The sequence below is a fragment of the Anarhichas minor genome, unplaced genomic scaffold (genome assembly GCF_050575085.1).
Source record: "Anarhichas minor isolate MPS153535 unplaced genomic scaffold, ASM5057508v1 ptg000012l, whole genome shotgun sequence".
Taxonomy (NCBI): domain Eukaryota; kingdom Metazoa; phylum Chordata; class Actinopteri; order Perciformes; family Anarhichadidae; genus Anarhichas; species Anarhichas minor.
This window is the reverse complement of record NW_027466458.1, coordinates 8,101,405-8,173,493: the sequence shown is the minus strand read 5'-3', so window position 1 is coordinate 8,173,493 and position 72,089 is coordinate 8,101,405. Positions and strand designations below refer to the sequence as shown.

The following is a 72,089-nucleotide window of genomic DNA, read 5'->3' as shown; positions in this document are numbered from 1 at the left end:
GTAGTGACTGAAGAGATGCAGCAGCTCAACATGTCTTGTGAAGATAGGGCTGCCACTAATGCTTATTTGTCTTATTGAGGAATTTATTATTACTGCTTTTTGGATGTTTTATTTTATTAATTGATTATTAAAGATTTCATATTATTGCAGATCACCTATACCATGCTGTTTGACATCTTTACTTGAAATGATTAACCAATTATCAAAAGTCTATACTTTCGTGTTGATAGACTAATCAGCTGATTAATCTTATCAGCACTAAACCTAAGAATGAAAAACACACAATGTGACGATGTGCCGTGCGTATTAGGAGACCTGTGTGTTCCAAGATGGCTCCCATTACGTTGCTAATGCACTTTATCAGATCTCTGCGTCTGTGTGCACATAGAGCTCGCGCATCATATCTCTCTCTGGCTGAGCCAACTCACCTCCTGCTGCCACTGGGCTGTGAGACAATTTTGGTGTAATAGCTGCACTCTGTATTGCACCATGTTTGTGTCACAAACCCCCGAAATGACTCCTTGTATTGTCAGAATGTGATCCATTCAGTCCAGTAGCATTTGGAAAGTCTGGAAGATTCAATGATTGTATTCCGTTCATGTGCACAAGGAGCTAACAGGCAATCAGACACGTACATCTCTGAGCGACCCCCGTGCACTCTCGCCCACGTGCAACCCCGGAGAAGTATCTTCCAGCCGTCAGAGTGTGTGTGGCTAAATTATACCTCAAATTATACGCAGGCCACAGCAGAAACGGCAGCAGTCATCATAATAATACATCTCTTGTCACGTGCATTTCTGGAAATGTTTTGCAAAAATGTGAGTGGGAGTGTCCTGAAATTCCAGTGGGCAGGAAGTTTAGTGCCAACACACAAAGCACATGTTGAGGTTTGAAAGCCAGAACTTGCAACACCGAGCCAAGTTGTTATTGAGTCACTGGCACTGGTTTGCTAAGGTGGGTCTTATCAAACCCACACAAACTGTATGATTGTCAGTGGAGCTGTGACATGCTCACATGTTAATTGCTGCACCTGTTAGTTCTGTATCAGCTGGGTTTAGGCTTAGTGTTGGGGTTGGGGTTGGGTTAGGGTTGGGTTAGGGGGTTAGGGTTGGGGTTGGGCTTAGGGTTAGGCTCTTAACTCATGATGCATGCTTGTGTTTCTATCCCCTATGGAAGCCATTGTGCCTTATCTTACATCCTGCATCTGTCCTTTCATCAGTGTTGCTATAGTTTCACAAAAGGTGGTATTGAGCACGTATTATAGCGCAGAGTGTTTATATCAATCAGCATTTCTGCAAGGCAGTGCTCTGAAGAATCAGCTGCCAGATATTCCTCTGAGTTTTCTGCTGTCTGAGAAGAAAATCTCCTAAATCTTTAGAACAAATCCACTTGGATGAAACAAACTGCAGCTGTGTTGCACTTTACATGCAGTCAGCTTTATTTCTGGCTGTGCTGTTGGGTCAAAGAATGCATTACGGTTACACACATACCTCTCCTCAGCAACACATCAATCATTGTACCCATGGGTCTGAATCTATAGCAGCTAGAAGAACACAGTATCACGTGAGCTGCTCGTTGCACCATGTCACATGATACGGGTCACTTTCTGTTACTTTCCTCATCGATTGCTGAACATAAAGTGATGAGAAAATAAAATCAATACAGATGTGCCCTCAACTGCATCGTCACGTGTGCTGCCGAACACCAAAGCGTGCCGACATGATGGATAAAGGCAGCCTCTCAAAGACAACTCATGCTGACAGAGGGGTGTTATCAGTACAAGGTCATATCAAGTATATAAACAGTTTCCTACAGCACACCCACGATTACACGTGCATACAAATGTGTGTGTGTGTGTGTGTGGATTATATCTCGCACCTTTTGCAATGTTCTATTTCAACATCAACAGCTAACATATGAAGCGCTGCTGAGTGCTTGAGCTGTGACTGTGGCTCTTACCTCGTGTCGTGGGTCATTGTGTTCTTAATACTGCATGTCTGACGATTTCTCCACCACTTTGGTGCTGGACTCAGCTATAAGCTGTACTTATTCACATTTCAGTATCAGCATTAGTGAGTCGTGCTCGGCTTGTTTGATTTGTTGATTAGTTCCCTAATATGTCTCCTCATTTATCTCACTGGCTTTTTAGTCCCTCCAATTTAAGGTGCAACGAAGAGATGCAAAGAAGGAGGAATGGAGGAAACATTTCTATTTTGGGAAACTGGGGAATCCTTTCCACAAAAGCGACATCTCAAGTCACATTGTTAACTGATTACAGCTGCACAGCTGGATCCACAGTCAGTCCTGAAAGAGTGTTGTGGTTCCTCATTGCACAGCTGTTGTTAGTTCAAAGGGAAGGTTCATGATTCTTTGGACCGGTGTGCACATTGAAACGCTCCTCCTTCATGCTTCTAATGTGAGTTATGGGAACAAACTCCTCAGTCCGTGTTCGATGTACAACTACAGGCTTCAAAAATCTCATTTACCGTGTTTTCAGTACAACATTCCCTCGTCACACTTACCTGTTGAAACACAAAGATCGAATTTAGTACCAAAGAAACATATCAATGACTGTGATATGTTCCCCTTCACTTGCACTTGTATTGATGAGATCAGATGGGGTCTCCTTACAGCAGGACAGAGAGAAGGGACCATTACAATACAAGAGACTGTGGACCATCTCTTTAATGCAGTATAATGTCCTGTTTAAGTATTCTTTCTTCATGGTTTCCTCTGAATAAGTTTTACATGTACTTCCCCACGACGTTTAAAGATCAACAACTCATTTTGGATATCAACTTGTATCTTTACTTACCGTTGGTTTTCTTAATAAATGACCAGAGCAGTTTCTCAGAGCTGTAGACTCCAGTTCTCTGTTTTTATAACTTCAAGTGGAATCATACGGGATTTGCAGATTTGGTTTTCTGTAAACAGAGTGAGTGTTGGTCTGTCTCTGTCTCTGCACGTGCAACCATGTGGTTGCACACTCGTGGGTGTGTGCTTGGCCGCATGCGTCGGCTCGATGTGTTAACAGTCAATAGCAGCTCCGTATCAGCAGAGCTGTGAGTTCCGTCTCCTTTGTGGGCCTGTTTTCATGTTGTTTTTCTCAGAAGGAAATGCAATATTGCCAATGCCTGCGGCTGCGGGGCTTCTAATGTAGTTACTATTGTCTTTTCTCCAACATCCACCCACATCTCTCGACCTCTTCATCTCATTCTGTCCTGGTTAATTCTCGTCTCTCAGGTTTCTCTCCTCTTGACACGATTAAAGTAGAAACACTCATATCTTTTTTTTTTCTGGCTTCCACACTCAATTTCTCCAGATCTTATTTTACTCACTATATTAGGTCAGGTTACTTTCAGAAAAATGTTTGCTGTTGTTGATACATAACTGTTTTTCATTCAGCCAAAGGTCCGGCTGCTCATCACAGAGAAATAGCAAAGACGACGGCTGAAAGCATGATGAAGGTTTTTTTTAAAAGGGATCGGGTGGAGGTTGTTTTCTGAGTGATGAAGAGGGGAGAGGTGAGAGAGACAGAGAGAGATTAGGGCTCAATGTGTTTATAACGTCGCCATCAGACTCCCTCCCTCCCCTAGCGGTCCCTGTCAATCACAGAGTAGTCCATCAACCATTGCTGTACTTAATGCAGACAAACACGAGCCTCTCTCAGAATACACACATGCATGGCCATCGCTGTCCACTCCATCCTCATCAGACACACACATGCACACAAGCCCGTAAATCACGGGCTTAACCATGCTCCAGCAGAAACACTGGATCAGGACGAGCTGCTTCCCCGCTCTGTCTGCGTCCTGATCTGTTAATTTATGGCCTGAGCTCACCTGAGTAGCTCGTACACACACACACACACACACACACACACACACACACACACACACACACACACACACAGATATACACCTCAGCGGCTTGCATTACCACATCTGCCCCTCTGGTCCTACAGCACGGACCACCAGAGCGAGTGATAAGCCGGGATGAGAGAAGATGGGACTTAATGAAAAGGAAAGAAGCATCCAGACACGGACAACATTTGCATATTTCTATTCCTTCCTTATCCGTCGGTTGTTATCAATGGGTATAGATCACCAGAGCATATGATAGGGGACGTCAGACAGTGAGGGAGAAAGAGGTGGAGGGATTGACTGACAGGGGGAGAGTCATTGAAAAATGAAAGGTAATCCCTATAAGGTCTGAAATAGAGAAATAGAGATACCAGAGCAAGGTAATTAGCTCAAATGCAGAGATGGTGAGGGAATTGAGAAAGTAGATCATCCTTCTCCCAGTAGCAGCCTGTGGAATAGAGAGTCCTCTTGAGCTCCGTAGGTGGAGATGGACTTTAACATCAAGTTATGTCGAGATGTGAGAGCTGGAATTTAGGCAGAAACGATTGAGAGGCATATTGGATGCAAGAGGAATGGACTGAAACGCTTATCCCACTTCTATTTACTATTTATTGAGAGAAAGTAATGCAGTGAAGGACAGAGAAGATATATGAAAGTGTCAGGGTTTAGAATCTCAGGTCGTGTGTGTGTGTGTGTGTGTGTGTGTGTGTGTGTGTGTGTGTGTGTGTGTGTGTGTGTGTGTGTGTGTGTGTGTGTGTGTGTGTGTGTGTGTGTGTGTGTGTGAGAACTGTCTAACAGCCCTTTTGTCGAGGCAACTTTTCCATGTTGTTGCCTGTTATTGAGGAGCGAGCGCAGCCTCAGGCTCTCTCCATGGTGCTGAATCAGATGCATAGGCGCATTCTGTTTCTAATGTCTAAGAGACGAGCGATAGAAGTTAAATCATTCTTGTGATCCATCGATTCTGATGATCACTGAAAAGAAAACACCTATGAGGAGTATGACTATCTTTTGTAAGAATTATGTTCATACCTTCAGTAGAGTTCCAGAGACTTGTAATAAAACATCCTTCGGAGTGATTTATTAAGAGTTTTAACATTGAAAACTCATCTTATCTGCTTCGTCAGGACTGTGTGTGGGGGACTTGATTGGATTTCATTGATGGTGAGCAGACAGGATGAGCAAACCACTGTTATCTACCTTCTTATTCAAATGCAGAGCTTAGAAATCCATGTCTTTTTACAACTGAGCCCCACCCACTTCAAAGCAGTGAGTAGATCACGGACAACAATATAAATACTGAAATCACTAATGTGAAACAATTTTAAAAATGCTCTCACTAAGAAATTGGTTTTCGGGGCCTTTAACTTTCCACCGATCTCGACATATTGTTGGACGATCAACAAATCAAAGGAAAGAAGAGTAGGAGGCGATCATGATGAGGATGATGATGAAGGATAAACATATTCAATAAGTCCAGCCTCCCTTTGTCATTTGCACAAAGACATTAGCAAAAACAATGTATGAGGCTACGACTGTATGTTGATATGCAAGTTCATAAGTTCAAACTGTGGGCTGAGCAACACAAACATGAAGTTCCCTGGATACCAGCAGCTCTGTGCTCGGACCTGATCTAATGTTGAACCTCTTAGAACATATTCTCCCCTGGACACAGATGATCTCAGTAGAATCATATACGTACGCCCTCGTGAATGACAACAGGTTGCTCTTCATGAAGCAGCTCTTTCTGCCATTATTAATAGTGCCCTACGTGGGAGGGACAACCAAAAGTTGTTGAGATAAAAGAACCTGTGAAATGTGAAATGTGCTCTCGGCAAAAAGGGAAGAAAATAAAATCTCGTTTTTTTTTTTACCACCGATACTAATTGCCGATCATTGATGATCCATATTAACAGACAGAGATCCCTTTGTTGTTTGATTATAGCAGCTGGTCTACAAGAATATAAGAAAAGCTGCTTAATGCAATATGTTTGTTGCACATCGAGTAAAGCAAGCGCTCAGAGCGCTCAGAGAGCCGGATCCTTTCTCTGTATAGAACCATTGAGTGAAGTATAAACAGTGAGAATAAGGTTCCTCGTGAATCTACAGCGATTCACCAGGTTTCCAAGCAACATATTCAAGTCAGACCAGAACCAGAACCAGAGCAGAGGAGGAGAGTGAAGCTTTGTGACAGTACGAGCTCGTAAATAAACCCAGATGTTTACCGACAAGTGCACATCCACCACCACCCTCCACGAGGACTCCTCCTGAATTAGCATTTTGATGTGTTTAATTATAGTAATAAAGGCCTTGAATTCATTCTGGAGTTGTAGCTTGACTGTTGTGATCCTCTTAAATGTGCAGTATAATGAATGTTAGTTATATGCATGAGACACACATACACAAGGGAAGGACCTCAGCAGTCGTGGGTTTAATAATGTCTCTTCAGAAATGTTCAAAAGCAACGAAGAGACGAGGAGTCCAGATGTGTTTTGATCTGTTTTTAACAGGATGTGTGAGTGTAACGTCTCATCAACAGCTGTTTCTACTTGCAGCTTCCTCTGTCTTCCTGTTTGTCCACCTGTTCTTCGACATAACCACGTGTAGAACCAGCACAGTCTCATTCCCAGGGTGTCAAATACTGATGTTTTGTCCCGGCCGTCAGCGTCTGATATCAATGCATAAGGAACCCGTTACTGTCTGCATGAGACACGCCGGGCGTTCAACTCACTCCAACGTAAACCCATCAGTGGCCATGTTGGAGCACGTGCTCCGGGAGTCTGGTGGTAGAATACAAAACAATAAGTCCACTCAGTGAGAGGAGAGGAGAGGATGGGCCAAACAAACAGAGGTATTTTATGTTAACTGATTGGAATGAGATGGGGATAGTATTACAGGACCAACACAAGAACAAGCTGCACTTTACACCCTCTTCAACATAACAGTATCCTGATTGACTGATCAAGCAGAAGGTGCTAGATTATTATCAGAGGTGTCCATGTTGAAAGGCAGAGTCATATTTCTTTATTTATTTATGGTGCTGACAGACTTAACCTTGGCCATCGTATTCATGATGAGAGGGGTTACAGATGACTGTAGTAGACCACGCTGTTTCCTCTGGAGTAGATCGATCTTTGTAACGGACAGTTGTGTCCATGAAGTGCACTTCAACATAACCCAGTTCTGGTTATTGTTCTGCATGCAGTCACAATGCTTTCTCCACTTCCTGTTCATTGCTGCTGCACTGAAGCTGCAGAGAGTCTGGAGGAGGTCGACTGCCCACACGTCTTCAAACAGAGATTGACTTTAATTAGCTCTTGATCCCCTCTGCAGAAGAATCATTAAATAGTTATTTATATTCTTTGTCATACTCATCAAAAACAATCTATGGAGTTCCAGTAAACAGCCTCGTTCTCTGACGGATGCCTTTAGTAGCGATAGTTCAGTGTTTCCCAAACTCTTTTTCTGGGGACTCATTTAAAAAGTAACAAATCATTGCAACTCAACAGCTTTATCTATAAATCACGAGAAAATCAAATTTCAGCATAAATTAACTTTCTTGACCGTCTTTGGTGCCATTTCCACATCAACTCATCTTAATTAGGTAAACCATTAAATCATAACTTAGTGTTATGCACGTCTTATTGAAATACTTTGTAGCTCAAACCAAATAAATGCTTTTAGGCTGAGTTAAGACTCTGGTTTATACCGCTCATCAGTTAATACAACAGATGTTTGGCGAGATCTTGCACAGAGTCTGCTCCTCACTAGGACTCAAACAGCAACAATCAATCCAGACTTGAGAATGTTTTGTTTTTCTTGTGATGCTGCTTCACAGTAAATCAGACTCTTTGTGTAGAAACCTGGAACATGACTTTATGTTACTTGTGTTACTTCAGTTGGAATGTTCCAGTGTGAAACGTCAGCCTGAGCTGTGAATGCATTCAATACAAACTGAACTGTAGGTCTGAGATAAGTTCTTGTTTGACTCCACTTTCAATGAGTAAATGCTCAACTCTTGTTGTCACGCAGTGCAACCTTGACTTCTGTCCCTCCTTTAAAGTGACCCTGGACAGTCCATAGATACATGTGTTCCCCTCATACAGCGCTGTGACGTAGTGAGGAGTGTGAACGCTACAGGAACACGTTGTTGAACGTTCAGTACGTCCACATAGACTTCATCCTTTCATGGTATCATATCATTACATTTGGTTTTCCTTTCCGTGGAGCTTCATTCCCCCACATAGAGCTGCATGAAGAAATCGTAAAGTGTGTGTGTGTCTGTGTGTGTGTGTGTGTGTGTGTGTGTGTGTGTGTGTGTGTGTGTGTGTGTGTGTGTGTCTGTGTGTGTGTGTGTGTGTGTGTGTGTGTGTGTACTTGTGTGTGTCTGCAAGCATGCTTGATAATCAAGAGGAGAAAGACAGGCGTGTTATTGTGCAGCCATTGTGTAATGATCTTTCTCTTCCTCACAGTCACACACACACACACACACACACACACACGCACACGCACACACACACACACACCTTATATATGATTCACTTATATTACGTTGAATTCAGTTTGAATACTGATTGTTCGAAAGCTTTCTGTCACCGCACAGACCGAATGCTGCCTGCTCCACATACACATGAGAACAGTTCTGTCATTATATGACGCTCAGTAGAGATGAAGTGTGTGTGATGAATGCAGATACGTCCTCAAGGTCAGCGCTCACCGAGGGAGTCAGCTGGCGACTGCTCTTAACTCTCAGCCTTCCTACAGTACGATGCAAGCGCCTCTGAGACCCGAGGCTGCACATGTAGAATGAGTTGCTTCCACACGTTGTCTATTTACAGAACATGCGAGCCCATCGTTAGTGCCAGCAGGCATCAGAGTCATGGGACCGTGGTGGCCGCCTGTTGGCTGAGCGTTCTGTTGTCATTTTGGTGTCATTTTCTTTTCTACACACACATAATGTCACAATGCACGGAGGATTTACACACTGCATTGTCAGCTGTGTGGTCTCTCGTTGTAATCCCGCCTTTGCATATATTTTGCTGCCATGTTTGAGATGAATAGAATCACATATACAGTTCTTTCAAATATCTTTTTGTTATTGAGCGGTTATATTTCACAGACATTTCGCTCGTGCATTCAAGACTTATCTTTATTGTTCCTACAATCGTGCAGGCAGCGGAGTCATTGGGAAGTTCAATAAAGTGATGATATCTAAATCCAATGATAAACAGGTAGAACAAAGAAATATCTAAATACACAAAACAATAACAAACAGCTCAACAACGGGTGCTGCAGATGTGTGTCGGTCCATCACCTCGAGGGACTCGAGTTGTTTTAATAATATCATTTGATGCATTGTTGTTATAAGAGGATAGATTAAAGACATTTTAATACATGAGTGATGATGATAGCTAACAGCAGCGCTGGGTTGTCAACCTGTTTATGGTGATGTGTGAGTACAGCCGACTGCTCAGGTTCATTCATCAACAGCCAGACCACAGTGAGCAAAGGGAAGTTCTACGATGGCTCAGCATTTAAAACTGATATCAGAATACACAGAATACTGGTAGGTGTGTCATTAATTATGTGTGTCTGTTGTATCGTTGAGAGAGAGCCACTACAGTCTACAGTCTGCTTTCCTGGGGTTCTATGTGTTGTTTGTCCATGAAATAAACAAGACATTGAAGCTCTCACTGAGCTGCAGGACCTCTGTTCTGTGAACCTTTATTGTCTCTTATCTGTGAATCCGTCTTCATCCCTCTGTTAACAGCCTCTTGTCCTCTTCACATTTCTTTATCTCTCTTCTTTTTCTCCCGGCGTTTATCCAATGTCTCCTTTTTTCTGTCTCCATCCTCTCCTCCCTCCCACTGTTTCCAATACGAGGAGACTGATTTTGCCGAGGTAATTACACATTTTAGCAAAACCGCAATCCACTAAAGCGTGTGAAAGTTTATGTGCAGTTTAAATATTTTCCCTCAGCTTGCAGTAATATCGATGTTCCAACAATCTGATGGAAATATTTTAAGGGTGTTTGTCCCCAGCAGCTCCCCTTCTATCTCAGCCCTCCATCGTATGATAAAAGAATAACTGCACACTCCAACGACAGATTGTGACATTACGGATTGTATGCCTTTGTGATTTATGCTGCGTCATGCTGTGGGACGTGCAGACCTTGCTCGTCTCCCCTCCTGTGCTGTTCTTCTTCTGCTTTGTCACCTGCCTAAACTACAGCATTGGCCACCACAGCCTCTGCTGTTATTGCACAAAGGAGAGCTTGACCACACATTTACTGAGAGCTCTGACCACTCTTCTAAATCAGATTGGCTGCAGCTGTGTCACTGCCAGCCAGAGATGTGTACTCTCTCCAACTGCTGCTCGATGTGTTGGTGTTCTGCTATTCTGAAAATAGATCAATACGCTCTCTGGTCAACCGGCCGGATGTCCCCCGTCCTGTGGGAAGGAAGAAAGCAGAGAGAAGGAGGCAGAAGACAAGAGGAGAGGAAGAGAACGGCACCTTGATGTTAGTATACACAAACTGAGAATGGCAGACAGCTGGCGAGCACCCCCCCCCCCCCTGTGTGTCCTCCTCTTTATGATTAATAACCCTCTCGGATCACAAAGACCTCTTGCTCCGGTGCGAATGGGTCTCCACTCTTTGTAAAGAGATGAGCCCTCATGAATGCTGGAACCAAAATGCTGTCAAAACTTTCAGTTATAATTACCAACGAGACTCCATCATTTTCAACTGGAACAAAACACCTCGCAAACAAAAGATTCAACCCCAAATCGATGAGAATGCATATTAATACCAGGTGGAAATGATCAGGTGTCATTATAACACGTTTAGATACAGATCACATGTTAATACCAGGAGTTAATGGACACACCTGAGATAGACTGGTACCCACCAATGACAGAACAGACACCTCTACTTGGAGGACTCAGTCTACATTCCTGCTTGTTGAAGCGTCGTATGTCGGGCCTGAGAGTCCACTCTGTGTTCTTAAAGTGCAGCCCTGGAGCACATCCTGAGCAGCTGCTGCACGGCACCGGGGAGGGATGAAATGATCACGTCCTGAAGGTCATTGTTACGAGACATCTGCTCAGGTTACGAAGGGATTGAGACCTTAAAAAGTACTTTCACCTTCATGAGAGTCGGGGACCATCAAAGACCTGCTGGTGGACCTGAAGAAACGAGTGAAACTCCTCCAGCATGTTGCCATCAGGAATCGTTCTCTTGTCTTAATCCAGCGAGCAGCGCGGTTCATCAGGTGCTGACCGTCCTTTGGGAGGACGAGGCCTTCGAACAGCAGCTCGCCAAGTGCAAGGAGCTGGTTATTGAATGTGGAGAGGAGAGCAAAGGTCCTGCAGAGGTTAGATTCAGGGGCTTTGCTGCCTGATGTCTTTCTGACAAGATGAGCCATCAGCAGAACCAGTTAAATGGTGACCTGAGATCTGATCTGCCTTGGCTGGGTCACCTGCTGTGTCCTGGAGGAAAACAAAATGTTCAACACAGACGCATAAATACATAAATGGAACCAGCCCTTTTCTATTCTATACTGTTTCCTGCATTTCTATCCCTATTTCCCCTCCTCTGTCCTCTTCATTCCTCTGCTCTAATCCTTGTGTTCTCCAACTGAGCTGGAGAGATGTTCACTGCCCAATCACTGCAGTATCCTACGATGAGTTCCTCCATTCAGCTTATAATTCACTGCACTGATGAGGAGAGAGCGGCTGAGAGAAACAGTGAAGAGCAGAAGGCTCATTCAGACCTCATGAAACATTAAGACGTGGAGCTCCTGTGGTGGCTTTGCTTCTACGCAGCTTGTTCCTCTAAATTGAATTACAGAAGACTCCTAATGTGACCTTGGATGCCTTCATTAATGAGAATGCTGTTGACATGAATATACAGTGAGTGTGTGTGAGGAAGACTGTATTACACTCTACACATGTATGTACTATAAAGATGCATGTGTGTGTGTGTGTGTGTGTGTGTGTGTGTGTGTGTGTGTGTGTGTGTGTGTGTGTGTGTGTGTGCTACTACAACTTCTTGATGTTTGAAATATTCCAAATGTGAGAATGAATCTTTTCAAGAACAAAGACAGAATCCTGGTGAGCAAAGAGAGGAGCAGCTGGTGTGTCCTCGAATAACGACATGAATGAAGTGAACTGGTTAAATACACTAAGAGAGAAGCACACAGGGTTCAGCAGAGAGGAGGAGAGGAGGGTGAAGAGGAAGAGGTAATGAAAGGCACAAGGGAGCAGGTCGGGAAAATTGGAAGACATAAAAGACAGATGGAGAAAAATAGCCAACATAACACCAGAGAGTGAGACACTCAGGCAGACGGAGAGAGTGTGCTTCTGATTACAAGGGAGGAGAGATTGCCTTGGTGACATATTAGTTTAATCAAAGGAAGCCGTACGGGAGAAGGGAGAATCATTGGACAGGGCTGTCGTCATTCAGCTCAATTGATGCTCCCCCTCATTTCCATCACTCTGTGTGTGTGTCTGATATATTCACAGGAGGCGACCGAAGCAACATCTGACCCCAAATTGCCCACTATTCAAAAGTGCACTAAGTCAAGTGACTTTGTTTGTGTGCATGACTGTATGCCGTTTGCATCCCTTTTTTGTGTGGACGTCTGCATGCAGATCTGTGTGTGTGTGTGTGTGTGTGTGTGTGTGTGTGTGTGTGTGTGTGTGTGTGTGTGTGTGCGTGTGTGTGTGTGTGTGCGTGCCTGCCGTGTGTGTCCTTCCAAGAAATGGACTGCCTGCAGCTCGGTGGCCACCTGGTCCTCTGTGATAGCTTTAACCCAATAAAGAGCTGAGAGAGACTGACTGGCAGTGGCTGTCAGGGAAAACTCTGCCAGACCACACAGTCTGAAAGGAAACCCTCCCACTTGTGTGTGTGTGCGTGTGTGTGTGTGTGTGTGTGTGCGTGTGCGTGCAGTTGTTCACCTGTCTGTCTCTCTTGTTGTTCTTTATTCTGCATGTACAGTGTGTATACTCGGGTTATATGTATGGGAGGGACCCTGCACTCTTCAGATGTCTTAGTATGTGTCGTATGGTTCACCAGATGAAAACTTTACTTTGAATACGCTGTAGGTCCAGACCTTTGAAACTCAACCTTCTGCTTTTTAACATGAAGACCTTGAGTAGACATGAGACGGGAACGAGGATGCAACGCTTGTTGTACTTGTCTTTGATGTTTACACTGCTGGCAGCTCAAGTACTTTATGACAGGTGACATGCATGCTACAAAGCCCTTTGTCCATAGTTATACCAGAGAATTAAAGTTGCTTACACACACAGGACATGTAGTGACTAGGGACCGGTGCAGTTCCCGCTGATAACGTGCCTGTTCAGAACGGGACGCTTTTGATTTTGTCCTTCGATTTTCTCGAACAACCGTCACACTTGGTGGTTGTATTGCTGAGGACCCAAAGAAGTGCATCGTTCAGAGCTTCTGAGATCTACAGGACATATTTATTAGTGCTGTAGTTATGTTCACATGTGTTGTGTGTTGTGAGGAAACCCTTAAATCACACCCAACAGGATGGACATATGTGAGGGAATTCACACACTTAGTTTATCAACAAAAGAGCATTATTGATATCATATTGAGATACTGTCTCAAATGAAGAATGCACACACACACACACACACACACACACATGCCCACAACATGCTGACACACACACACACTAGGGAACCATGATTTCTCCTTGATTAATAGCCGTGTGTAGAGGGGATAATAAGGCAGTCAGAAATGATATTACCTGTGTCAACGTGTGCGTTTGTCTGTGTGTGTGCATGTGTGTGCGTGTGCGTGTGTGTGTGTGTGTGTGTGTGTGTGTGTGTGTGTGTGTGTGTGTGCATGTGTGTGTAAGAGAGAGACAAAATGTAATATAATAGATTTGTTTCCATGAAAAAAGAGATAAAGAGAGCAGGAGCCTCTGGTTACTGTTTCATCAGAGCAGATAGACTGGAGTCCTCTCCGTCTCTCTCAGCCGATTCATGGCAAAGCCCTGCAGACACACACACACACACACACACACACACACATGTATGCACCATTCTTACTCACACACACTACGCACACCTATATGTTCTGTATATTCAGGTAGAAACAAAATGCTCTCAACGTACTTCCTTGATACCTGCTTAATCTTAATTCCTACAATCGTGGCGATACAATAATGAGATAATCAGACTATTTAATGGAAACAACAGTGCGTTCAGTGAGTAGCATGTTCAGTGAGTAGCATGTTCAATGAGTAGCATGTTCAGCCGTTTCTAAACTGACTAGTTCCATGTGGCGTGTGGCTCCCAGTCTGTTACATTCATCTCTGAGGGAAGTGTGAGATAGTCAGAAGCCGCACTTCTCTTAGTGCCACGGACAGAACCGCTGCAACGATCTTCCTGCAACATCGAGCTTTGATGAGCTGCACACTTGATGGTGTTACCCTGTGTGTGTGTGCATGCGTAGCACTTTTTTGTAATGTGCAGTGCTTAGGGAAATTATGTTACATAATTTGAATGCTGCACAAAACCCTTTGGGTGGAAATAGGTTTTCTCTCATGTACAGCAGTACGGTGTAAGTATGTATGCACAATGTATTCACGCCGCAGGAGGTAGTTCTGTCACTATGCTTATTTTAGACGCTATGTCAGCATGATTCATTTATGCAAAACACCTTTATAGAACTGGTTCGTATCTCTTCTCCACAGGCGGGATGAGATGAGATCTACACATCCAGCCTGGTGCATCCTATAGGTCAGACAGTCGATAGCAGCACGACATGATGACGATGTGAACGTCCTCTCCTACAGCCAAAGACAGCATTAGCTGCTGCAGGCTTAAAGGCTAAAATCACATTTTCCCATCATCTGTCAAGAATAATGTGTTTTATTTGTGTTTTTTTAAATGCAATCGATTTTTTTAATTTAAAGAAAAACTAAATTTTCTTTGGAGGAATGTGAAAAGTGGTGTTATTCTTCTCAATGGCTTCTTCTGTGTTTGATGGACAGCAGCTGCAGGTTGAGCTCTGACAAGCTGATGAGAGATTACGGCGTTAGAGACGGTGTGTTGAAGAGAAGTATCACACCAGCATTTACACGGACCCATCGTTGTTTAATGTGTTGTATTTCCTGCTGACAGCAGCAGAGCAGCTTTTCCTGCTGAAGTTATAAGAAGGATTGTTGTTTAAAGTCTTGTGTTGAGTAGCGAGCTGCTGACCGGCTGTTAGTCAGTGTGATCATACCGTAGAATGACATTACTACTTTATGCAAATGTTGTTTAAAATGAAGCAATTTGATTGGTTCTCTGTCTTGATGGAGCATTTGAAGGCCAACATCATTAACCAGTGCATCCAGCTGTTTGGTACTTTACACAGGTTTCAGTTATTGAATGATTCTCAGAATAGTCTCGAGGTTAGACGAGGTCTCCCACAGATCAAAACTCTGGTCAAATATATATATATATATATATGTATATATATATATATATATATATATATGTATATATATATATATATATATATATATGTATATATATGTATATATATATATGTATATATATATGTATATATATATATGTATATATATATATATATATATATATATGTATATATATATATATATATATATATATATATATATGTATATATATATATATATATATATGTATATATATATATATATATATGCATATATCATGAATACATCATGAATCTGACCTGTGTGTGTTGAAGCAGTAATAACAGGCATTCCTTCATCCTGTTTCTCACTCTCATACTCAGACATTCATCGTGGCAGTTGGAAAGATTTTCTATGAGAAATTAGATTTGTAAGACTCTTAATTTCAGGCTGACCGATGACTCTTGTCTGTATCTAAGACATTAAGAGATGCTCTCCTCTCCTCTCCTCTCACAGCACACGGATTCTCTTTGTGGCAGTAAATACAACAGATACAGAAAGCAGCAGCAGCTCCTGTGGGTGAAACTGACACCGTATTCAGACAGACTGGAGCCGTACGGTGCTGCAGGAACAAACCTACGAGCTCTATCAAATGTATCTATATATATCTAACACGTCTTTCTTGTGAACTCAAATCAATCTCTAAGATTAAAAAATGTAAATGTAAATGCTCCATTAAAAGGAAACTTCTGTGTCTTCCAATAAAATGTCAACCCAACTTTTTTTGCATCTCATTTTCAGACCAGTAAGATTTAAATGATGTTTTATTTCCGGATGACGAATAACAAAATAATCAAAGAAGGAACAGACTTAATGTCAGAGGCATGTTAATAAGACTGTTGGCCTGCTTATTAACATGCCTCGCTCTAAGTATTCTTTGATGTTAAGTGACATCTTGTTATAATAGAACTCTGATAGGATCAGGGGATTATTCACAGAGTATTCTCTGCTGTACCTCAAGAAATGGTTGTGTGTTGTATTGAGGTGTAGGTTTACCCAAGCAGTCCGATGGGTTAAGGCACATTCAACCAGCTATAATAAGTGGCTGCTCTGTCTGACTGACGTCCCCGAGGGGTTCCTGTCTCTGGGTTCCTGTCTCGGGGTTCCTGTCTCTGGGTTCCTGTCTCGGGGTTCCTGTCTCGGGGTTCCTGTCTCGGGGTTCCTGTCTCTGGGTTCCTGTCTCGGGGTTCCTGTCTCTGGGTTCCTGTCTCGGGGTTCCTGTCTCGGGGTTCCTGTCTCGGGGTTCCTGTCTCTGGGACGTATTCACTGTATCTGAGGGTTCAGCTCTTCACCTGTGACAGTATGAGACGCCTCTTAGTGTTTTTGTTCCAGCGGCTGTCAGCAGAATGTGATTACACTAACATGTGATACCAACCATGCAATTTGAATGGAGTAAAGCAAATACATGTATATATTAATTAGAGATGTTTTTATGTGCCATTATATTGTAGTTACCTTTTGTATCTTCTAGTACAACGCTTGTGTAATGAGGGTATACAGGTGTGTATATATATATATATACATATATATATATATATATATGTATATATATGTTGTAAATGAGGCAATGGATCGATGTCGTTCCACAGTCGTCTCTACATCGCTTCAATCCAGCCTATGATCCTCCAGTTACAGACTGTTGATGAGCTGACGTGAACAGGTACTGTCTGTGTGTGTGTCGGTGTATGTGTGTCTGTGTGTGTGTGTGTGTGTGTGTGTGTGTGTGTGTCTGTGTGTGTGTGTGTGTGTGTGTGTGTGTGTGTGTGTGTGTGTGTGTGTGTGTGTCTGTGTGTGTCTGTGTGTGTGTGTGTGTGTGTGTGTGTGTGTGTGTGTGTGTGTCTGTGTGGATAATAAAGGTCTGCAAGTATGAATGTATGGGTTTACTCTAGCCTCCATCCTGTGCAATAAGTGATATCATTTATGTCCATGCATTATTTAATAATAAGGGAAGGCTCCACTTTTAATAAATATTTGTTGCAGTGAAACGTTAAAGATTCTTGCAACTGCTTTGGTAGTGAAACAGACCAGACAATGTATTAATGTATTCCTGTATAAGACGTGTAAATATAAGCCTATAATTCCTCCGTTCAGTGATGCAGGTCTCTGTTCTAATGGTAAATATTACATTTTGATATTTGTAACGCAATCTGCCCTGAGTCCAACTTTATAACACAATGCAATGTGTTCAGTGATAAATGAAGTGCGTATCAGACGATGGGCAATGCAAACTTTAGTTCAGATTTACATACATAAGTACGCTAAAGACGTGTGCTTATCGTCTTTGTGCTCACAGTCTCACATTCTGCCTGTACTGTACGTCTGGTTTATTAAAGCAGAAGCTGCGGTCGTTCTCCATCCACTGACTGAGACACTTCTCTAGACCTGCTGCAAGTGAAGAAGTTCAGTCAGGAGTTGTCTTCCAGGAACCTTAAAATCAATGATATCGACGTATAAAGGTGCTAAGATATGCTCGGATTGTAGTTTGATTGATGTTCTTCACTGAATACTCCTAAACTGGGCCTCAGATGACAAACTGAACAAAATAACATGCATGTGTCTTTGCAGGGAATACGTGTGGCACTGGAAGAGCGCAGACAGGGTCAAGGGTTCATAAGGCCCTGTCTTATGAAGATGAAATCATGTTTGTGTATCCGCTCTGTGAGTCTGCTGTAATCGGTTCTCTCTTGGCTCGTGCTCTCTTTCACCAAGTTTACGTGAAAACCAAGCAACTGCTCTTTCCATAATCCTGAGCAAATGCTAACCATCTGTTTCTCAGTCTGCAGACTATTCTACTTTTCACAACCCTGGTCGAACATTTAAATTCAGAGACAAAAAGTGTTTTGGTTGTTTTTTTTACTCCCCACTCTGCCGAGTCACGGAGGCTGTTTATTATTCAGAGAGTTAGCTTCGTTAACTCCTCCTCTTCCTCCTCTTCCTCCACAAAGACCTCTGACCTGCCTAAAGTGTTCTGTCTCCTCCGCCAGACAAAGGCTGTGTCATCCTCCTGTGACAGGTGTGTGTGTGTGTGCGTGTGTGTGTGTGTGTGTGTGTGTGTGTGTGTGTGTGTGTGTGTGTGTGTGCGTGTGTGTGTGTGTGTGTGTGTGTGTGTGTGGTCACTGCCACAGGTGAGGTTGAGCCTCTGCATAAGTAATCATTAGTCTTTATGTATGTGGCTGCTTGAGTGTGTGCACATTTATCTGATGTTGTGTTATTATGTGGTTCAAGTACTTCCTGTGTGTGTGTGTGTGTGTGTGTGTGTGTGTGTAGTCGTGAATCTGCAGTTTCCGTGAAGTAATCATGTTCAACCGTCTGACTGGAATCTCCATTTTCTTTTTCTTTATCAACCTCTGATGGCGTGAGGATAGCTGTTGGAGGAAGTGTGTGTGTGTGTGTGTGTGTGGGGGGGGTTGGTTTAAAGAATATTGCTCAAACTACAGCGGTGTACAATGTACTGTATTTATTGCAATTTATTTAAATCTACTATTATTATTACTAAGTCCAGAGGGTTCACTACTTATGACCTTAAGATGCAGTTGTTTCTGTTTCAATAGAATAGAAGAAGTTTTTCCACAGAAGTGAAGACACACCTCCAGTCTTATCAGGACCGAGGAATTTGTGTAGAACAGATACTTGATTTACATGTTGGAACAACCCCCCCCCCACCCACCAACCCACAACACACACCCACACATGAACACAACATTTTCATGCCGATGGTGGCGTGTATAAATGAAGCTCTTAGTGTTGGTAATAGTGAAGAATGGAGGATTGAGTTTGTATGTTTAGATCAACAGGGACTGAAGAACATGTGGATCCACAGAATGGACATTACTAACGTTCACAACTGTAAACGGACAGAGTCCACATGTTTCATTTCATTTCAGCCATGAGAACAAGTTGACAAAGTGTCATGCTGACCTGGAATTGCACATATTTCACTTTTCTTTGTTTCTGTTTCCTGTCTCATTACTTCTCTGTTCTCTACAGAACAACGTGTTGATCTGTCAGTCTGTCTTCACTGTCAAAGAGCAGGTTTCAAAATGCTGCAGTGGGTGGAGCCAGGCTCAGACCCGGGGGTGGTCAAGTCTGGAGGCGTGTCATGGGAAGAGTCAGCAGCAGAGACTGACAGGATATAAATAATCTGACAACATCACAGATCATCACACTGGAAGCTCCGGTTGGACGTCAAGAAGACTCTCACACAACTGATCTGATCTACACAACTTCACCAGGTGAGGACAGACTGGGTGCACAGAGACAGAAACAGATGTACATTTAGAGTTTAACTGAACTCCAGTCTGTGTCAAACTATCCGTCTTTTTTAGTCTTTTTGTTGAGTGAAGGAGTAGAGTTTACTCCCAGTGTTAAACTCTCAGCACTCAATATACTTAACCGTGTAAATGAAGTACTGAAAGCTGTGCGCTCACTGTTCTCATCAGGTTGGAGAAATGGCCTCAGATCTGAACAACGTTGCTGCCCTGGGTCGACCTTTCACCCTCGGAACGCTCTATGATGCTCGGAAAGAAATACTGATCCCAGGTAAGTCTGAGATTACATTGTTATTAAAATATGTCTCTACATATCTGCCTTTCACAGCTTTGCTTAAAGCTGAGTGTCAAACTCAAGGCCCGCCACGTCATTTTATGTGGCCCGCGAATCCGCCAGCAAAAAAAATAAAAAAGATGAAAAGTTAGACTTGATAATAAAAATATTCCTATTAAAAGTCATAATTATGACTTTCTATTTCATAATTTCGACTAAGTCACAGTGTTTTCTGAACAGCAACTGGAAACAGATGGATGCACCAAAACTGCCATGGGGATATTTTTATTATCAAGTCTAACTTTTCATCTTTTTTTGTTCTTTTCTTTTGCTGCCGGAAATGGTCTTTCATACAAAAGGCATATGATTGTTTTAAAATTAAAGTCTATGCTGCTTTACAGTGTACGTACAGTGACCATAAGCTACATACAACAATGCGTCTCTGATTGTGTGACCAGTGAAATGACGGCATCCTGCCGCTAGACAGCAGTTTTTCCATATCGGCGTTTAACTTTATCAGTTAAATTTTATTTCACACTGTGATGGTGAAGGCACACTGTGTTATTAATCCGTGGTTCACATGTGTGCCGAACCGTGAGGGGGGATCCGTACGGATCACAGATCGACAATGATCCGTTACATCACTGTTATTCACTCACGACAACATGTTGTCTGTGTGCTGACATTAAAACTATCACAACAGGTGGACAGGAGAGGCAACAGCCCGTAAAGCGCTTTTCCAACAAGTGATTGAGTTGAAAAAGATCAACAAATAATCCCAGAAGCAAAAAATGTATGCAGAGGGAAGAATATTTAATGAAAGATGGGAAAGCGAATACATGTTTGTGCTTCAAGGAGAAAAAGCGCTCTGTCTTCTGTGTTATGATGCGTGTCGGTGATGAAGGATACAATTTACGTCGGTATTTTGACACCAAACACGGAGCTAAATTTAGCCTCCAAGAAAAACATCAAATTGTCCAAGAATTAAAAGGCAGACTGCAATCACAGCAGAATATATTTACAGAAGTTAAGGCCCAGTGCTGCTAAAGGTGAGCAGGTGAGCTCCGACCAGATACAGACTTTTACAAATGTCAGTTTGTGAAGAAACACCATCGCAGACCGAGTTCAGGAACTAGCAGCTAATCTAACAACACAGCTAGCTAAGAGACGAGCAGGTACTCGTCTTCTTCATTATCTGTTGATGAAAGCACAGACAACATGAATACAGCGCATCTATCAGTGTTTATAAGACCTGACTGTCAGTGAGGAGCTCTTGGATGTAGCTGCCATGCACGGGACGAAGGCAGGGACATTAGTGATGCAGAGAGGTGACAAAAACAGCTTTGAACAAAGTTAATGTAATAACTTGTGTTTGATGATATTTGTCTTTGTTATTGTCTTTAAAAGTTTGATCTTTGATAGAGTAATGTGGGTTTCTTAACCCTAAATTAAAAGGATTTATGCTATAATAATGTGCATAAATATAATTTTACATTTATATAACTGCATGTACAATATATATACACTTCAATAATCAAATGCAGAGACAGTTATTTAACAATATGTTAGGGAGTAGTTACAGTTATACAGTCTTACATTTACAACCGGCCCTTTGAGGGCGACCGTGATGCTGATGTGGGCCAGAGTGAAAATGAGTTTGAGACCTCTGACTTAAAGGGACTTTGAAATCATTTCACTATTCAGTCCTCACCTTTTTAACATCCATACACACCATTACAATAATAAGCAAATGCTTTTTAATTCCATAACGTAGTTGTGAATATTCATTAGTTGTACATTTTAGGGAAGCATGCTGTATTAGTAGCTGATATATTATCATGTGATAAAGAAGACAATTGAATAGTTGTTATTCTTGTAAAAGTTGTTTCTTACTTGCTCTTTTGGAATCAAACAGCTAGTTAGCTTTGATTATGGACCGCAACATTATCTTATGATTAATTAGCAAACTATATAAAAACTTGTCAAACTTTAATACTAGTAAACGCAATCAACATCACAACTTACTTGTTTTGTGTAGTCGCTTCTTCCTCTTCATTCTGTTTGTGAAATTGATTAAATAAATTAAATTTCACAAAATGATCCTCCTACTTTATGTTTTCCAATTTCCAAAGGTTTGACATTGTGGGATAATAAAACTCTACAAGGGAAGATAACTGAAAGTGTTCAATCCTACAGTCATTTTGAAATGACTGAATCTGACACCATTGAATCCAAGTCCTCTCTGCTGGATGTTGAAGCTTCTCTGAAGGCCAGTTTCCTCAGTGGACTGATCGAAGTTGGAGGATCTGCCAAGTATCTGAATGATCAGAAGAAATTCAAGAATCAGAGCAGAGTGACGTGTCAGTACAAATCTACCACCCACTACAAACAGTTGTCAATGTTTGACCTGCTGACTTTAGACGCCCACCAAATGGAAGTTATTAAGAAGAGCTCGGCAACACATGTAGTCACGGGCATCCTTTATGGGGCAAACTCTTTCTTTGTGTTTGACAGTGAGAAGTTAGACGCCAGCAGCGTTCAAGACATCCAGGGCAACATGAGAGCTGTGATAAACAAGATCCCCTCATTTAGTCTTGAGGCGCAAGCTAGCATCAAGCTGACTGATGAAGAAAAAGACCTGACTAATCAATGCTCCTGCAAATTCTTTGGAGACTTCATCCTTAAGAGCATCCCTGTAACATTTGAAGAGGCAGTGAAGACCTGTGGACAACTTCCACAGCTACTGGGAGAGAAAGGAGAGAATGCTGTCCCAGTGAAGGTCTGGCTGATGCCACTGAAGAATTTGATTCTTGAAGCTGATGAGCTGATGAGTGGGATCAGCGTTGGACTGGTGGGGAAGATGCAGGATGCTCTTGAAGATTTGAGAGAAATACGAATGAGATGCAACGATTCTCTGGAAGACGGAGTGGTAGAGAACTTTCCATATATTCATGAAGAGTTCAAAACTTTCCAAAAATTGTGTGACCACTATGCATCTGACCTCCAGCAGACCATGGCGAAGAAACTCCCCTCCATCCGTGAAGGTAAAGAAGATGAGAGCTCATTAGAAGAAATCTTTGAAGACAGAGAGAAGTCACCATTCAGTCAAGAGAAACTAAGCAAGTGGCTGGATGACAAAGAGAGAGAAATCAACGTCATCAGATCCTGTGTAGATACCATGGAGGAAACAAAGATCATCCGAAATCAGTCCGAGCTGGACAGAGAGGTACTTGATGGAGATGTAGATCATGCTCTGTGCTTTGTTTTCACCTCCATGATAAGGGGTGATACCGACCTTGATGTGATGGCCACCTACTTGGACTCCACTAAAATAAGGAGAACTAATGAAGACCAGTGGTTCTCCTCAGATGAAGTTTTTACCACAATGAGAGAAAAAGCCAAAGCTTTCCGTGACCTTGCCAGAGCACGGAAGAACAACAAGCGGTTCAGGTTCCTAATCACAGGCACTCCAAATGAGAAATACAAAGGAGCAACCATCTACCATTACAAGAAGGGCATTCTGGTCAGTGAAGACTTTTCAAAACCTGACCTCCGTCCTGAGATCACAGACAGAAGAGATCTGACCTGGTGTAAGTTTATTCATGCTTTGAGTCCAAAATACTCTGTACTAATCAATGTCTTCCAGAAACCTGTTTGACCATCAGAATTAATGAGTTTGTGTTGGTCTCTCCATCAGATGCCTTTGATCTCACCCTGGACCCAAACACTGTACAGAACTACCTCATTCTGTCTGCTGGAAACAAGAAAGCAACAAGTCAATCACAATGGCAGAGTTATCCTGATCACCCAGAGAGGTTTGATAAACATACTCAGGTGTTGTGCAAAGAGGGGTTATCTGGGTGCCATTACTGGGAGATAGAGTGGGATCATGATTCAACTAGAAAGAAATCTATTTACGCAGCTGTTGCATACAAGAGAATTGACAATTCAATGAGCAGTTTTGGAGAAAATACCGTATCTTGGGCTTTTGGCCAATATCATGATGGAAAACACACACTGGAGGCCTATCATAATGGTAAGGTGAAGGAAACTTATTTCCCCTCTGATGGCTGCCCAACACTTGGGGTGTATCTGGACTGGCCTGCTGGCACTCTGTCCTTCTACAAAGTCTCCTCTGACACACTGAGCCACCTCTACACCTTTCACACCACATTCACTGAGCCTGTGTACCCTGGCTTCTACATGTATAATCAAAACAACTATGTCTACCTGCGTCCAGTTCAGTAGGAGCAATGACAATGACTTGTTAGATCCTTGGTCTGTTAATAGACAGATGGGTTTACAAGTAAAGGTTCAACAGTAAAGTAACATCCCATGTTAACTTGAACATGTTTCACAAATTCCAAACATGTATTCCAAACCCAGAGAGAGCAGGAAAACACATGATCTTATAAAGTTACAACATATGTCATTGTCTGTTGATCATTTCTTTGTTGATTCGATGCACAGACTCAAACTGGTTTCTGCTTCACAGCTTCACAATCACTTTCTACTTTCTCTTCAAATCACGTTTGAATCATTTGTATTTCTATTCGTATTCCTGATCATTATTGTTTTGTCTAAACAAATGTGTTGACATGTACTTTCAAAGCTCACGTCAACACTTGCATAACTTGTTTTAATGAATTTATTAAGTTGATTATGTTGGGACATAAGGGTTAGGGTTACACAATGGAAGCTTCTGGTGTGTTGTGGTTCTCACACCTAACTATATGAAACATGGCCCCTGTGACCTATAGCCAAACAGGAAGTCCTATCTTAAGGTGTTGCTTACCTTTTTATGCATATGCTTTATCCTCTTTAAGTTTCCATTGTCTATGATGAGTTACGATCTATTTTTATAATCGAGCTAAGAGTGTTTTATTGTCAGATATCAATATACTCGTTACATGTAATCCCATATTGTTTAGCAACAGTTCAATGATGATGAGCTTTGATGTGTGTTTTTCTATCATTTATCAAAATGTAATCATATGTGCTAATAATGTTGAATAATGTTAAAGCTAAAGAAATGAGTGAACAGAGTTAAACGCACTCTGACCTGATGATTGACAGTCAGCAGAGGAGAAAGGTTGTAAACTCAGAAACTATTGTGATTGTTAGGGAGACGTCCTGTTCAATGAGAGCTAGACAGGAAAGAGTTAACCTAAACTATAAGTCTGTCAGATATGATAAGACTATGAAAGCAGTTTTGTCCAATGATTAAAGAATGATCTGTTGTCTGCCTTATATGGACCCGGAGGTTGCAGAAGCACCAAGGAGAAGTGTGTATATAGGACGAGACAACAAAGGGTCGAGGCTTCTGGGGCTTCTTGCTCTTTGAGAGACTTGGTTCTTTTTGAACTTGGTACATCTGACATTTTGTATGATCTTTTACTTATTTTGTATTATTCATTTTCTGTAAGCTTTTACCTTACTTTCTGTGAAAACCAAATAAAACTGGTTTGTATTTTGTACATTCCAACCAAAGTCCAGTGTTGCTCGTCTCTGGTGGGGCCTTCAGTCTCCTAAAGGTGAGAGAGCTCTTCCCCTGGGATAGGCTGACAGTAGTAAATACATTAGACATGACATTCCTGCTACAAGCTAAGGTTTAAATGGTGTTGTTCAGTATTGTTGTGATTTACTAACTTGGGTGGCTCAGATTGTTTTTGATGCTCTGCTTCAAGTAAGTAAGTAAGTTTTATTTATTTATAAAGCGCTTTTTACAGACATAAGTCACAAAGTGCTTAACAGGGAATTACAAACATAAAAAACACAATGTGACCATATAAGGGCCAATAATTTACATACACACAGAAAGTACAAAATTAAAATGTTTAAATGTTTAAAAGCAGGCCGAGGACATGAGTTTTTAGTCAAATGCCAGTCTAAGCAGGTGTGTTTTGAGCTGGTTTTTGAATGTGTTCACAGAGTCTGTGAAACGTAGGGTTCAGGCAGAGCATCCCACAGCCTCGGTGCTACTGCCTCAAAAGCTCGGTCACCACGGGTCTTAAGGCGAGTGCGTGGGACAGACAGATAGTTCAACATGTTTGACCTGAGAGCGCGGGCGGGTGAATAAGGGTGAAGTAATTCAGCCACGTATGTGGGAGCCTGGCCGTGTAGTGCTCTGTAAGTGGGAGAGTTTTAAAGTGTATCCTAAATGCTACAGGGAGCCAGTGGAGAGATCTGAGTACGGGGGTGACGTGAGACCGTCGATCTGTCCTAGCGAGTAATCTGGTGGCAGCGTTTTGGATTCCCTGCAAGCGGTTAAGAGCAGCTACACTGAGTGATGAGAAAAGTGTGTTACAGTAGTCAATGCGTGAAGAGATGAAGGCGTGTATGATCATCTCTAGTTCAGCTGTTGATACTACAGATCTCAGTTTACTGATATTTCATAGGTGGAAGAAACATGATCTGGACAGCTGCTTAACATGGGGCTCAAACGACATGGATCGATCACAGAACATCCCTAGATTACACAGGTTGCAATGGGCAGCAGAGGAGAGTGGACCAATACTCTGCTTGATCGTAGGACAAACTCATCTGAAGCAATAACTAACCCGAGTCAACTACTCGCAACCAATTTCACCTCACAATACATTCATAAGCAAACCAATCCCTAATGGGACACGCGGTATTCCTACAGGGGAGTCAACTCAACATTTGTTTCACAAAGAGGTCAAAACTTACCTTCCTTTGTCCCGTGACTATTTTTGCAGTAAAGAACAAATTTGAAAGACAAAACATGAAGCCTTCATCTGATAGCACTAACTAAACACGCAAAATATGAGAAAAACAACTCCTCGTTCCCTACGCGAGCTTCCACAACGAGTGCAAAAAAGGGAATCCCCGGACCCGACGTCACCACACAGGGAACCCACTATTATTACGTGTTTAAGTAAAAATCAATCTGTTTACATGTTTAAAAGTTAACCTGCTATAATGTATGTTATCTTGATAATGTGATATGTGCAGTCGAGCCTCGTTCTCTCTGGGGAACAAACACCTGTGAGGAATTTAAGTTTTAAAGCGCTGCTAGCGATGGATATTATGTGTTCCAATATGTTTACTTGTAGAAGGTTTAAACTAAAGGGAGAGTTACTGAATTTGTTGCACTGTGAGAGAAACCAGAGAATTTATGACGCTGCCATAAAGTCAGAGAGAGGGGGATGTTGCTGAAGACTTTCTGAGCACAGCCTTCAAGAAGGGGGGTGAATTGGTCAAGGAAGTGGCCGACTGAAGTCCGAAGGGTTCAGCCAATCACTGAGCTGATCGATGGGCTAAGGAATGTGTAATATGAGACATTTCAGAGACTTTAGAGAGACAAAGAAACTGTGATTCCCCGGAGATAATCAGACCTCGGACACACCAGTCTGTCGTGTGGTGCGGATGGGGCCTCTATTTCATGAAATATTACTATTGATAGTTAATTCAGTTTGCAAGTGAACTTTGTGTAGTACATTAAATATTGTTTTTAATTTTGAACCGGATCCAGCTCATTTTTCTGATGCGCGTGCGCAGTAAGAAGCTCGCAGCAGAAAAGTACCTGCGGCCTGCAGCCTCTCATCCTTTGTTTTAAACCTCAACACACCCACTAACATCTGCCTTTTGTCTTCAGTGGGAAAGGTTACTATCGGCATTCGTCGCCGGGACAAATGACTCCGCAGTCTCAGATATTCATCGGCTCCGGTCATGAGTGATGGAAACATGATGACACCGTTCTGTCCCTTTTCCAACGCTGTCTTTGTCGTTTCAGCCACAGATTCCATCCAACTCCGTCCAGGCAGCGCTCGAACAAAGTTTCTAATGAGTCAGCACCGAGTTTGAAGAGAGACTGAATAGGAAACAAGAAAGAACAGAAATATCTGCTGCAACTATTTCACCGGCCTCCATGCTGCTTTCTGCTCAGTAATCCTGTTTCACCGGCGTGTTTGTGACTCTGATGTGACGCACCAGAAAGGCATGCTGGTCTGCTGGCAATGACGAAGGAGTGCATCCACTATTCTTTAATCAATCGGGTTAGTTGGGGAGAGTCGTGTCTTCTGCAAATGAAAAAGTGCAACTTGAGTTTTGAGGTTTAGTTCACTCTAATGCGGACTCTACAATTCATCTCTGTGCTTGACTCAGAATTGTTTCACTACTCGAAGCTGTGAAGAATGTACAACACTTTGAGTGTGAATCACATCGTCATCAGTGGACTCTAAGCATTCAACAGCTGTTCAGCGTGACACACTATTGTAATAAAGCAATAATTACAATGATCCCTGGAGCCGGCAGAGGTCCGTGTATCGCTCCAGACAGACGCTTACGTCATAAGGGCTTAAGGTGAATACCTCCTCTCTGCATCACACTGTGCACACAGATGAGCAGCAGCATGTACTGTAGTTCAAGTGTGTGATTGGCTGTAAAGCCCCGATGTAACAGAGCTCATTGATTCTTGGGTTTCAGGGACGCTCTCATGTCAGTGTTTCTCAAACAATGTGCCTGACAGCTTGTCGGTTTGACGACGGTTGTAGCATCGATCGAGATAGAACACACACAGTTCATGCTTAGAGAGGTTCTCCCCCTGACACAGTAGAACAGGGGTCTGCAACATCTTGTTTATCAGTGTGCCATATCAACATTTAGGTTAATATGAACTTTATTTAGGACACCACATCCTAATTTAAATCTCCAACAGATGTTAAGAAACAGTCTCAGTACTGTAGCTGGTGCTCGGAATAGAGAAGAAGAAATGGCCTCTAAAGGGGCAGCACCAATTTGTCATGGCTCACTGACCACACACACACACACACACACACACACACATATCGAGTGAAAATGCTTTGATTTGACTCTTAATTAGTTCCCTCTGCTGGATAGCACAGCAGTTGAAGCGGTGCCTTTATGAACCCAGATAAGCAATGGGCCACTAACTTAACAGAAGAGACTTTTAGGTGATTTAACTTTGTGCTGACTCCGTGGAAGCCGACACAAAACTGAAGCTATGCAGACTAATTACACTGAATCACCAAACAGGCTCTTGAAAGTGCACATTTTAATGTTGTGAGCGATAATAATTTTGGGCTTTGAACTCTAACGGCCTCACTGATGTAGCTCAGCTCCCTTGATTACCTCGACGCCAACTTCCCAACCATGCGTCTACTCTCAGCCCTCCCTCTTTCTGACAGGTTCTTCACTTCCCAGTCTGTGATGGATACGTCCACTCAGGAGAGAAACACCCTCTCCTCCATTGTGAGGGATCACCTGTCAACAGGCTTTCTCAATCTGTGTTTGCTTGTGCGTGCGTGTGTGTCTGCTGCCAGTGTACTCACCATCAATGAGCTGGTGCGGGATTCAGAAGAAGCATTTCAGTTGAAACTGTGTTCCTCGCTAACGCAGCAGAATTTAACCACAGCAAGCACTGCTCACAGGGTTCACGCTGGTCAGAGGACAGATGGAGGCGGAGGGTGGTGAGGTGGTGAGGGGGGGTGGGGGGTGAGGGGGGGTGAGGAACAAAGAAAGAGAGAGTGAGGCTAAAGTAACAGGAGCTCTGTGTCGGATGTGAGAGAAGAAATGTCAATTAGTGCTCAAACAATTAATTCAATTACAATGAATCAACAGAAAATGTATTTGCAACGATTCTGTTAATCGATGAATCAATGATTAATAATTTATTTATCGAGCATAAACGCCAAATATTTTCTAATATTAGCTTCTCAAATGGAAAGATTTGTCAATTCTCTCTCATTTTAAAATTACTATTTGTTTTTGTGTTAATCAAACCAAACAATCTATTTGAAGATCTCGTCTTGGGCTCTGTTAAAGATTAGAAGGTTAAAGATGAAAATAATGATTTCCTTTAGACAAACCTGCAGCACATAATCTGAGGTGTGTTGTTATCGGTCCTGCACAACAATATCCAAAACGTTTCTTTATTTTGCTCAGTGTATGTCGGTCATTCAACTGAGTTTCAATGTTCCTCCTCTTATGCTGTCGGTGCAAAGTCAGGTTACAGTGTGACTGTTACTTCCACCAGTTGGCAATGAGGTTAGTGCTTCTCCTGCATCTCCCTCTGTGTAGTTTGTCTTTTAATGGAAAATCTTAAAAAGTTGAATTCATTTCAAACTTCTTATGTGGAATTGGGGAACTAATACTGAACACTTTTCACAGCAATGGCCAAAGGGGAATGTGGCCATGACCTCTTACAAAAACTCATCAAACTTTAAATCAAATCTGCAAAAAACATTCAACTCCCTGTGCCTCGTGTGTCACCGAATATATAGAGGGAAACTGCAAATCATTCAAAGAAGAACCTCAGCAGACTGGCTGGTAGTAAAGCCACATTCAGGTATCTTAGAATACATTCCTGGAGGATCTGGTGAGCCTGCAGGACCACGATTCAAAAAGCAAGGACCCTTCACCCTAATTAATTCAAGAACAAGTGGGAATTTGTAATATCTGTGATTAGATATGCGCATGTATTCATGTGTGCATTCACACACACAACCTCGCAAACACTTGTTTGCAGCTTGCATCTCTCTCGTTTCCTGTCCCTTCACACTGTTGTTTCCCTTTCTGTCTGTATTGCTGCAATAGGGGAAATGTGATTGGGGCCAAAAGTTATATTTACAACCACAAAAAGCAAGCAGGTACTGAGAAACAGTGTCTTTTATTCTGTTAGTCTACCGATCTCCACTTCAGTGCTCTGGATTGAGCCACACTCTATAACCACACACACACACACACACACACACACACACACACACACACACACACACACACACACACACACACACACACACAACAAACACCATCTACATTATTCTGAAACAACAGCTAAACAATCATCTCTGCCAGCAGTTTTGTTGTTTTCACAATTTTTCTATAAAAAGCTTAAACAGAAGATCAATGAGTGATGATAGGCAGGACTTGACCGATCAGATTCGACTATGTAAGTTCTTAGTGGGGGACAGCCCTAATAAACAGATGCAATGATGCCTCCCAAGAGTTTCTACAAGAAATGGTTCATGAGTTATGCAAAGGGGCGTGGCTTAAATATAGGGGGCAGGGCTACCCCACACCAGTGAAAGAAGAACTCTCTGTTGAGTGCACGGTTCATGAGTTTTGCCATGTTACGTGCATCAATTTTTGAAGTTATGCACCACTCTCACTGCCACACCCTCTGTTTTCCAATCGGCATGAAGAAACCTACACACTTCTGACCTCCATGTCAAATTTCAGCCTCCTAAGGAGGAAACTGTAGCCGTCAAAGGGTCAAAGGGTGGGAAAATGTTTGTGGACCGACCGATGGAGTGAACTGTAGAGCAGCTAAAACCAGCACTTACATCCACGCCACTAGTCTCTTGTGTGCAGAGGCACCTTCACCTACCAATCAATCAAACTATCAATTTGTTCAACACTCCACTGTGGTAGACGGCATGTGTTTCATGTGTCATCGTCTATTGTCAAACATGTTGGATGAGGCTGGAAAAACAGTTGTGGTCTGTGCCCTGTGGAGAGATGTTGGTCACGGTAAAAAGAAACCAACATTGACTGTTGGGAAACAAACCGCATCCGCCCTCACCTCCACCTTCTGTGGACGTAGTCGCTCTATGGTAACATTACTGCTGCAGCCACTGCTACTGGCAAACAACGTAACTTATGTCATTTTGCAGCACTTGCTGCGAAGACGGATGCTCTCTTTTTTTGTTGGACAACAGTCTCCGAACTGATGTTCACTGAAAAAGGCCAAACATTCTCAGGAGCTTTCTCAATGCCATGTAGCAGAGTGAGTCCTTAACCCTTACGTTCAGAGTCTGCAATAAACAGAAACACGTCATAACACTGAAGTCAGATTCATCAATAAGTCACAAAGTGTCAGGACTGAAGAGCTCAACACACAGTCCATCCGAACTATAGAAGTAGGACGAGATGAGTCATGTTACAGGGAGGAGGCACTGCAGCACAACGTGAAGCAAGGTCTTCTGACAACCACCTGCCTTCAAATGTCAGCAAAACAAAGCAGAGGTGACATTCCAAGTCCCTAGATCCACTCTGCGATGCCAACTCTCTTAAAGCTGATTCATATAGATTCAGAGAAGTGTTCCTGGTCTGCCCCCCCCCCCCCCCCCCCCCTCATGTTATTAAATATAGTTTTAAGGGGAAGAGGTGTTGAGGGTTTGAAAACGTTTGGTAGTGTTTTTGTCTGACCTGCCAATTCTGCAAGGGCTTTTTTGACCCAGATTTTAGCACTTGGCCTCCCTCACCCGCCCCAGTAATGACTCTGTATAAGCACCCGGCTGGTTAAGCCAAACTGGCTGTGTGCAGGAAGCCACCTGAGAGCAGAGGGACAGCTGCTGTTTGCAGCTGCTAGCTGACTTTATGTGCACTACACTGGGCATGTACGCTGCCTCCTCTGCACGTCCAGGCCTCAACTCATCACAGTATGTTTTATATCCAACTCATTGTCCCATACACATCACTGTGTACTTTATGATCTGGCTTTCTGGCCTTCATTAACCACATGGAGACTGCAGCATTGGTATATTTGTATTCCCTTCATATCTTTGTAATCTCCTGTCACTCACCAACAGCTGGATTTGAGGTACTGATTTATTTTCTACTGCACTTTGTTTTTCTGTTGATGTGCTTTATTTCATAATTATTGTAACCTTGTAATCATGTGCTATCTTGGTCAGGACTGTCTCAAAAAAAGAGATTATCATGTCCAAGACTTCTTAACTAAATATATAGAAGTACTGTTACAGATTTAATGTTGAAACTGGAGCCACAAACCACCGGAAAACAAGATTACAATCACTTTTATTAGCCAGGAAGTTATTTGAAGGTGATTGCTTCTGATTGCCGTGATTCTACACAAAGAAAGAAAGAGATTATAACATCTTATTCAAATCATAAAGTCAGCCTTTAAATCATGCCAAATAATTTCCATTAAAGGTAACTTAAATATGGTCTATACAATATAATCATTAGCTTAACATGTACATCATTATATCACAAACAAATGAGATCAAAGATGATCTGTTAATGAAATACATCATAATCCAAATAGAAATAAAGTGCTACTTACATCGAAAGTAATTCAAAAGACAAAACAGCAACAAGCTCTCACTGCAGGCGAAGGTGTTTGGAGACAAAGAGGAAGAACTCCTCTCTTTATTTACTACCTTAAGTGTAGTGAGACACCACTTGGTGCCTTTTAAAAGCAGTTTCTAACAAGCACCATCACATGCTGCTGATTTATACCAAACAATACCAACTTGAGCTTAACTTCTGTAAACAGACAGTGTGATCTTGTGCATTTTAACGAACACAGTTGAATGTAACTGCAATGTATTTTTAGTCTCCCTGGTTTTTAAACATTACAATGAGTGGCGTGATGGAGCACCAGACAGATCGGCAGAGGAGGTTTGCCATTTTAAACATTTGTGCACCTCGTCTAAATGTGCAAAATGACTTGTGGAGAGTCAGTGAAACACTATAATAGCATCCTAATGATTATCTTCAAGAGCGTAAAATACAAACCCAGCAGCTATAAATGTCAACAGAACACACTGCCTGTAGGGTTATTGTCTCTTCTTTATGGCTTATGTAACTAGTTGCTACAGAAAAGCATAAAAACGATGCACTTTTACGCACCATGCTGCATCACCGTAATCAGGCTTTAAAGCTCTCAAATTGGCCGGGTGTCTGTGAATAGTCTGGGGAGGAAGAAAGAGAAGAGGAGCGCAGATTACAGTCAAAGTTGGCTGCTTTACAAGATGATTAGGAGCCTGTGTTGTGTCCAAAACACACTGCATGAAGTTCACTTTCACAAAATGTTATTATATTTTGATGAAGGCAAACAGCTGCTGATTAAGAGTCATTATGTGTTTACTGTGAAGGTGTGTGTCCTCCTCACACCTCTGTGGTCACAGCCCCATACCATGACAGCATGCACACAGATCTAAGCTTGGGCACGCTAATACTACCACACATCCCAACTATGCATTCAAGCCTGCTGTGATGTTACCAAGCAGGCAAAGTCTTTAAGAGTTTTTGTTTAAAAGATGTAAAAATACACTCTTTATGATGCCAGTGGAGAACATCATACAGCTTCTGCTCATGCTCCAGAGGGCAACCTTGCAACTTTGTTTCTCCCACAGAGTTGATTCAATTCCCAGCAAATGTCAGCATATTTCAGCTGCTTCTGTATTTCCTCTTTTGCAGAGTTTTGACTTATAAAACTGTTTTATTCTGATGCACAAGATGAAGGACATGATCCCTAAATGATGAAATGAAAACTGCGGAAAAACACTTTACACACGATATCCTGACTTTCAATAGCAGAACAACCAGACTTTGCTGGGGGCAGCAAAACAAACTTCGCCTGACTTAATAAAGAAGTCCGGCAATAATTGGCCTTTTTCCATCATTGTGGGATTAACTGTGATCTGATTTAGTGCTGCTCACAGCGTGAGTCTGCAAACAGCTGAAGTGAAAGTAGTTTCTTTCCTTGTTGAGAGGTTGGAGGTGTTCGTTTAACAGCCCACTGGGGCTCCTTCTTGTTCCATCATGCCCCGCAATCTTTCAAACTGATTCTCTGTCAGAAAATATCCTAAATGGCCGTAGTTCACTTGCCGTTGTTCACTTGGCATAATCAGTAACTTAATGCATCATTTTTTCCCAGAATGTCGCCACAGACACCCAGTCCGTAATACTTTCATCAGTGGGCCGTGGGCTCCATCAGCAGTGCGTTACCTCATCAGCGATGGATACGGACTGAACAGACATTTATTGAAATACAAATCTTTGAGATTGGCGCTTGGAATTCTAAAAGACTAAACCGTGTTTATTTGTCTCTTTCCTAACAAGGACTGAGCTGTTTCACAGGTTGCTGCCAGTGGGGCTTATTAAACTGGGATTTGTTGTGTCTTAGCAGAGGTTTCTAGGTCTCCCCTGCTGTAAGAAACCATCCTGTCCGCATACAAAGAAACATTTCAGTCTCTAGTCTATTACAATCTCAATGTTTCTTTAATTACAACATGTACAAACACAGGGAAACATATTGGATGTACTGTGTTGTCATCATCGCTGATGTCTGAGAGGACGTCAGCGCTCAACAGTCCAAACAAAAGAAACGAACAGTCTGTTCAGTTTGAGTCTCTGTTCAGCGGGTCATTTCTCTGGGAGCGCTCTCGACTCGAACACAACAGCTCAACACAACGAGAACGCAGCACCGACAACTACCGAGTCAACAGTCAACTACAGGGAGGCAGATGCGGCAGCGTCCCCCTCGTCTGTTTGACAGGAACAGTAATAACGAGCATCAATAATAAGAAAACAGCAACACGGACGAGAGAAAGTCGCCCACAGGAGAACCGTGATGACGACATGAACAAGAGAAAACAACTCCCACTGGGACCAATGTATGCAAAGAGACACATCTACAGCATTCAGATCCTTTTGATTTGATTAAACTATGTAAATACAAGCATGGGCACTGCTCATTATTGGTATTAGTATGCAAAGCAGCATTACAATTTAGTTATTACAAACAATGCAGTAAATGGACATTTGTGTGAGCTGTATGACAGAAAGCACCTCATTCAGGAACACGTTATTATTTATTATTATGTGCTGATGTGTGGGCATTCAGAAGAATGTTGTTTTTTATTTTGTTGGCAGAAGGGCTGGAGATAAGCTGTATTTATTATATATGAGAGAATAGAATGAGTAGCTTATTTGAATGGAGCTGCCAATCACTTAACACACATTAGCCTTTCTTCTGTTTGTCTGTCGACCTCTCTTATTCTCTCTCTCTCTCACAATCTACCTCCCTCCCTCTGCTTCTTACTCTCAATCACTCATTCACTCAGAGGTAGATTCAGGTGAAGTGTTTTTGGAGGTGGGGAGTCTCAATTACTGCCTGTCGCACAGTATCGACAAAATGGTCTAATAATGCATTATACTGTTCAACTTCTCAAAGGCATGAAGAAAGTTCTTATTTTCCGACTTTCCAGAAGTAAATCTTCACCCTTCACTTCTACTGAAGGGATATCGGAGACAGACATTATAAATTATTAATCAAAGTTTTGAAAAACATAGTGTAATAAATTGTTAAGATATTGTTCCAGTTTGTCTAAATGTTGAAGCAGAAACTGATTCAAAGTGTTGCTCTGCACTGGTTGCAATGCGATGCAATATCCCTGAAATATTTGAGCAATGTTTACGTTTCCTTGTTTGCTGTCTTCTTCTCTGTCTTCTTCTGACGTGTTGCTGAGAGGAATAGTGTGAAACCATCAGCAGCAACATGCATCTTGTCTGTGTTGCACTGTGTGTGAGTCCTTGTACACGTGCAGGACCCTCGGCCCTGAGTAAAGACACTCATTCATAGCGCTGCTAGTCACACGGTACCTGTTAGCAACGTGTTCTACCTGAGAAAATGTGACATAATGACAACGAGTGTCTCATGTCTCATGCACGTGATCTTTAACACCTGAGAAGAACATCTTTTGGACCCACGTAGCACTATTTCCGCTGAGCATTGTCTGTCATAGTCACTGGCTAACATACTGTATAAATATCGCAGATTCATCACTGCACATCTGTCTACAGTTTGTGCAGCAATGTGCTGACCGTGCTTCGTCTGCTTGACATATTGATGTCACATTTCCAAACAACACTACTGCGTCACTCCCTCTGAGTGACAAAACAAACCAGCTCAGGCTGCAGCGATGAGGAGCTGTGATGCAGTCAGTGGGTGGAGTTACCTCACATACACAGTATATGAACTATCATTTTATATGTGGATATCCTTACAACCTTGCCCAAGCGGCACATGCCAGATCCACTCTTTGCGTTCTTACTTTTCACAATAAAAGCCCTAGACAAAATTCACTAAAGGAAAACTCAGTGAAATAGCTTCCAGTAGCTCTTATGCTATTCAACATGTTTCCTTTAGACAGACAACCAGAGCAGAGGTGTTCCATTTAAGTGGCCAATTACTCCATATCAGTGAGCCAGCAGGTGCTCGTTGCTGGAGTAAACTTTAACAATGAACTGCAGCATCATTAGTTTGATCAATCACACCTGTGCTTATCAAGCTGTGGCACATTCAAATGAGTCTTGCCAAATTGCAACGATCCATTTGTTTGTTTGTACAGTCGACCTCACAACAGCATTGTACAGCTTACCATGTTTGTGTGTACGCTTTGTTTTTCACGTCAGTGCACTCAGCAGATCATATTCTATATGCAGCATCTCACAAAAAGTACAATAGTTATATGATTGACATTTTGGAGGCGATGAAACCTGCTGACATTGGTGCACACGTTCATGTCCCCCTCAAGATGAATTGTAATAACTTTGATGATCCCCTGACTGTACATCTCGTGCCGCCATCAGGTCAAAGCTGTAGTTTACCCAAATAATCTGCAACATGAATGATGTTGCTGCAGCTTCAACCTTTACTTTGTGTTTAGTGCCGTTTACCAAATGTTAGCATGCTAACATGCTCAACCAAGATGGTTAACACAGTAAACATGATGTCTGCTTAACATTTGCGTGTTAGCAAAGTCATTGTGAAGTTGTTAGCATGCCAGTGTTAGCATTCAGCTCAGAGCTGCTAGCCTGGCTGTCAAGTGTTGGTCTTGTTGCAGCCTACTCAGGCCCACTAGCCTTTAGTGACAATATATTGTATGAAAACACAACACACAACAACGTGTCACGGGAGAACAGTTCTCCTGTTGAGCACAGCTTGCTCTCAACTCCCCTTTAGCATTAATTAATGGAGCATTAAGTTTATTTCCTGGAGGTAATTGAACCGACGGCCTTTTCAGTCACATCCGATGTGCCTCAGCATTCCAACCTTCCGTACGCTGAGTGAGACCTCCAGGGACAAAAGGTAAAGAGCCCTTCAAGGCCAAGGACCTCCAGTTCCTATCAGTTTTATGTAATTGTAATGGATTAACCCTTTGTTAACTCCACCCCTCATCTCCTGTTTGGCCTTCACCCGTTTTTACTTTTGGGCTTCACTTAATTGCCTGTTCCATAGTTGTTCCATATGATCTACAAGCAGTTGCAATTGCTCGCTCCATATCTGAGCTCCTCCTGTAGACCAAACGGAGAAGAGAATGTGAATCAGTGTCCATGAGACAGATCCCTGTATGACTGGTGCCTGGTGTCAGATTCTCTCTCAGCAAGCAAACTAAAGCCGATTAAAACAGCTCCTTCTTTAGAACAGGAGACCTCGTTAGCATCTTATCAGGGCGAAATAATCCAAAAGTATCAAATGGCAGGTCACATAGCAAAACAGCCATGTCAAATTATGAATAATTCATTAAGTTAATTAAAGGGATTGTGCTTTGATTAAACAATTGAATGGAAATAATGAATAACTATGACAATGAAGGGAAGGACCTCGAGTCTTCACATGGTAGGCCGAAGGTTCGTCTACTAAATGAAATAACTGGTTTTAAACCAAAGACAGTCACTTACAGTAATGAGGTCTGCTTCCAAAGACACTGATGAAGTTTATAAAGCTCTTCAACTTCTCTCCTTTCTTTATTCATTCACTATTTCAAGATGATTGCATCTTTAAGTAAATAGTCGGCCTTCACTTGACATTCTAAATCCCTGTCATCACACACACTCAAAAAATCATGAAGACGCGAAGAGTCAACACTTGCCAGAGTGCTAATTGGATGTGTGTTGAAGGAGCTGCACTGCACACACACACACACACACACACACACACACACACACACACACACACACGGGCTTGTGAGGATGTCCTTTCACAGAAACACAGATTGTGCTGATTTTATAGTACTTGTGTATTAGGTGTGTTGAACAAGACAAATGGTGTGTCGTGGGACTCGAGACACATACTACACATGTGTGGGTATGTCCGTGTGTGAGCATGCGTGCGTGCGTTCGTGTGTGTGTGTTAACGAGAGACAGTGATATATGTGTGCAGTATTATTATCGTGACATCATGAAACATACTTATCATCCAGAGTGGACAGGAATAATCTACCGGATTAACATTCTCAAGAACTAAGCAACTTCACCTGCATTTCTATTTGAGGAACCTTCTGCTTCCTTCAACAAGTCCTCCAAACACATCAATGCCTCCATGAAAGCTATATCAGGACACCAGAGAGATGACAGCATTAGTCAAACTATTTTTACCTGACAATGGACCTCTTCTGCTCACACAACTGATGTCCTCTCACAGAAGCTAAGTAAGGACTCGTGGAGTAATGTGGACTCTTTAGCACTGACCGTCTGTGACCTCAAGAGAAACAAGAGAGAAGACTCAGAAGCCCAACACAGGAGATCATCAAGTGACAGACAACAGCACTATGTGAGAGCCACAGCACCAAGGAGCAGATTTAACAAGCAATCAGCAGGGAGAACGTGATTACGTTTTTAACAGTATCTAAAGATGCTGTGGTAGATTCTGCGATATATTTTCCATCATTTGATACACGAGGGCCAGACGTCTGACATATGACCTCACTATTGCGTAACGAATCCCTCCTGCAGCCCTCGTTCTCCCCTCTCTCCTCACTCCCACGAGTCTTGATTGGCAGCAGTGCTTGAAGAATGGCAGGGATCTAGTTCTTTTTTCTTGTCAGCAGAATCTGTGAAGGCTGACAACAGTGATCCTGAATCAGACAGTTACTCCTTATTGCACACTGGAAGCTTGTGTAGGGCCACATTCAGGGCTGGCCTACATGTGCAGTTTCAAGCGCCCACACCAGCACACTTTCACTCCCAACTCGTCAAATACTGGCGCTTGGTCAGTGGCCCTAAGCTTCAAATGATGACAGTCTAGGTGCCCCACTAGTACGGCGTGTCAACTTCCACTCGCTTTCAAAATAAACTTCCATCTTCAAAATAAGTTAGAGTCGGGCAACAAAACCACAGAGTAAGGTTCAGGAAAAGAGCGGTTGATGGTAAATTGACCAACTAACGACTGACATGAAAACACGTCAATGTTTACTTTTAGTTTGGCATCGGACGTGAGCAGCGGTCCCTTGGACCTGAAGTCCTGTGTCTGCAGGGAGCTGCTTTGCTCAGAGGTGCTGGTTGGCCAAATGTGTCTAGCTTGCTGTTTCCCTTTTACCGTCTTTGCGTTAAGCTAAGCTAACAGTCTTCTGGCTGTGGTTTCCTTCGCAACTTCGTAACAGAAACATTAGCCTGTCGCTCAAGTGGCATCGCAGATGAACTGAACAACATTAATTCCACAAAGCGTTTTAGGATAAGCTGTGTGATTACATGTTATATCAGTTAGTGTCGCTGGCTATGATGCGTGTGTGGTGAGTCGGGCTATACACATGCAGCTCTGCCCAACACGGAGCTCCATCTTAACCTCCAGCCTCCATTGATGGGCTTCTTAACACAGAAGGGGATTAACAAGAAAAGCACATTTTGTAAACTAAAGCAAGTTAAGCAGATGGAGAGTAGAGAGATGCATGGAATGTATTGTAAATGGCTATAGATGCTTTTCTTACAGTATGTGCGTCAGTGAGACTCACTAACCCATCAGTGACCCTCTATTTCTGCACAGTCACACACACATTGACCTTTTCACTCAATCTAAGCTCTCCCTCCTCCTTTACCCTCTCGGCTTCCTCTTCCTCTTCCTCTTCCTTTTGCAGGCACATTCAAACCTAGAGTGGCTCTCCAGAACCTGCCAGAATATAAACCCGTGTTCGAGGATGAATATTTCACAGCACGGAGTTTTTTTGAAAAGCACAGTCTGCAGACCATTTCTCCTTTTCCTCACTATATGATCTCGTGCGCTGCTGCTGAGAGAATTGGTTCATGGGGGAAATAAAAGATGTGAAGATGCAGGCGTTTTGCATGAAGAAGCCACCCTTGTGCATGCATTCCTCTGACCAAGCATTTCCTCTGACACTTCACATTTTTTAACACTATTTGGCCATTTAATCGGCTAGAAAAAAATAATATTTCAAGATGAATGCAGTGGATTATAAAACTGGGTTTGTGTTGATGGATCCTTTTTCTAGTGACGTCTTTATTTGAAGAGTATCAGCCCTGTGATGTGAATCTGTTAAGATGCTTTCATTGCAAGTCTCTGATGCATGTGATTTCATAATTTGGTGAGGGAATAGTGAGGATGGAAACGTACACTACACAGGGGAGCTGTTTGATATCCTGTGCTCGCAAAATTGAATTCCAGATTCACACACACACACACACACACACACACACACACACACACACACAAAGGATATTACAGGCGTTACATGAAATGACAAAGGAAAAAACCAGCGAGAGTAGAAGAAGAGAACGCAGAGCTGAGAAATAAGAGTCTGGCACACTGAGACGAGTGAGTAATATTAAAATGCACAGAAATGGATAACTGGGTGTCCAAACTTAGAGCTATAATTGTTATATTTATCAGTATCAGACGTTTATTAGGATTTAGCAACTCGCAGATGAGCACAGTGGAGCATTTAGCAGATAAAGAGTCAGATATGTCCCCTAGGAGCTGGTGGACCTAAAACGGACCTGAAAGGAGCGAGAATATTGAACTTAAACTCATCAAGTGACCAGAAATATTACTTCATATGGATAATAAAGTGGCTCCATACCCGCTCGATATGTAATGCACCTCTTACAACGGTTCCTATGATATGCTACGAAAAGTTCGTCATTCTGCGTACGTTCTACGAATGTCTAGCAACATGTGTCCATTCATATTCGTTACAGTCATTTAAAAATAAAACAACTTGGTTATAGATTTAAAGAAATATCATGTTTTGGGTTAAAATAAGAACTGAAGTGTCATTACTTAAAAACGGAAGTTACGTGCAAAGTAAATCAAAGTTGACCTCTGGTTTCACCTGAACACAAACAGTCTCATGAGTGTTTACAGACCCACCAATCCACTCCAACCTCCCTCCTGAGTTTAGTGGACTTTTTAAGTTGGAAGCTTTGTGCTTGCAGCATGTTTCTGAAGCCTCCAATTGGAACATTAAAATCCCTTATTCTGCAACTGCAACACTTGTCTCACCTCAGATCTGTGCACGGATTGTTTTTGGTGCATAAAATCACACATTTTCCGATTTACCACCTCGTTTCAAAATGTGATCGACAGCCCAGTGAGTGCATTCGTCCTGTCAGGTTGAGGACACTTTCATCCTAACGTCTCACTGAAGGACTGCAGCTGTCATCTCCAAACCTGACATGACACCTGCCTCCAGCAAAGACCAACAGAGAACGTACAGACCGCGTTGGGTGAAGGGAAACCTGTAAGCTGGCTTTGTGAGGTGGAAGAAATACAGTCATGTCTGTATCACAGCTCAGCCAGGTCACCATGTTGGTTGGTTGCCATGTTCTACCTGTTTTGGCCCAGAGAGAGAGAGAGAGCAGCAGGTACAGATGGCCGGTGGGAGGACACGGCACCACGCTGCAGATACAAACACATACAGACATGTACACAAACCATTTGAACAGATTCAGACGTTTAGCTCCAGACAATAATATTTCTCGATTAATCCTCAAATCCCATCTCTGAAGTGTAATAACACGACACACAGGGATACATGGAGCGAGATGTAATAATAAAACATGTAAACCACGGTGTGTCCACCTTGGTTCCACTTATGTACACCGAGCTAGAGACCGTCTGCTGACAGAAGTCAATATGTTCGCTCATGTCTTCACGTGCCGCTCACTATGCTGCACGGCTTCAGTTTCCTGGTGTAAGAAACTAAATGTGCATCCAGTGGCAGAGACACCCTTGACTGTTTATACACCTGGTAAGGAATTAACTGCTGAGTCACAGAGTTTATACCGTAATATAACAGATGTCATTAACATAACATCAATGTTAAAAGAGAATGATAATGATCTCATTCCTGTTAAACCCTGAGCTGGAGGTTTGTACATGCAGACTGTCTCTGCCCCCCCGCAGTCATCTTCTTCATCTCACTTGAGTCTCGTGAATGTTTAAGGAGTAATCAAAGGGGATGGCAACATCAAGCAACACGAGCCAAGACATCATGTAAATCGGAGGAAGTACATTACAACTGACTTCCTTACATTGGTAGTGTTTGAAGAAGAGAAGACCTCAGCAGTATTGAATCTCCAACCTTACTGTTGGTGGGCCAGTTGGATTGTGGGTAATAACGACGCCCGTATAGAAGAATGCGTTGAATAAATATCTCTTGCATTGATTCTAACACTTTTCATCCATCACAACATTGTTATACTGTAGAGTGCAATGCTAAATTGGTGGTGCACTTATTTAGGAAACTCATCTTTTTAGTATGAAAGTTACCTCGTAGGAAAATCATCCCTCGTCTGGGCCGGACTGGCCATCAGGAAAACTCCTGAAACGGCCGGTGGGCACAGAGTTTGTGTTTTTCAGTTTCTGATGTCAGTAGTTTCTGATGTCAGTAGTTACTGAACGGTCACCGACAGCACAGCCTAGAAATGTCTTCTTCAGTGTTTGCGTGTGCTTAGCTCCACCCTCTCGTGTCACTTCTGGTTGCAAAAAGCAAGATGGTGACGGCCAAAATGCTGAACTCGAGGTTTCCAAAGGACGGTCCACTAACGATGGGAGAAGTCACAGTGACGACGTCCACTTCTTATACATTCTAGGGTCCCGCTCACTCGGCCTTCCTGGACGATCTTGTTTTGATTGAGTGTAGGTGTGATGTGCTGCTCCAAACAGAGGACGACAGCAAGACATTTATGCCACAAAAATGTCATTATTGTTTCATATTAATGTATTAAGCATAGAAGGCCTCTCTGTCTCATCGTTTTGGGCTGATTTCGGTCCAAGTCCACTCCTGCACTACGCCCCACCTCTAGATTCAGCTGGAGCCACTAAACACTGTCCTCTAACCGCTCAGGTGTGATAATCCAGATCAGATAAGTTCTGAGTTGCCTCCGATTGTTACTGAGCACTCAGAGCAATAATCTCCATGAATAGCAATAAGTGCTATTTCAGGTTCTTTTCTCCGAGGGTTTGCCGCTCTAATTGCTGCCATTGTTATGGCACGAAACCAATTGTGTTGTTTTATAAATAAATAAAAATGCATATAAGTGCAAGACATTGTGTTTCAGTCGTTCATTTTATTTAATTATTTTTGGTTAAACCCCAATCTCCTGATTCTGTCCCCACCCCTCTGAGACCTGACATGCATCTTGTTATATGGTTAATACACTAAACAGCCTCAGTGACTTCATGCTGAGGACTCCCTTCTTTAATTACCATAATCATTAATTACTTCCAGTCGTTTACCCTCTGACCATTAAACTGCTTAATCAGAAGTGTCCTGTTAGATTCCCTTTATGAATTACTCTGGGGTGACGTTGGGTTAACTCTTCTGTCATTGTTGCGCTCCGTGATCTGCCGTTTGATTGTCGAGCCTCGATGCGATGATGAGGTCTCCTGCTGTCTGTTCTAGAGCTGCTTTAATCTTCTGTAGTTTGAACCCTGACAGAGAATCTGAATATGTCTTGGCAGCAGCTGCAGTCATTATTAGGTAAAGTAATTATGGATGAATTGGACTCATGGACGATTATTTACAGTAATCAGAACAGGAGGACGTTAGAATGAACCGATGCGGGTTTATGTATGTAAGTCCTGGAAGAGGAAAGAAGAACTAGATATGGAAATGTGTTCACAGTATTCAGTCACTTAACTGCTGACTTGTTTACTTCCTCAATCTGTTCTGCAGACAGTTTTGTGCTCTAACCTTTGACAGCGTATCCTCTCCTCTGTACAGAGCAGCATGCTGCTTCATATTAATGAGCACAGCACCAAGGCAGACGTAAAGGTGCCCTATAGCCTCGTGACAAATCCAGTTATTTTAAATATAAAATAGCCTCAAACATCACACAACGTTTCTCATCAGTGCAGGAAAGTCCTCTCTCTGTTATTTGTCCTTCACTTTGTATTCCCACCTTCTCTGTCACTCTGCAGCATCACAATGTCAGTTTGTGTGTGACGGTGCAGGAGGAAACACATCTCTTGGTCTCTCACAAACTCTTTCATTATAAGATAATAACGTGTAAGAACAGGTTACCTGCTCTTTGTTGCTATTTATCTCAATAAACTCATCCATGTGCATCAAATATCCAAACCTTTCTTAAAACATTCAGAGACTGTGTGTCATCAGACCCGTACACGGAGTTATAGTTCCAGACGACAGGTGGTGTAGCCCTCTGCTGTATGTTTAATGTGTTCATCAGGATAACATCCCGTGAGATGCATCATCTCGTGTGTGAGGGGTTCCCAACATATATCACATTCATGACATAAGGAGTGACAGAATCAATAAATCCATACGGCAACAGACTAACAACGAAACAAAGACGACCCACATACATTTATAAATCTAAACTCTGTAAACATTACAACCACAAATAAGCCGATAATAGATAAACAGCAGAGTTTTAGTGGATCACCAAATACAAGACAGGGCATGCTTCAACATACCAAGAGATAACAATGGATCTGAGACCAGCAGGTCAACTCCTCTAATCCGCTTCTAACAGACGAGCTCTGTTGCTTGAATAATATGGAGGGGTTTAAAAAAGGGATATTTGAAATGATTACAGTTAGATATACAGTCAGTTGAAGCCAGTGAATGTGCCTTCTGATGTGTAGTAACCAAGTGAGAAAACATGGTGGAGGAAAATATTACACTTTGCACAATGTGAAAAAATAACACGATGCATCATGCTGCATATGAAACGTGTATATGCCCACCTGATGTATGGGTGGTCTTGTTTCTACTGGAGAGACATAACCCATAAAGCTCTGGCAGTAAAGCATCATAGAGATGCAGTTTAACGTGTGTTTCTCAGGAAGGTTAATATGGCCAATAGAGAGAAAGGCTGAATATCCTTTCATTTCATTCTACTCATCACATCGTGAGAGAGGATGCAGTATGAGACTCCGTATTCTTGCAGGATAAATAAATACATCTCATGAAGCAAAATAATGAAGGCTTGATAGGAGTGAACAGAACACTCACGAAGAAGAACTAGGGAACAATCCGAGGAACCGATGGCAGATCAACGCCACCTTCTCCCAAAAGTCCAGCTGGTAACCTTCTGTTGATATCGGCTGGCAGCTTAGTCTTCTCGTAGTCTCTCTCTCTCTCTCTCTCTCTCTCTCTCTCTCTCTCTCTCTCTCTCTCTCTCTCTCTCTCTCTCTTCCTCTCTCTCTCTCTCTTCCTCTCTCTCTCTCTTCCTCTCTCTCTCTCTCTCTCTCTCTCTTCCTCTCTCTCTCTCTCTCTCTCTCTTCCCCTCTCTCTCTCTCTCAGTCCTGCTGTTTCCATCTCTTTGCCTTTGCTCTCTCTCTCCTTGTGTTATAACTCAACAGCATTTTATGATTAATGTGCAGAAAGAGAAGCAAATGGTCTCGTACGATCTCCTCCCCCTATTCATCTCTCAAGAGATTGATTTAAAATATAATACCAACCCTTCTTATACCTGAATATTCCATGTCCTGCAGCTGTGTGGCAGATGCAGGATGTTTTGTGAGGTAGAGTAGAGCTGGTTTCTTTTATTTTTCTCCATTTCTTTCCCAATCTTCTGTATGAAAGACTTTGCGGCTAGCACAGCTAGGCTTTGGTTCTCAGTGACAGACTCCCCAGAGAAACACTTCACAGCTTCTCTTTTCTCTTTTCCGGTACCTGGCTGCTCACCAGGACCCGGGAGCTTCCGGTCTTGATTCTCCTCTGTTTTAATGTTAAGGGCAGGTTTATGCCGGCTCTGCTAGTCGCATGTCGATGTGTCCTTGAGACACTTAACCCATAAAACGTTGTTCCCGTAGCTGTGCCTGCAGTGTATGAATGTGTCGCTTTGGATAAAAGCGTCTAAATGACTGTAATGTAATGTTACTTAGGTAAATGGAGTCGTTGTATGCCTCTGCACATGAGATCCGTGGTTTGTCATGATACCTGAGGCTTTAGGTAAGGTATGTTGTGGTGGCACCATGCTGTCATTAAGAGAACACTGCTGCATATATTTATTTTTTTCTAGCCTCATCATTCATTTGACAGATTCATTTGACAGATTCCAGAGATAAAGCTGATTGAAATTGTTGTCACTACATTTCACATGAAATTGATGTTGTGATATTCCACAAGGCTCCTGTTGATGCTGATTATGTCATCAGAGAAACATCTCACAGGAGCCTGCAGCCCTTGGAAGCAGGCTTAAGAAGAGCATGCTCAATTATTCAGTATTATTATAGTCATAATTGGCTTTTTTTGCTTTAAGTAGTGAAAGGTAACGTTGAGACATTCTAAAGGAAAAACATATTTTGGCCAAATGATGCGTCTTGTTGACTCAAGGCTACGAGTAATTATGAATTATTGAGACATGCTGAAGAGTCCCAGGTAAATCTCAGAAGGACGATTTTTAATTTAAAAAATCATGATGCAAAAATCTGCCATTTTATCAGCAATCATCACGGGTTTACTCGTGGCATCTTTAACAAAAGAGAGGTGATGCTTACAACAGTGTGAGCACAGACATATTAAATATATTACATACTAACACCTGTCTAATGCAATATATATATGTTGTTATGTGTGTGATGTAGGAGAGAGTGTGGGACACATGATGCTTATTTAAGTTATAGAGACAGCTTGATGTATTAACGTTTCTCCAAAACAAAATAACCGTAAAGCACCAAATAAACTACACCCTCAAAAATCATCTTAGATTTTGCCGTACAGGGATTAATCACACTTTCTGTTACCATGGTAGCCACGGGTGTCAGTGAAGTGGTGAAGTGTTAAGGATGATAAGGATTATATCTTTAAAGACTTCTCGTCCATGTCGGCTTACACCGATGCAGTATTGATGAGGTTTATAGTATTTGTTACGTCTGTATTGGATTACAGGAATGTTTTTGATAGACATGTACGTATATCTGTATAAACTAGATACTGTGTGGTGCAGTAGATGTGGTAGAGTCTGCAAGCTGTCTGCAGCAGGTATACGGACGGACTGATCAACAGAAACAGCCCCTGCTGGCTTCAGGTCAACACGAGCAGCAGGGTCTGCGAGGCAACAAGAGAAAGCAGATTCTCACTGTTGTGTGTGTGGAGTCGGCCCCGAGCCTCAGCCGGCCTTTGAGAAATAGATCTTTGTGGACAAAGATGCTCTTTTGGGGAAACAGTCACGTTGTTGGAAACAGTTTCTTTGTTGTGGCAGCTCTGAATACAACCAGCGGGACCACGGCAGCCCAGACATTTGGCTCTGGTCGGTGGGCATCTCAGTCCCTACTCACACGCACACACACACACACACACACACACACACACACACACACACACACACACACACACACTCTAACACACAGCACAAAGCCTAATTTTCTGCTTGGGAAACGTAGCCTACAACACACTCTTGGACCAAAATCAACATTTGTTAAATGCTTTAAAAATAGTCTTTGTCAGTTGATCCATAAAGGTCTCCCACCGTTATAACATTTGAATGACTCAGTTCAGCATTTCATGCTGAGTGCATGAGTGCATTGAAGTCTCATATTGATTTATGGAAGAGAAGTAAAACAACTGTCGACGTTGGTGAATCATTCCTTCCAGTAAACACCAGTCTGACTACTGAGCACTGATTCACTGCCATTCCATTTCTACCGACTCAATCAAACAACTTTATCATAATCCTCCTCTGTAGTTAAGAGTCTTCTTTACATGTTTGCTCTCCAGCTCAGCTATAAATATACTTTAGTACACCTGCGTAGGGTGTTGGATAATGATGGTATTCTTCCTTCTCTCACTCTCAAAATGACAACATGGTGCTGCTGCAATGAACGGGTTATTAAGCCGCCCCGTGTCTCTATTTCCCCATTCTAGTGTAACCCGTCTCATCTCAGCTCATCTACCTTCCCTTCTTTCCTCTCCTCTCTATAGACGAAGCAATACCTTCAGGGAATAAATGTGTAAGTGAAGGTTTGCTTTTGAAAATGAACACTTCTTATTGAATCAAATGGAGCATGGACTCAGGGAGGAAGGAGGGAAAAGGTCAGCAGACTGAGAACATTTAATGAATATTGAATCCAACACCCCTCTCTCTCTCTCTCTCTCTCTCTCTCTCTCTCTCTCTGTTTCTCTCTCTCTCTCTCTCTCTCTCTCTCTCTCTCTCTCTCTCTCTCTCTCTCTCTCTCCCTCTCTCTCTCTCTCTCTCTCTCTCCCTCTCTCTCTCTCTCTCTCACACAAACACACACAGACACAATGTTAGAATACATTTTGAGTCGTGTTTGTGGTCATCGGATGAAAGTTTACCAGCCAGTTGTTAATTTCGTCTGTCTGCCGTTTGGTGCTGAGCAGGATGTGAACAGTGGATTTGTAGAGCTATCGCGCTTTAAAGCATCAAAAACAGCTGCTGTGACTGGAAACAAGAACAAAAGCAGGCTGGCAAACCCAAACAAAACAAAACAGCAATGAATTATAATGTCTCAAAAGAAAAATCAATACTTCCACTTTATCTGCTGAATGTGTAAATTGACAATTGTTTGCTGACTTGTGTGCTTTATAAACCTAGAATATATCAAGGTTGTGTTTACAGCCTCGTGGCCCCAAAGTAGACGAAACAAATCAGTTATTGCACTTTTACTTGATAAACTATTTAACGGTTTCTCTGTGACCTTTACTAAATGATTTTATCTCCCATTACCTGACATTTTCTAGATTAAACCTTATTCCACGTGAACCTTTGTGATTACCTGAACTTAACCACAAACAAAAGGTTTTACAACAAACATGAAAACTCTCGATCTCATCAGTGTCGTAATCCATGTGTGATAATCGTTGTATCGTCTTTGTCGACAGCAATAAAACTGGATTTCAGTATTTGAGCGGCTTCCGTGTCAAAAAAGAAACAATTTGATTCACTGACACTTAAATAATGTGTTGAATGTTAAATGTAGCACCGAGGAAGCAACATTTGGGATGCCACGAACATATGGAACAATAGATAGATAAATACAAATGAATATGGTAAATGAATAACAGACTCCTTGGAGAGTTATTAAAACATGTTCCCTGTCTGTCTGTGTGTTTGCAGTTGATGAGCTCCGTTTAGGAATAACTGCGATGACACTGAGCTCAGTGAGCTCGGCGGGACAGCTGTTTCTGATTCATTCATTAAAAGCAGTTGATCCCTGATGCAAAGCATGATTTGGTTGATGGGCTTCTGGGTTTTAAGTGTGAATAGTGAGATAATATAGAAGCAGCTGAAAGAGTGTAAAGCTAGAGCTGTAGTTACAGTGAATGTGTCTGGTGTGAGGGAATTGAGTATTTCTCTTTGACTCCAGCGAAGCTGAGTGTAATCCAGGAGGACGCGCTACTGGCAGCACTGCACATGCTATTACTCATGCTACAAGGCACACATCAACCACATCAACCATATCCATGTCCCATTAAAATGCCTTTAAGTGCTCGTAAGGGTTTGAACGGATGTCGTGTTGCTGAAAGACAGGAAATCTAAGTCACCAACTTTAAAAGAACAAAACGACTTGCTGGTTAAAAACAGTAACTTTGTCTCTGACATAACATCCATTATCTGCATAAGAATGACTACAAAATAGTAAAGTAATGTATTACGTGCTGTATTCTGATGTCACAGTGTTTTATCTTCTGTGGATTATCATCAACATGTTTGACCTAAACTTAAACGTTTGTATGCTTTGATTTCATTTTTGAGATAAGCTTTTATAGAGTGTACTTCCTTCACTGAATCATTTTAAGTACTCAGAAATTGACAACATAATATCATTTGCCTTTTGGCAAAAAACTCAATTTCACGCTGACATTTCAGATTGGAAGCTGCATCAAAGATTTGAAGGTTGAAAGTCTGCACTGCTGCACATGTGGACATCAAGACTAACTCCTTGCTGCAGGGATGCAAACACAGAAACTATGTCGTTTTCAAACTACAGTAAGCACGTTTCCATCATAGGATCCTCCTTATGCATTACTTGCATACATTTAGTAATGATTGTAGGCATCAATAGAAGCGGATAGAATGTGGAAGTCAGTTTTGTTAAAAATATAGCTGGACAGCAACTACGTATAGCTAACAACAAGCAACAGGATGTATTCACGCTAAACGGGTCAGTAAGAGAAGCAGGTGGTGGATGGAACAATATTCAAAAAACAAATTCAAAAATGTGCAAATATTTTGGTCCAAAATATAAATTTGACAAGTGCACAGAATCCCGATGATATGGATATGATATGGAAAGAGGAAAGGAACAGACAGACGCTGACATTAAAATGCAGATACAATGATGCATATGTGTCATATAGGCTATAACACTGTAATGATGTTTTCCCACCGCTGCAGTCATTGAATGCCGTTCCTTTTATATTGTACATAATGTCCATCTCTCGTACACTCGGCCATAATCTGCAGTCCTTTATCAGCAAACATTTAGCTTCAGTATATCTGCAGTCATTAAATATGCATTGTTTTTACTGCTATTTGAATAACACGTGCAGAAACTATTCCCAGCACTGTTGGAAGAAAAATGAAATAGCTCTTTAGAAGATTTGGAAATGCTGAAAGTTTTATTAGTGAGCTCGTTCGTGTCAGACTCTGAGTTAATGTGACGTCTGCTTCTGTTGTTTCCTGCAGTTAAATTAGCACGAGTAATAAGATTATCCAAGCCTACTTATTGCAATCACTTGGTCTTAATAACTGTGTTTGTTCGTGGTCAGTGATTGAATATACCCTTTATTTCATTATGACTCTCCCTAACACCCACAGGACAAAACACCTGCTCCTTCAATCTCTCTGTTTCTTCATCTCTTTTTCCGTATTGCTTTCTTTCACCGTGTCTTTGCTCTGTGTCTCACTGCTCTCATGATCCACCTCAGTCAACTTCTCTCTTCCCACCTGATGGAAGCCAAAGGGAGACAAAATGATGCTGTCATCAAACATAGTTTACGTAACAGTCATGGGACCGTGGGCTGTTTGCTGTGCCGCAGTCTCCCGCTGGCTTGACGTCTCTCTCTCCTTCTTGACTCCAGATTCTGTCGCTGGCAGACGGATATTTGTGCAGAATCACACCAGATCCCAACCAAAGCAACACTCTCTGTTCTACGTCTTTGTGACCTATGACCTTACAATTGAATCCCAGTTATTTGAAGTACACATACGTCAGGGCTTTGTAATTTAATCAGAATGCAGAGAGGCAGAAATGTGTTTAACTCACTTCGACATTAAAAGAGTTTGTACTGAATCATAATACCTGGTGGTATGTATAACACATCTTAATATCTGCGGTGATGTGTTCGAATGCATTGAAGTCACGGTCTTCTGATGATAATCGGTGATGCATATAAACATGCCCACTGAACGACAAGAAAGAAAAAGATTTACAGAGGCAAGTACATTTATTTCTAATCATCCTCATACATGTATTTATTGTTTGATGAGGTCACTCACTCACATTTTAACACTGTTGGTTCATTGCTGTTTGTGTGCATGCATGCTGCAGGTGTGTCACAAGCTGACAGATTCAATCGATTCCTGACAAAATATCAGTCCCTTTGGAGTTGGTGTTAACCTTTCCAACTCAAGCCATCTTTGGTCCTTGTGGGCAGACACATTCATGGGGGTGTGGCTCCAGCAGTAGCGGATCTCTGACAGACTTTGTGTTGCTATAAAGCAGAAAGCTGTTCTGTGGAGGTGTAGTGGGAGTTGTAGGATGGGTGGTCCAGTTCATGGTGCCTTGTCATGTACAACTAAATAGCCTATTACAGAGTAATGTATGTTATGATATTGCATTTTGTTTTATGTTTTATGTTTAATGTTGCAGCTGGGAAAGGTGGGGCTAATTACTTCATATACTGCTGGGTAGCTTATGAAGTCTTATTTAATCGTACTTTAACCGATAATAGTTCATCATAATTTATTTGTTGTAATGTATTTTCCCACTATTTTAACATCATCATTAAATGAGGTCACTCTTATCACCTGCTCGCTCATAACTTGTTTCCAGGAACATGCTTAGTCCATTGCTACACTCATCACATGTCATGCTAGATAACTGAAAAGTCAAACTACTGCCAATGTTGCATTAAGCTTTATTTATTTATGTATTTGTTTTACATCAGAAGTCGTCCATCCTGAATGAATGCTAACCTAATTAGTACAATAAACTCCTGAGTATTGTTAAATTACAAATGTCTGAAATCAGTGACCAGCAGTGAACAGTCAAGGACTGGTCTGGACAATAAGCACTTATTATAATACTGATAATAAGCGTTGTGTCTCAACAAGCCTGGAAACCTTGATGACTCAGAACAGATTACTCAGGTCAGACCACAACATATCCTCCTAATGTCATAGTTTCCAAATAAAATCCATTTATTTTCAGATGATTAAATTGACTTATGATCGCTAATTTTCAAATATTGATGCATATGGACGAATCCTAATAGTATTTCTATTGTCAGGTAAATAATGAAGGGTTTCTGTGACTATTTTCTGTTTTAAAACTGTTCTGCTTTGTTTTGGTCTTTTGTTGAGCAGATGTAAAGATTGCGTGGCACAGGTCCAATATGTATCCCTCTGTCTCTCTCAATCTCACTCTCACTTCAACTGAATTCACTTCCAGCTGACTGAGATTTATCGACATTAAAGTTCTAAAACAATATTGTCAAGGCAAGGGAGTACAATATAATGTCTTTCTGTCTCACTTCAGCCTCTCTTCCTCACAGTTTAATATCGTTTAACTGAATTCAGGTCAGTTATTGCGCTGTATTGGCACTGATGTTGTGCAAATGATTTTGTCAAGCAGAACAGTTCAATCATGGAATAGATAAATAGATCACTAATAACACAAAACGATTGTCCTCATTCTGTCTCATACACTGTAAATGATATTAGCTTCACTGGTATAAATATGAGATGAACAATATCAATGGCTAAATCATCGTGTGTGTGTGTGTGTGTGTGTGTGTGTGTGTGTGTGTGTGTGTGTGTGTGTGTGTGTGTGTGTGTGTCTTCAACTCATTTTAATTCTTTTGTCTCAAACATAACAAATGTTCAGACATTCTTACAACAGCTAAAGAGATGGTGCACCTGAGAAATATCTAGTAATACGAACAGCTAAAATAACAAATTCACACTCTGATAGGGTTTGAAGCTGGAAATAGTAAAACAAGGCTCTGTGATTTATTCACTTTGTTTTGCATCTCATGTATTCATTAGCATATAATAAAACAAAATAATACATTAGATAAATATAAATAGAAAATGAAAAGTTCACGCTTGTCCTCTGGAAAGCCAATTGTCTTTTTTTCATCTGAATTGAGCACAATTGAAAACATATATATAAACATATATATATGTATATTACATGTAAAAGAAAGAACACTCAAACAAATAAACAAAAAACATAGTGGGATTTAGAAAACAACATAATCTTCAAAACACTTTTTTTTTAAATTGTGCTTGTGAATACAGCATGTTGTAACTAATAAGATTTTTTTTATCATTTATATAGGCGACCATGCAACACACATTGATATCCTCCGTGTGGGAATCTACAAAGAGAAAAAAAGGAACATTTTACCTGGTCAATTTTAAAAGTGGTTAATATGGAGCTAAATCCTTAGGTTTATCAAAAGTTCTGAACATTTGAAAAAAAAATTGAAAATGTACATCCACAAAAAAAGATTTGAATCTGAAAATATAAAATCTGGAAAATATAAGAACTCAAATATCAAAATATATATGAAAGTGATAAATGAAAAAGAAAAATGTATTCAAAAAAATTCCAGAACTGAATCAAAATGATATTCAACCCAAAAAACCTTTTCATTCACTTATTTTTATTTTGAATGCATTGCTGTATTTTTCAATGTTCAAGAACACAACTTGAACTTTCAGGTCACGTTTTTTTTTTCAAATCTCTTGACCTGGATTTAGCTCCATACAGTTCGGCCTTAAGTGTGTGTGTCGTTATGAACTCCCACCTCCCGAGGAAAGCTTCAGGAGATCCCTCTCAAGGAGACTCAAGGAGGAGACCTCCTCTCAAGGAGACTCAAGGAGGAGACTTCCTCTCAGCCTCTGCTGTGTGACGGACAGTCGCGTGATGAGCAGCGGCTCTTCTGCACGAGGCGTGGAGGCTTTCTATTTGCTCAGTGTTTGCAGCCTCTGGTCAAGGTAACCGCGCAGAGCGGCTTTTCAGGAATTGTAGTGCAAAAAGGTCGCATCCGCTTTAGTACTAACACATGGGCCGAGACAAGAAACTACATATCCCAGAATGCTTTAACTTCGGAAGTGCCCTCCCGTTTTGAGCACATGACTTGGGGTTCACCAGTGAGCCGCAACAGAAACATTTGCAGCGCTGTCCCGGATCTCTTTGTTTCCACGCTAGTCGTGTTGTGTGTGTGTGTGTGTCGGTGTTGTGAGGATGAAGCTGCAGTGTGTGCTCGCTGCTCTGTGTGTAGGTGTGGGGGCACTGGCCGGAAAATACACTCGTGAATTGAACGAGCCCAAGCCGAGCGGCGGCGGCAGTGATGGGCAGACGGTGGAGTTCAGGATCGCTAAACTGAACCAGGTGTGGGAGAAGGCGAAAAGGGTAAGTGTATGACACGAGCTGTTACCTGCACGGTTAGCCTGGAGCTAACACCGATACCGCCAGTGAGAACCGAGCAAGCTAACGCTTCAGTCCGAGTCTGGCTGCTCCACTTTCCTCAGCTGTGCGGTTGTAATATTCGTCATTCTAATTGGAGATACAGCCTTCACACACGCAGGTTAGTGAGGGAGGAGCAGAGGATGCAGAGCGTGTACAAGCTTAATGTAGTTTATTTGTGTGTATTCCGAGTGAGTGATTCACAGCAAAGAAGCTGTGGAGTGAAGCTTGGTGCTGGAGTGTTGCTAGAATGTGTAGTAAGCTAACTGAAGTTATGATAACGCATGCATTGCAAAAACAAGAGAGTGAATTGGTTCATCAGAAAGAACGTGTTGTTGGTAAAAGTGGTCCGACTGTTGTCTCTTCTTCTGGTTTTCGGTAGCTGCAGTTGTCTCCGGTGCAGCAGTCTGAGCTGCACAGCGACCTGAAGATCCAGGAGAAGGATGAGCTGCAGTGGAAGAAGGTGAAAGTGGAGGGGCTGGACGAGGACGGGGAGAGAGAGGCCCAGCTCCGACGCAGCTTCAACGGTGAGACATGAGCATGGGCATGAGGCGAACTGTTTCCACACGTCGTCCTGAAGTCACTGTAGAGTCAGTCCGGCCGAAATACGCACTCATTCACTCTGAGAACAGAAACATGCTGGTGTTCACCAACCAGGCATGAATATCAAGCGGCTCCCAAACTAAAAACCGGTATTAGTAAAGTATAATCCAGACTCCTCATTTATTTCTCCTTAATCCTTAATCCAGTCCTGATTAAGTCCAGAGCTGCTGTGTGAGTGCGTGTACCTTCGTACCTGCAGCCAAGGCACCAGCCAGACGGACTCGTCTGTTTAGCATTCTGCTACGAGCAGCCAGTTCGCTCCTCTGGTTCCTCCCCAGAGGTGAGGTGACCTCCAGCAGCAGAGTCTCTCTCCTTTGTAGCTTCATACAAACACCTTCAAGGAGGACCTGAAGTCACCTCATCCCCACTGAATCAAGTCCTCCAGTCATTCTAATTGGGCTCAGAAGTCATTTCTATCTTTCCTTGTTTTTCTTTTCATCGCACTGTTGTAGATGCTCTCGGTTCGATTTGCCTACAGACAGTCTGACACCTTGCTTGTTGTTAATTGGTTGGTCTGGGAATGTTTGCACACGCTGCAGATCTCTTGGGTCAAGAAACTGCTGAACACATAAAATGTGCAGGAACCGTTCCGCAGAGACTGTCCTCAAGTTCTCACCTCCTTTTTATGAGGATTTTAAATGAGCCGTCTGCACGCGGCCACTCTCCTAATGAAACATGTAGTCAATAAGTGACTCTGATGGTTACCAACAGTTTGAGAAGGTGCTGAATCAGCGGCTGCAGTAACGGTTTACTACAGCAGAATAATAAAGGCAGAGCTTCTTCAGAGCAAAGTCCAACTTTGTATTGTACTGCAGCAGTCCAACATGTTGAGAGAGGACCAAGCTGCTCATATCTTCATAGCTGCTCACTATGTTTAGACCAAACATGGCAACAGCATCACTTACCTGTCCTGGAGAACCAGTCTAAGTTTGTGCGCTGGCAGTTTTTGATGCATTTAAAATCCTCCTTTTGATATTTTCTCATCTTTTGTGTTCCTCTTGTCTCACTCGCATCATTATTAGTTGTTATCAGGTTAAGTGCAGCATGACAGAAAGCACATGGACATCACCTGCTCTGTGCTACTCGTGTCAACAGGAAGGTGACGTTAGTTTGTTCAGATGAGCTCTTGTTAGATTCCTCGACTCTAAAGCTCGTTTCTTGGCCTCCGCAGCTTATTTTCAGCATGCGATGCATCAGAGATGCTGCTCCCTGTGATATTAATGAGTTGCCGTCAAGGGATGTGGGCCTCTGGGTAATATGTGACGTGACATGTTTGAGTCTTTCTTAAATGATGAATATATTTGTGTCTTAGTCACTTTAGATTTTCTTACTTGTCAAACCGTTTCCTCTCGTGCCGGCCTCAGGTGTTGCTCCTCACAGGCTCGTGTTGGGATCATTTATCGCAGCAGTAAAAAGTCTGTTTGTTATGTAGTGATCCTGGCCAAATATGGAATGGACGGGAAAAGAGACACTCGCCCACTGGAGAGCAACCACCTGAAGGACCACGACACCCAAGAGGGAGACGTGTTTGACGACCCAAGGCTGGACAAACTGTGGAACAAGGTGTGTGTGTGTGTGTGTGTGTGTGTGTGTGTGTGTGTGTGTGTGTGTGTGTGTGTGTGTGTGTGTGTGTGTGTGTGTGTGTGTGTGTGTGTGTGTGTGTGTGTGTGTGTGTGTGTGTGTGTGTAAAAGAAAAAGTTTCCATTTCTGCAGACTTTGTCTCAGGGAATTACCCACGAGTCATAGCAAAAAACACGCAGTTGGAAGCCGGAGACGTAAGAAAAGATGGGTAAACAAAGAGGACGGCCCGTTGGTGTTCAGCCTGGCATATTAAGTTTACACTGAAGCATTAAGGGTTAAAGATGAAACATAAGAGCAGAGACGTTATTACACAGATTTATTCATCAAACATTTCATCGTGTTCTTGAAGATGTTTGGACAAAAACAAGTGATAGATTATTTGACAATTGCAAATCAAGTCAGAAGTTGCTGGAGGACCAGAGTAGAGACGTTCTATTGTGACAACGCACTCTGTTTTATATCTATTGTGTTTTAGAGTGTTAAAATGTTTCAGCTCAATTTCTCAAACGTTGAAATCTCTGCTTATTCTAGTTGCTAACAATAAAATCTGTAATCTTTAGATTGTGAAATGTGTATATTCCAGCTAAACCTTCTGACACATCGAGTGAGGGAATTGTAGCGTAACGAGCGTTGATCCTTTGGAACACCTCCATCATTCTCACGTCGTTCTTCTGTCTGATGTACGTCCGATACGCTCGTGCTTGTGAGACGACCTTCTACAACGACTGTTCCCCCATCAGGCCAAGATCTCAGGGAAGTTCTCCAGCGAGGAGCTGCTGAGTCTGAAGAGGGAGTTCCAGCATCACAAGGACAAGACCCACGAGTACAACATCCTCATGGACACTGTCAGCAGGACCGAAGGTGAGCTACATGAATCGCACCACCTCTGCTTCGTTATGTCAGTTTATGAGCCTTTAAGCCCTCTCTTCCTCTCTGCCGTCCACTGTCTGTTGTGTGTATACAATCATGGTTCTGGTCCCAGGTTTGCTCCTAAGCCCACCAGAACAACTTTGAAGATTACATTTTACATATTAAACTAAAACCTGGAGAATTCTGCTGAGCACATTCATATTTTCTAGCTGTCGGGGCAGTTTCCAAAGTAAGTGAATGCAAAGATTAACACATTCTCACCCTCTTCTTTACCTCATTTGGTTATGAACTCTGCTGTTGCTCGGGTCAGTCAGCCCCACCTGCTGTGTCTCCTTCTGAACCTGGCTGAACTACGAGCGGTCGTACAGGCCGGGGGTGTTTTTCTGCTTGTCTGATGCAGTTAAATATTGAACGGATCACAAGGTGCCTTGAGAGGAGTGTCCGTGCACCTTCACAACACCGTCACCTCCAACCACACACACACGTTTGCTTCCTTTATTCTGCCTTGTTTTTTTTTCTTTTGATCCAAATGTCAACTGTTGTGCAAGTGGCCTTTGTTGTCTTCTTGCCTCCTCACGGTGAGACGGGCACGTGTTGCATCAGCACATTGTGGCATCAACCGATGACATGAGACCCATAAGTTACTCAAGGTTTGGTATATGAAGAAAAAGACAGTCCAGTGAAATGTTTACAGTTACCACTAACCTCAGCTTATTTAATGCTGTTCTTCTTTGTCTAATTTACTGCTTTCATTTCCTCCTTCTTCCTCCTATTCTTTGTTTCTTCTTCCTTTCTTCTCTCTCTTCTTCATGGATTCTTGTTTTCCTCCTCCCGTCATTCTCTCCGTCTGTTCCCTTCAACAGAAATACACAAGAACGTGATCTCTTCCCTGGAGGGCGACGCCAAAGAGCACGTGCTGCACCAGAAGCACACGGACCTGAAGCAGAAGATGAGAGACCTCAACCAGGGCTTCGAGCGCCTCCGTAAACTCAGCCACGAGGGCTTCACTGGAGACAGTGGTGAGCGAGAGAACACACACACACACACACACACACACACACACACACACACACAGCTCGACTCTCTGTGCATCTCAGTCTATCTCTTTATTATATTAGAACAGAGATTTTAATTCAATCTTCTTTCATTTTGTGACTAAATGACTGAGCAGCTAGTTTCATATAAGACGTCTGCTGTGCCTGCTGCTCTTCAAAGCTCCCTGTTGAGTGCGCATGTGTTGGTGAGGCTCCAGACTGTCTCCTCGGAGTGTTCATCCCTTCATCTCGGGCTCTGTTGGTTGTTCCTCTGTAGAGTTCCGGGAGCCCCGTGTGATTGAACTGTGGGAGGCTGCCAAGAGAACAAACCTCAGCGAAGACGAGTTGGACTCTCTGAAGGTAGCGCATGCATTGCTAGTCATGGTCTTTTGGATGCTTCATCACAGTGCTGCAGTCTAAATCTTCTAACACAAACCTTTGTGGTGTATTTTGTAGCTTAGTACTACTTGTGCATGGTGAGCCTAGCGTGCACAGCATTCTGATCACATCTCTCATTGTGCTCCTTTCACCCTTTGTCCCAAATCAACTGAAGAAACCAATTGAAATGTCCGCTCTATTTAAGTATATCTGGCTTTAAGATCAGTTGTGTCAAAGGGTAACATTTCCTCTCTAGTCAGTACTTGAGATGCAAATCAGCTCTGTTGTGCCTGTAAGTGAACTTGTGTTCACCGCCCTCCTCGTTCACTCAGGAGGAGCTGCGTCACTTTGAGACCAAGGTGGAGAAGCACAGCCATTACCAGGAGCAGCTGGAGCTTTCCCACCAGAAGTTGCGACATGTGGAGTCTTTAGGAGACAAAGAGCACATCAAGAGGAACCAGGAGAAGTACGAGACACTCGCTGAGAAAACCAGGGAGATGGGTTACAAGGTGAGGAGGGACACAGTCTGTCCATTAGCTCTCAGCTATACATTTTACCATCAAACAACACAAAGCTACGGTCAGCTGACTGCTGTAGAAACTAATGATGTTGCAAAATGGGCATGAATAAAAGATGGCATAGTGCTGAGAAAGAGCAGTTACAAAGAAAGAAGGGACACGAGTTAAGAACACTTAATGTTGTTCCATTGTAGAGAAGCAGAGTCTTATTTATTTATAGTTTCTGGTAAACGAAAGGAATCAAACCTCACAAGAAGTTTCCCTTTTATACCTCACGTTTACACATATAACAATAACTCTGATGAAGCAGGCGCGTTAGCTGGAGATCATTTCTGAGGCATAATTAGTCAGCCATATGTTTAAACATTGGCACCATTTATTTATTGGTATAAGAGGTAATGTTTCTATTTAAGTATCTTCTTCTAGATAAATGTGTCACGGTAGCGTGTGTGTGTGTGTGTGTGTGTGAGGCTGTCACATGGTCACATACGTGTATTTGTTTGGTTTCAGATGAAGAAACACATGCAGGACTTGTCTAACAAGATCTCCCAGGAGGGCCTCCGGCATAATGAGCTCTGAGAGGATCACGACTGAACTGAAATAATTCCCTCTTCAATCACAGCGCTCCTTCAACTACAAAAAGAAATCCGTTTTCTACTTTTCTAGTGTTATCTGACATTTGATTTATTTTGTTTAGAAATCGATGAATCGTGGGTTGTTTGTACATAATATTCAGACTAGTCTGCTACATCTGTGTGTGCAGGTGTAGAAGAAATGTGGCCATAATCCCAAAACGGCAACATTTGGTGGCGGCGTCTGGTGAGTGAACAGAAGTTGAGTCACTCTTAGTCAGATGATGGAGTTTAGTTGCTGAGGGACGGTTCAGGGGAACAGCCAACCGACTGCACTAGTACTTCACACTGTCCACACCCGTCTGTCATCAGTTACTAATGTAATATCAGATACCTCAGTCTGCTGAACTATTGTAATGTTATCGTCTAATCTATTTAAAATGAAGAAAGTGCAGATAACAGCAAGATAACAGCAATCTTTAATGTGTAAGATGTACAGGTGCCAACAACATACAAACAGTAATATTTAAAAAAATATAGTCAAACATCACTCTCATTGTCTTGGCACGGATAAAAACAGTTCATATTTACAAACCCTGTCCTGCTATTTCTGGTTTCTGTTGATAAACTTAGTGCCAGATGTTGGAGAGTTTAGAACAAACACACTTCTGTGCTTTTCTATTCATCAACTCCCACAGCAGCAGTCGGCAGCGTCATTGATTATTGTGATGAGTAATGATCCTGGCTGGCTGGGCCTCATGGGTCTGGATTAATGTCATCTGAACCTAAAGTATTCCTAAGATGTGGACCGACGAGTTCCCCAGTTAGCTTGTCTAACAGTCGAGGTGTCGGTGCCATGAGGGGGGCTTGATCTCAGTCTGAAGAAAGTCAATTTATTTGTAAATTCCACCTTGCCGAGTACAGCTGCTGTCAACCCTTTTTCCATACTTATATTATCAGGTTAACATTAGTATTTAGTGCATTCCCTTGTGATTAAGGCTATTTTATAACGATCACCTGAGTGATTCTTAGAAGGCCTTCTATTGTTATTCATAGTGGGATGGACTGTTGGTGGGAACACTGACATAACTTCTGTGTTCTAAGTACAACAGTGATTGCTATGATCAACTGCAATTAAGCACTTAAGCTTATTTACGGAGGAGATGGAAAGAATCAGCGATGAAAACTGTTTTGAAGTGTCCGTTTGGTGGCCCTCAGCACCTGCTCTCCTGCTGAGTCAGCCTGTCCTCTCGGCCCCGACCATGCTCCGCCCCCTCGCTGAGCTGTTTCCATGGCAGTGATGTCGAGGTGGGCGGACTTCATGGACTCTTGAAGGGGAGAGAAGGAAAGACGTCTGCGTTACGTGATCGCTAACCTAGAATAGTTAACTTCAGTGGTAGTGCTGCAATATAACTCTTAACCATTCATTCAATGGAAATGCATTAAACTGCTTAACGGTCTTTGCTTAAAATTCACAGCTTATAATTTAAATGTTTAAACTGTAAATTGATCTATTTTCAGAATCTAAAGATGTCATTGATATGTCTGTTTTTCATGAATAAAGTCTTTCTCCCCATTTATTTAGTTTACTGTCCCTCCTTCACATCTGTAAATAGAGCATACACACACACACACACACACACATATATATATACACACACACACACACAGATAAGCTGCAGTTGTAGAACGCTCTCAACCAAAGAAAACGTATCTGTGTGTTAATGGTAGCCGTGTCATCTATTTCTGAGCCACTGAATTGGATGCCATCTTAGCCATGTTAAACCCTGTTGTCACTGGGTGTGCAGAGCTGCAGAGTGTTACCTCTGAAGGTGCTGTACACACTGGAGACTGACGCTGAGATGGGCTCTTGCAGGTCCAGCTCTGTGTGGAGAAGCTCTCCGTGAGCCGTAGCTGGTCGGGCGCTAACGGGGATGTTAACATAATGAACCAGGCTGTCCCTGTGGAGCCGAGTGTCCAGGGCTCCAGACGGAGGAGCTTCACGGGCAGACTGGAGAACACCTAAAGAAAGATCCAAAGAGGTTCGCTGGTCAGCTGGTCGCCCATCTGATTCCACACCAGCAAGAGTCAAGATGTAAGCAGTGATACTCTTGATAGGACTCGTCATAAAAATACATATGTCATATTTCTGTCATAAGAAATGTAAAAAGTCATTTGTCATTAAAAAGTGATAAATATTCATAGTAAAAGTCAAAAAACATTAAATCATATAGTATGTCCTAAAACATATTGTGAAAAAGCCGTAGCATGTCATAGTATAGCATGTAGTCGTGCTATAGTGAAGTATTTCATCAAAAAATGTAAAAGTCCTACTATAGTATGCAACATGAAGTATAGTATGACGTAGTATAGTAGGCATTAAGAGTTATAGTATACATGTAATGAAGTCATGATATAGTCAATAGTATTTCATAAAAGCACAAAGACGAATGAGTCACAGACAGACATTCTGTGCTCTTCTTACCACAGGCTGATGTTGGCCGATGCGTGCTCAGTTCAACAGGCAGCGGGGGGGGTGGGGGGGCAGAGGGTGGCAAAGAGGACATCGACCTCTTCAGACCCGCTAACGTATCGCCAGCTTCATCCTGCTCCTCTCTCAAACAGAGAAAACCATCTGAGAGCAAAGTATCCAGATTATTACAATAAAACAACGTGAACATTACAGGAAAATATGATGTGCTAGTATGACATATCAGCAAATGTACCAACGCTGTCGAACAAAGAAAAACACTTTACAAACATATTACATATTTCTCCTTTAAGAACAGTACTTCAGTTCCCACCATATATATATACACATATATACATATATACACATATATATATATCTATACATGTATCTACAAACATACCTCGTGTATCTGCAGAAGGTGACGGGCCTGATGGAGAGTTGGCAACCTAGGAAACAAATGACAAAAACATTTCAGATTCTGTCTTGAAGAACTTATTTACAGTGAATCAGTTTTAAGAAACGAGCTTGTTTGATGTTTTTGTCGTGTTGTATTATATAACTTCTGAGAGAGATTAGTCACAGAGATGCACACTCGCTCAGTCATGGACCTTCTCTTAGTCAGTTGATTTAAGAACAGCATCATCTTTATCTGTGACATGTAAGAAAGTCGTGTAACAGTAACACCAGTAACACTGCGCTCCCCTGGTTCCTCAGCTGTACACCTGCTATGACATAGTTGCGTCACACACCTAAGTCACAGCTACTCACGATCAGAAACAGCAGTAATCAGGCCGATAGTCTGGTTATTAGACGGTGGAAGGGACGGGCGAACCAATCAAAAGTTAAAGGGCCGTCCCAACCACGCCGCTGCCACAGAAGCCTAATGCTTCCCCTCTGGTTACCCTCAACGTTAACAGTAGTTTGTGCTGTCAGCATGGTTAGGTGCTAACCTCAGCCTAAAAAAAAGCTTTTTTATGGTTCCAGACGTGGAACTAACAGGCAAATAAAATGGTACCTGAGTCAAACATCTGTTCCTCGCTGACCGCCACTGCTCTGGTGTTATGTAGTTGTCCAAACCAGGACTGCACTGGAGAGACAAGAGATGTTATTGTCGAGGAAGGGTGAAGTGCTTTTCCTGCAACATTCAACATTGTTACTGGCTACAAGGGAAACAACTGCAACTGCTCAAACAAATTAGTTTTGATAGATATATTGCAAGCAGCAGGACAGAGAGGCTTTGAAAAGGATTGATCAGGAGAAAGAAGTAAGCTGGGGAAGTGTGAGGGCACGAGATGAAAGAAAAATGTTGATACAGAGCCGAAAGGACAGAGGTGACATTTGTAGAGGTGGTAGACGAGGGACAAAAGAGATGAGAAACCTGGACAATGTGTCCCAATTTACCATGTTTCTCTCGCCCACAGCAGCTAATAACAGCTCAAGCATCAGCAACATTATTTATCATACGGTTTGTTTCAAGGTACAACTTGTGGACTCAGGCACTGTCTCATTATCCGGCATGAAGGATGTGTAGTTTATGTGTAGCAACATAGAACCGCCGACATTTCAGAGTCGAGGAAAGTAATTTCTGTTTCATACAACAGGATTTTTCTCTCTCTCTCTCTCTCTCTCTCTCTCTCTCTCTCTCTCTCTCTCTCTCTCTCTCTCTCTCTCTCTCTCTCTCTCTCTCTCTCTCTCTCTCTCTCTCTCTCTCTCTCTCTCTCTCTCTCTCTCTCTCTCTCTCTCTCTCTCTCTCTCTCTAGTATAAACATGATGTATAATGAACACACTCCTACACAAGCTGTCAGAAATCACAAGACATGCTGCTTCCTATCCTGCTCTGGGAAGAGCTTTTCACAGCCGCTCAGAAGATGAAGTAGACATAATGTGGAGGAGAGGTCTCTTCTTTTGGCTTCTGAGGTTTCAGACAAACGTATCAAAGGAGAAACAACACCGGCTCTCGACAGGTTTCAGATGGAAACTAACACCTCGTTTTGTACAGTTGTTTTATTCTATACTCAGCGGGGGGGCACTGTCACCTCACAATGAGAAGGACCTGACTTTGATTCACAGTCACTTCTGTTGTTTGAATCCTCTCACCATGTTTCCACACGCTGAAGTGGTTCGACCAAAGACATGCCGAGTCGCTAAACTGCCCATAGACAAGACACCGAGGAGGCAGTGACCATATTAAACTGTAGTACAGTATGAGCCGGCGTATGGTCTTAAAAGGTGTGGTAGTGATGGTCTATGATGCTGGTGACCCCCAGTGTGAATCAAAGAACAGCAAGTATATTCTATACAGAAATCCTTTTTCCTGCTGTTCTGCTGCTTCTCGAGCACAGCTTAACATTTTGCATTGTTTTCATCTTCCCAACGAGCCTTTGAAGGTTATGGCTATAAATACAAATTACAAAAGGCTAACTGCTGCTTGAACTGTTGGTGCATCAGTCACAAACACTGCAAGATTATGTAATACGGCAAGAGCAAAAGTTGAAATTACAAAAGGCCAAACAGAGGAGAACTGTGGATAAGTAGACCCTCACCAACACGGACTAAAAGACACTTCAGTGGGACTAGTATGACCGGGGGACCTCGTGTAATTCAGAATCCCCTCCTCACTCAAGCTGCTAAGAAGAAAAACAAGCATTGGACAAGTGAGACACTCCAGTTGAATCACTATGTGGGGTGAATAAATGAAAATGTATGATCACCAACGCAGCCTCCATAATCCTGAAGCAGGACAGAGGTCAAAAAAAGAAGCAGATAAAACCAAAACACTTTGCACGGGACTAATATCATCACATAACCTCTGTGTTTGGTGAGATATGGAAGTGGATTTTCAGTGAAACTTTTACTTTTCACCCTGATGAAGGTCGAGTGGCCTAAAGCTTGACATCACTATCGAATACCCAAGACGGGACCGAGATGTGCAGAGCCTCTTGATTCCATATTAACAGTAAAAATATGCCCGAGGATCAAACAGATGTAACATACTAAACCAACAGAGTACCACAGGTCCCTGGGAGTTAAGAGTACATTCAACATTGCCTGGTGAGAGCAATGTTATGTCCTATAATAAACAGCAGCGTCTCAAATAAAGCTTCACATCTGTGACAGCAGGTGTCGATTTGGTATCAGTCACCCATACATCTGCTTTGTATTGACAGAGAGTGAGAATAGCATTACCTGTGTTTCTCCACAAACCAGGCCTCCAGGGACCAGAAGCGGTCTCGGTGTGGACCTCCCCTCACTGTCCACAGAGGGCGTCCCCTCACTGTCCACAGAGGGCGTCCCCTCACTGCCCCATGAGTGCGAGCGCTGCATCATGGCCTGACGCTGAGCCCCGGGTCCTGTGGGGATGTTGCTTAACCTTTGTCCCCGACTACCCCATCCGTCCCCACTGCTCCTGCTGTACCTGCCCAGCTCAGGGGGGCCTTCGTGGATGGATGGTTGCCCAAGGGACAGGGTCTTGAGCAGACTCCTAGGGGTGTCGTACTGCAGTCTCAGCAGGCTGGGGATTTGATACTCTTCACCGTTCCTCTGGGACGCACGAGAGCAAGATCTGGAGACACAAGGGCAGGAAGAGGGGGTCGCAGAACTGTGCTCTGGGGTAAGTGTGGACTGAAAAGGAGGAGGAGTCGGGGGAGGAACAGCAGGAGGTGAAGAAGGAGGAGGCGGCGGAGCAGGTAGGCTGGCCACAGAGCCAAACCCCCCGTCACCTCCCTGGCTGGCCATGTCCAGACTCCCAGTATATGAGGAGAAGCTCCCTGAGTAAGATGACTGGCTGCCTGTTGTTATCCCAATCCCACTGTCTAACGAGCTCTGCCGCCCGCTGTCATGGAGCCCACGAGGATGCAGCTGGGCGGACGAGCTGGACGGACGAGTCCCCGAACTTCCCATCACAGCAGCGTAGAGCCGGTCATCTGAATCGGTCAAAGCATTCAGCGTGGACGAGCTCGAGGCTGTCTCGTTAGGGAGGTGCGGTCGAGCTAACGGCTCCACCCAGAATGGAAGTCTGCTTCCATAGCTCGCTTCCGACTGACTGGAGGAGGAGCTGGAGATGCTGCTGTGGTCGTCCCCGGCCACAGACGTGCTGAAGCTGTAAGTGGAAGCTGAAGAGGGCGAGAACGTTATTAGATCCTGACGAAGTGATTTATTAACTGATCTAAACACAAACACACCAACCACAAAGTTATACACAAAGAACATGTAATGATTCATATAGAGATCATGTCTTTATTTAGGCTCCAGATACAAAATATCATGACCTGTGAAACCAGTGTTTAATTAACGGTTCATACTTTTCTATGCTGTGAAGTCAGAAATCTTGTTTCTTGTTTTTTCCCAAACTCTCTCTGAGCTTTAAAGTTAGTCGGCAAAAAAGAATAACACAGGAACTCTGACTCACTGCAGTTCACAACTCTGACTCATACAAACATTATTATGACAGAAGGTCCTCGTACATATAGACCAGGGATTCATCCTCTGCAATGACAGACGCATACAAGAGCGATGATTAAGAAATCCCAAAACGTTCATCAAGTATCTGACGGCCCTAAAATGATGCACACGATCCATCTGATACATGACAGAGAGCCCATGAGTTACATATTCAACATGTATCCTAAAGTGAAGGTAACGATGTAACGTACCTGTGCTGCTTGCGAGGCTGCTTTGAGACAACATGCTGAGTCTCTTCTCCAGCTCGGACGCCTCTTGGCTGATACGTTCCTCTGCTGACACTGGATCAGCTTTGGGATCTGCAGGAACACAACAAGAGCACAGAAACACACAACCGTCAGAGTCTGTGAGCAAAGAGAATGAAGACAAGATGACCCAGTTGTCTGCACACAGCTGATGACATTAAAACCTATTTCCACCGTCCATAATGTTTTGGACTCTATAAGTAAAAGGGTTGAGTTCAAGTTAAGTTTTGTGAACATTTTTTTATTTATCAGCTACTGAGGAATAGTTTACTTGTCACATTATGTTGCTGTGAATGTGATCAAGGGTTTGGAGTGAATGATGGTGAATATGTAGATAGAAATCATTCACGTTTCACTTTTTCTTTTTATGTCATTAAGTGTGAAAACATACCTTAGTGTCCTAGAATGAAAGAATTCAGAAATACACATGAAAACCAGACCAGGAACCTCTTGTGTAACTTAACACAAGCGGAGATATGAAGGCAGAAGTCGTTAAGCTGCTCCTGGAAGCTGCAGCCTCTTCTTTAACACGTTTACGTGTGAGACTTGTAAATTGAACTTCTCCCAGGAGGTCGTACGCGCCTCGGCTCTCTGTTTGAACATCGATTTAGTGTAAAACCCTGCCAATTACACACTTAATGCCTGCTATATATACACAGAGTGTGTGCGTGCGTGTGCGTTGCAATGGTTCAAGGTGTTTGTGTGTATAGGTGTGAACAACCTAACCCCTCTCTGCCTCTGGAGTGCAGCAGTTAATGCCAACGTGCAGATGCCACGTTTCTTCACTACGCTATGTGAGGTGTCAGCTAACATTAGCTAGTCTACGCTAATAATAGCTGCTTCACAGCACTGAATGTCGAGGGTTACAGCGGGCCTCAGAGCCGGCTGACGCAGGCTTACAGACACTAGAGCAAATGTTGCAGGGAGGCTGAAGTTTTACTTTAAATGTTGACCATGCAACATGTAAAGAACACATACATTTTAGTCAAATTTGAATAAACTCCTTCAAGGAGTTCCTGAGGCGCCCCTTTCAGTATGAGACAGACGGACACACACACGGAAGAACAGACAACCCGAGAACATAATGTCTCCGGCTATTGGCGGCACAAAAACGCATCGGAGGCACCAACATGTCTCCTTCAGCCTTGATCACACTGATCACTGGGATCTGGATTACAAAGTGATCATTCTGTTACAGAAAACAAGCTTTAGGGTCGAGTCCTTCTGCAAGTGGAGAACTCCCTGACAAGCAGGATGTGAATTATTCTGCTGCTTACTGACAGGAAAGTTCAAATCCATCAGTATGCAGGAAATAGATTAAACAACTGTGTCCAGGTAAAAATAGTTTTATACTTTTAAATGAAATGTTAAGTGCCGTTTAATATTGACAGTAGTTAATGTCTGAAAAATAGAGATTAGAAGGTCTATTCTTGTCCCTTTTGTACAGTATGAAACAATAAAAAGCCAAAAGGAGTTACTTGTCACCTTTCTCCATCATGGCATCAATTCTCCACCAATTTAAACTGAACGATTATCAAAGTTTCTTCACAACAAAGGCCAGATGTCCAAAACCAGATCCTGAGATGTGTGTGTGTTTTAGTTGTCAGATTCTTGGCAAGTGTCCTTTTCTCTTTCCACCGGTCATTAAACCCTCCGTCTACATATTCATGGTCTCAGAAATGGGAAATCAGCAGTCCGTCACAAAAGCACACAAGTCACACACGAAGGCATGACCGCTTAATCCACACGGTAACCCTCAGGGCTTTAAGCATGCGCTGTTTCCGTTGGCGCCTGACACAAATGCTAAACATGCACACTAAACCTTTATAACAGAGGTCACAACGTCACATACCGATGTGATGGATTGTTTTAGTTCACAACAGTGCGTCTCTTTTGCCAGTATTACTGTAGGCATTTATGTCTGAAGGCATATTGTGTTTGTATTGTTTCTTAAAAGCTTTCATGCATGCGTGCGTGCTGCATGCTTGCGTGAGTGCACGCCCACCTGGCAGGGCAGGTCGCAGGCCGTGAGGCCTCCTGCTGGAGGTGATGCCCCGGACGACGCAGTCAAACAGGGAACTGATCTGCTCTCCTTCGGGACAGGACAGAAAGAAAACACCAGCCCCTGGAAGATGGATGGGGAGAGAGACCGACATCATCATCAATGAGAGACGTACGCCTTTGATGGATGAGAAAAAAATATTTTATCAGCAAACAGCATGAAGTGTAGTAAATGATGAAATATAGAGTAAAATCATCTTTGAGCCAGAGAGCTTTTGTGAAGGAAAGGCTGTTTGAATCAGCAGCGAGCCTCTTATGAAGGTTACACTCAGCTCCACTCTGCTGTCAAACCCACACAGAGCCGTGAGTCTGCAAAATAATGTCATGAAACGTTACAATCTCACATCGCCGAGATATTGAAAAGACAGCCACAGAGTAAGCCCGCACATCTGAGTATCATGTTCCTGTTATTATGGAACGTAAGTACAGCTAAGAACAGTTGAGTCGGTCTTAAGTTTCTTTGCTTTAAATGTAATTTACACATTTCAAAAACGGTTGTTGTATTATTACAGAGCTGGAAGTTAAGTTTGCATTTATGATTTTAAAGACAATTTAAAGACAATTCCATTTAGTTCTTCAAGCTGAATGAATGAAGAGTTTCCCTCTTGAAGCATCAGCAGTACATGTAATGAGAACTCTGAGCTTCATCAGCTGTTGTGTGTTCTATAGGATCTTCTCGAGTCCCAACGGGAGCAGATGCTGTGATCATAATATCGCTGTTAGGCTACAAGCTGAGATGATGCTTGTGTGAAAGCTAGGAACTTACATAGTGAACTATAGAACTCACAATAACTATAACTAATAAAAAGATGCTCTGCTTTTTAATCCAAGTGATTCATCTGAACTGAAAGACTTTTGAGAAGCTGGCCTCTGTGAATCTAGTTTTGTAAAGTCTGTCAGAAAGGTTACGAGCTACGTAGAAGCCCTCCTTCAGCCTTCAGCCTTCAGACATCAACACCAGACAAATAAACACAAACTCTGGCCTTGCACGGTACCGACAACAAAAGAGTTCATCCATCATGTACGTGATATACTCTGTGGAGAATTCTAAACAACTTAACATGGTACAGCACCAAAGACTCCTGGCTCAAGATGATCCCGATGTTCAGCAGCTGTTGAGCGTCCGCTTCCAGATTACACAAAGTAATTTATCTACACTTTCATTTGTTTATTGAACAGGGACAGTTCATTGCACCAGATATGGCTAAAAGCTCACTTCTTCCTTAATATCCATTTAATACATTGTTATGCAAAATAGCTGCTTTAAAGGCAACACGGTGTGATCATGAGTACGGAACGATCGGTCCAAGCTTTTGATGTTTGTAAATGTTATAACTCAACTTAATAAATCCTGCTCTTTGCTAAGAGATAGTTTTCTGCATAGTTTGCCAATATTTCAGTTAGCTGGAGGAAAAACATCTTCAGAGGCCTTGAGAAGCCTTTTCTCTTAATGTCAACACAACCTTTCAAACAGAAGGAGACATATTCTATCACTGGAAAGAAAATCATTAGGATTTGTTCATTCCTCACAAACATGCTGAGTTCAGCTGCATGGCAGCTCATCCTGAAAGAAGCTGATCTTATTTTCACATTGCAGCAGTAATAAATCATACTAAAGAGAGAAGGAAGCAGCTTTTCTGTCAAATGTTAACAGGCAAACCAAATCCCTGCCTGCTTGGGACCAATGTACATCTTATTGCTCCACGTAGGCAATTTTCTACAGTAATTTTAATGTCATATCGGAGAGTAATG

General features: G+C 42.5%; 2 protein-coding genes and 1 pseudogene across 2 annotated transcripts in view; 2 read left to right on the top strand and 1 right to left on the bottom strand.

Moving 5' to 3' along the window:
• The first annotated feature begins 19,436 nt into the window (after positions 1 to 19,436).
• On the top strand, positions 19,437 to 24,127 carry LOC142948669 (stonustoxin subunit beta-like; annotated as a pseudogene).
• A 31,091-nt stretch (positions 24,128 to 55,218) lies between these two features.
• Positions 55,219 to 62,677, top strand: lrpap1 (low density lipoprotein receptor-related protein associated protein 1). Its single transcript, XM_076090675.1, has 8 exons — positions 55,219 to 55,487; positions 55,924 to 56,068; positions 57,577 to 57,707; positions 58,466 to 58,586; positions 59,459 to 59,614; positions 59,907 to 59,989; positions 60,340 to 60,516; positions 61,036 to 62,677. The coding sequence occupies exons 1-8, from the start codon at positions 55,320 to 55,322 to the stop codon at positions 61,102 to 61,104; spliced, it is 1,050 nt and encodes a 349-aa protein (XP_075946790.1). The 5' UTR covers positions 55,219 to 55,319; the 3' UTR covers positions 61,105 to 62,677.
• The window catches only part of dok7b (docking protein 7b), a 16,285-nt gene continuing 6,357 nt past the window's right edge, over positions 62,162 to 72,089 (bottom strand). Inside the window, 9 exon segments of the mRNA XM_076090674.1 lie at positions 62,162 to 62,372; positions 62,374 to 62,423; positions 62,922 to 63,017; positions 63,019 to 63,119; positions 63,971 to 64,016; positions 64,586 to 64,657; positions 66,757 to 67,682; positions 68,223 to 68,321; positions 70,276 to 70,401. Coding sequence (XP_075946789.1) covers positions 62,312 to 62,372; positions 62,374 to 62,423; positions 62,922 to 63,017; positions 63,019 to 63,119; positions 63,971 to 64,016; positions 64,586 to 64,657; positions 66,757 to 67,682; positions 68,223 to 68,321; positions 70,276 to 70,401 — 1,577 coding nt within the window. The 3' untranslated portion in view covers positions 62,162 to 62,311.

Bases quoted from the DNA above. Each gene is read 5' to 3' on its own strand.
- lrpap1 (XM_076090675.1), top strand. From the start codon at position 55,320: ATGAAGCTGCAGTGTGTGCTCGCTGCTCTGTGTGTAGGTGTGGGGGCA. The intron at 59,990-60,339 runs GTAGCGCATGCA...TCGTTCACTCAG, and splicing joins ACGAGTTGGACTCTCTGAAG to GAGGAGCTGCGTCACTTTGA. The intron at 60,517-61,035 runs GTGAGGAGGGAC...GTTTGGTTTCAG, and splicing joins CCAGGGAGATGGGTTACAAG to ATGAAGAAACACATGCAGGA.